Raw genomic sequence first — 71,566 nt, 5'->3', positions numbered from 1 at the left:
GGTCTCAGCGGGGACCAGCATTTGGACTCCGTCCTTTCTGGAACGACTGCTCCTTCCGTTGGACTTGGCGGTTGCGTATGGATGGGCCGTAGGTTCCCCATTGATCCGACCGCCCTCTTTGGGCGTCCGCAAGTGCCGGTGGAGTTGGGTCCAGGACACCCTCCTGCTGCTCAGCCCCAAGGAAGTTCTCCACGAGTCGGACCGCCAAAGCTAAGGTTTCAGCAGCGTGGCATTTTACCCACGAGCGTGCAGAAGGGGGTATTATTTGTAGAAATTGTTCCAAAACCACCAGCTCCAGAATTGCCTCCTTAGTGCACTCCTCGGGTTGTATCCAGCACGTACACAAGTCCAATAATCGCTGAGCGAGGACCCGGGGTCTCATCATAGCGATGTACTTCATATTCTGGAACTGCTGCCGGTAGGTCTCTGGGGTCAGACCTAAGCGATCCAGTATGGCGGCTTTTACTTGTCGGTAATCCATTGCCTGATCTGCTGGGAGACCCTGATATGAGGCCTGGGCTTCTCCTATGAGGAGCGGGGCCAAAGCAGTTGCCCAGCGATCTGTAGCCCAGCCCTGATCTTCGGTAGCTCTTTCAAATGTCAGTTAAAAAAGCCTCTGGATCCTCGTTCGGCGCCATTTTCCTCAGGAGTATCGGGGGTCTGTTTGCAAGTTCTACACTGGCAGACCCTTGGAAATGGGTCAGCAGCTTGGCAATCCGCTCATTTTGTGCTGCCTGTAGTCTTTCATCTCTCTCTGCTTGCAGCCGGGCCTGCTCCTGCATTAACTGTCCCTGCTGTCTGGTCTGCTCGCACAGAAACACTTTCAACATTTCTTCCATTCTTGTGTGTGTGTGGCCCTTTAACTGCAGGAGCCTTTTGAAAATCCCACTTCGTACACCATATGTTGCAGGGTACATGCAACTACACACGCGGGTTTCTTGACAAGGCTTATTTATTTAGCCTTAAAAGATGTACAGCACACAAAAACAAAAATAGCTTTTCATCAGCAAACAAACGAAAAAATGGCTTTTCATCAGCAAACAAAAGAAAATGGCTTTTTCTTCAGCAGACCAAACAAAACAGTTTCTCTTTAGCAGACAGTCTAGAACTAAGGCAGCTACCCATTTCTATGCAGGGGACAGACAGTTCATAATTCATCTACTTTGCTAACAGACCTTGTATCAGTAATATCTTCAGTAGCTTACTCCTCTCTCCTCAACAGCCAGCAGCATGTGTCTACAGCCTGGGGTTTTAACACACCTTGATTAGGCAGCTGGGATCCAACTAATTGTCCTGAGGTTCCCATCTGAAGTTAACCTAGTCATTGCTGCACTGCAGACTAGACATAGGTTTTCCAGGCATATAGCTGGTGGCTTTTATTTACCCTGTCACAGCCTCCTTGCAGTCCTCCTTCCATTTACGCACATCAGCTTTGAGAATGACAGTCTCCTGGCGTGAGACTTCCTTCTCTAGGTTGAGGGTCTGAAGCTCCTTCTGGGAGACTTGGAGATCTGTATTAAGATTGACAATCGTTTCTTTAGAAATGTCCAGCTCCTCAGTGAGACGGTGTAGTTCCTTTCTGGAAACTTCCAGGTCTGTGCGGCAGCTGTTGGTCTCATGATGTGAGGCATCCAGTGCTCTGTGGAGTGTCTGAACCTCTTTCTGAGATACGTCCACCTCTGTCTGGACACTGTTGACCTCCTGTTGTGAGGCATTCAGCTCTATGCGAAGAGTGTGAACCTCTTGCTGGAAGACTGTCATCTGCTTCAGTGCCTCCTCATACTTCCGCTTTAGCGTAGCCATCATTTTATCAGATTGGCTCTGGTTTTCATCCATGGCGGAAATAGTAGCATTTGCAGTATCTAGCTCAGTCTTGAGATCGTCCAATTCTGTCCTGGCTGCAGAGTACATTGCGAGCACCGTCTTCTGTAACTCAGCATTATCTTTCAGTTGCTCAGCGTAATCATCTTTCTTTTGTTTCAATTGTTCACGGAGTATATCACAGTCACGCCTGGCATTTTTCAGGGCATCCTCAGGGCTGGTCAAGGGATCGACACTCACTGGTTCCGGCTCCGCTTCCCTGGGATGGTTGGTTGAGGGTTCCTCACTGTTGGCACCGGACTGACACTTCTTTGGTGTACACGACTTCTGCCTTGGGCCCTCTGGATATTCGGTTATCCGCAGGATGAGTTCTCCATTTTCTCTAGGCTGCAGGGCATCTCGGTCCCCCTTTTTCTCCACAGGGTCTGCGGACGTGTCTGTTCCTTCCACGGTAAGTGAAGAACCGCTTTTCTTTTTCCGCCTTTTTGTTTTGGATGACTCCGTCCCATCAGGAATACTGGGGTCTCCTTCTTTATTTAATACTTCAACAGCTTCATTATAAACACCAGGCTTTTCTTGCAGTTGCTTTAGCTGACAGAAATATTGGGTGATCTGCTGCTCCCGCTCTCTCCCTTGTCGACCATATTCGTCATCATAGAGAGCGGTCTTTTCTGTTCGTGCCGAGTTCAGGCACCCCCATCATTTTTGGGGTGTTTTGTTGGTGTGACTTGACTCAGGTTCCCCGTAAGAGATGTCTTCCTCCTTATTGGACTGGAAGGGCCACTCTTCCGTGGGGTAGGGTTCATTACAGGAACTCTGCATCTTGTCCTCCATTTTGGGGCTCTCAGGTGTAGTTTTCTTCCTGACCTCAGGAGGCGCTATTGCAGCTGTTGCCACTGTATTTGCTAGAACCCCCAACTGTGGTAGTCCTACAGGTGGGCATATTTTGCTTGTAGAGGTCGTAGCTCTCACAGGCATCTCTGTAGACTTTTTCTTTCTTGGATAAGTTTTACAATATCAGCAGTTCTGTGCATGCATTTTCTCTCATCAGGTATACAGGATGTGCAGTTGCTAGGTAAAACGTCTATTTGCTTTACACCATTTACTTGCTAGGTCTAATCTTATTAGGTATGCTGGTTGTGTAGTTGCTAGGTAAAAACTTATGTTTGTTTACACCATTTACTTGCTAGGTGCAATCTCTCTGCTTCAGCCAAATAATGTGATTTTCTGCTTGAGTTCAGTCTCAACTTTGGGTATTATGACATTCACTCTTCACACTTTGGGATACCTTTTACACAGTTCAGCAATTCCTTTTTTTTCTAGTAGGCAATTTTACCCTCAGCACTTGTTTACTGAAAATTCCCCTGCTTCAACACAGTTTTGCATCAATTTTCACATTTTTCTGCATATACTCCATTCACAACAGGTAGTCCTATGCGGTGTGGCAGCCTTTACTTGCAGAATCAGTACCGTTCATGGGTCACCATCTGTATTCACTGCTTCAGATAAACATTTGAAAACAACAAACGCATATCCCTTTCAAGGGCTAACTCACTTCTTGAACCCTGACTTTGGCTGGAAGGCAAACCCCCTATTTCAATGACCATATTACACTTTATTATTGTGATAGGCAAATAAGGTTTACCTGCTTCAGCAGTCTCTCTCTCTCTCTCCTCTTGGGATTGGGGAAAAGAGTCCATCTGTGGTTTTGTAAGTTTCAGTGCAGTGTAAGTTTCCTGCATGGGTGTGTATCACTTTAACTCTGGTCTCTGCTGCATGAGATTTTTTTTTCCATTGCTCAGACTGTTTGTAGGCAAAAAGCATAAATAAAATTCACAGCCAAACTCCGGGTTCCTTAACTTCAAGAACCACCTCTCATCCCACTTCTGACACCATATGTAGGCGGACGCTCACAGAGGTATGCAAGGGAGTCTGGTTATAGTGATATTAAATAAGGCTTTTATTGCGCCTGTTTCCTTAACATCAGGAAACCATCCAAATAAGGGGTAATCAAAGTTTCTATTCACTTGGGAGTATTTCTAGTGAAATACTATGCAATCCACCACTCCCTTTAGATAAGCATGTCTCCCAGCCCCAAACATATAGCATGAAATGAACAGATATAAAAAAGTCTTATAAATGAAAGTCTAATCTGTTCCTTGTGGTTTGGAGGGAAAATCTTCTCTGTTCCTGGTTGCTACCTTTTCTTCAGGATTTGTCAGCATTCAGGTTTAGAAGTTTCCTCTGTGTCTTTCAAGCAGCCTCTTCTGGTACAGTAGACTCAAGACGTATGTCCCCATCTCACAAGTTGTGAGAGTAAGGGACAATCTCTGCTTTGTCTCCAAGTTCAGCTCAGGTGTGAGCTAACAGAAAAAGAGTGGATAGAGCGATGCTCATATACTGTGTGTGCACACAAATGTCTTCCAATATAAGCACATAAGTCCAGAAAAGGAACACTGTATAAATCCTTATGCTGATATAAATAGCTTCATCATAAACAGGGAGGCAAATATAAAGACCTAGCAGTCAGTCTGCATGACTACCGCATATATGGTCAGTATTGCACATCCCATAAAGACCCCATGGAAATAACAGGTAATAAAATAAGGGCTTTGATGCCCATTACCTGTCCTGGGAATCCAAGATGCCAAAGCCAAATGTAGGTTCCTCAGCGTGCACTCCTGGTGAGGTAGTACCATAGAGATGAAGGACAGCAAAGGATGCACTGCAAACTGGATCACTGCATGAAAAAATACGGGGCAAACTCCAGAGTAAAATAGAGGGTTATTTAATAATAAATTCACTCATGGGTGTATACAGCAGCCGCACCAACGCGTTTCGTCCAATACAGGACTTTATCAAGGTGTATGATGATAGAGGTAGCCACTCAAATATATAGCCCATAGATTCGCGCCAAAAAACGCACAGTGGCGCCGCGCGCATGCGTGCCGATGCCGCGTCACTGAGTCAGGACGTGATCATACGCCCCACCAGTCAGATCGGAGTGGGAGGTGATGTCAGAAGTGCGCGCACAAAACCACCCTGAAACGCATGTTACACATGCGCAACAGTGTCCCGGCGCATAGTCACAACAACACGACCCACCCAACGGCTGGCAAAAGGGCAGGGAACCACGGCAAAGCCAGGACCCGGAAGCATCTCTAGGCGCATGCCCGTGCCGTCAGTGCACGTCCATCAGCCGACATAGCTAAAATAGAAGAAAAAAAGAAAAAAAGATCTTCCCCTATACATTGATACCAACATGAATATCCAATCGGACATATTCCGTAAAACCAATTCCCGTAACACTTTTTTACGTGCGAACAGCTGTCATCCTCGTGCTCTTATTAAAGGAATACCCAAGGAACAATTGATTCGTCTCCGACGTAATTGTTCGGATGATAATGACTTTAATATTCAAGTCCAGGAGTTGTATCATACAGTAGGTTTGTACAAAGGGGGTATAATCCAATTGATCTGCACAAATCCATTCAGGAGGTCTCCACTATTGATAGAGCGGATTTATTTCAACGCTCAAAAAGGGACGTTATGATGAATAACTCACCTATATTTATAACATCTTTCAGTGCTCAGGCCGAACAGATAAAAAAGATTTTGACAAAACACTGGCCAATACTTTTTCTTGACCCCGTTTTGAAGCCATATATAGCCTCGGGCCCAAATGTGGTATATAAAAAAGCCAAGACTTTAGCTAGTTCTCTATCCCCCAGTTTGTTCTCTTCCAAGCCATCCAATGTCAGTACACTTCCTGATGGTTCCTTCCCATGTAATTTGTGCAAAGTTTGCACTAAAATGACGAAATCGAACAGTTTTCTCTCCAGTCAGACGGGGAGGACACATAAGATTAAATCATTTATTAATTGTAGATCCTCATATGTTGTCTACCTCATCACCTGTGGATGTGGTAGCCAATATGTGGGAAGAACCATCAGGAATTAAAAAATCCGCATTATGGAACATTTGCGACTTATTTCCAAGGGAGACCTTAACCATCCTGTTCCCAAACATTTTGCCCATTGTCCCCTAGGTGGCGTACATAACTTCAAATTTCAAGGTATAGAATTCATTAAACCTATGCTAAGAGGAGGCAATAGGGTCCAAAAATTGGACCAACGTGAGGCATTCTGGATCTTTACATTAAGGACCAGGATGCCTCATGGTTTAAACACTGAATGGGATCTTTCCCATTTTTTGTGAACATGCTAAATATGTTTATTTGCTCATCATCAATGACTAGCATCACTCTAGCTGTGATTTTTACATTTATTAGATTTAATTCTTCATAAAAATTATAAAATATAACTATATTTAAGTTTACATTATATTACAAGTCTGTTGCTATCCATTATACAATGTTGTGTCCATCCTAAGCATTTGAAACCTATACGAGGTTATTAATTATCATTACAATTCACCATTAGGAATTAGTGATGAAGTATCATCTTATTGTTTAAATTACATATGTTTATATACATAATACTACCTTGTATTTGATTTCTTTGATGATGAAACGTGCATGTTTGGCAGGCACAGCCATTTGATTTATATCAATATTCACATGATGTACACTGACTCATTAATTATCACCACTTTTGAGTAGTTTACAGATGTACATTCTATTGTGTTATGAATAACTTTGACTGTGCTTGTTAATATGTATGTCTTCTTTACTATATGTTGTTTATTTATCAAGAGACCAATATTTATTGTAGATTTGTTCTTTTTTAATGTTGTCCTTTGTCCCTTTGTCATTTTGCAGTATTTTGTTCATATTACAATTTTGTGTTTAAATAAAGTTTTTTCTTCTTCTATTTTAGCTATGTCGGCTAATGGACGTTCACTGACGGCACGGGCATGCGCCTAAAGATGCTTCCGGGTCCTGGCTTTGCCGTGGTTCCCTGCCCTTTTGCCAGCCGTTGGGTGGGTCGTGTTGTTGTGACTGTGCGCCGGGACACTGTTGCGCATGTGTAACATGCGTTTCAGGGTGGTTTTGGGCACGCACTTCTGACATCACCTCCCACTCCGATCTGACTGGTGGGGCGTGTGATCATGTCCTGACTCAGTGACACGGCATCAGCGCGCATGCGCGCAGCGCCACTGCGCGTTTTTTGGCGGGAATCTATGGGCTATATATTTGAGTGGCTACCTCTATCATCATACACCTTGATAAAGTCCTGTATTGGACGAAACAAGTTGGTGCGGCTGCTGTATACACCCATGAGTGAATTTATTATTAAATAACCCTCTATTTTACTCTGGAGTTTGCCCCGTATTTTTTCATGCAGTGATCCAGTTTGCAGTGCATCCTTTGCTCTCCTTCATCCCCAGGTGTGAGCTAAGGAGTCTCCCTTCCTGTCTCAAAAGACAGGCTTTTCTAAGCAATCTAATCAGGCACGTGGTGTTTGTTAATTGACTACCAGCAGTTAACCACCACACTGCTGGATTAGAGGCACATTACCTGAACAGGGATAACTCCCCTGTTACAGGTACCTTGAAGCAGATGCTTCGGACCTTTATAGAGGCGGAGGGGAAAGACTGGGAGATTCATTTACAGCACTTGCTGTTTGCCTACCGAGAGGTACCGCAGGAATCTGCAGGCTTTTCCCCCTTCGAGCTACTATATGGCCGCAGGGTACGTGGACCTCTGGACCTATTCCGTGAGGGATGGGAAGGGGAGGCTACTGCTACTGATGCTTCCGTGATCCAGTATGTAGTAGACCTCCGGGACAGGTTAGAGATGCTCATGGGAGTGGCCCAGGACCACCTCAGGGCCGCTCAGACCAAGCAGAAGCAATGGTATGACCGGAATGCCCGTAGCAGAGAGTTCATCCCAGGACAGCAGGTACTTGTTCTCAAACCCATTCGGGAGAACAAGTTGATGGCTGCCTGGTTGGGACCGTACCCGGTTATCCGAAAGGTGAATGAGTACAACTACGTTGTACAGGTAGAGCCAGAGAGGCATAAGACATATCACATTAATATGTTGAAGGAATACAGAGCACCGAGTATGGGAGCAGTGATGGCCATTTGTAGCCCACTGCTGGAGAATCCGGCGAGCAATGCTCTGCCTGATCTCCTAGGGGAGGCTAGGCAGGGAAACACTGTGGAGCAGGTAGAGATAGGGGCACAGTTAAGTTCTAAGCAGAAGGGAGAAGCCAGGGACATGCTAGCTAAGTTTAGCGCCACACATCTCACAAAACACCCAGTGCACACAGGGGACCTGCAACCTCTGCATAAGCATGCTTATAGTGTGTCAGCAGAGGTCAAGACCAGTATAGAAAGGGAGATAGAGGAGATGCTGACCCTAGGGGTAATTACTCCATCCCAGAGTCCTTGGGCAAGTCCGGTAGTCCTAGTCCCTAAGAAGGACAAGACCACCCGGTTTTGTGTGGACTACCGCTTGCTCAACGCTGGGACGGTGTCAGATGCCTATCCCATGCCCCGCATGGATGAGTTACTGGATGAACTCGCGGGGGCAAAGTATCTGACCACCATGGATTTGAGCAAAGGCTATTGGCAAATCCCACTGACCCTGGAGGCTAGGGAGAAGTCAGCATTCATCACTCCTAGTGGCCTCTATGAGTTTTTAGTGATGCCATTTGGGATGAAGAATGCCCCGGCTACCTTCCAACACCTGGTCAATAGGTTACTGGAAGGGATGCAGAGCTATGCCAGGGCTTACTTAGATGACATTGCTGTCTTTAGTAATTCCTGGGACTCCCACTTAGGACATGTAGCTGCGGTGCTGGATAGGATTAGGGAGGCTGGGCTGACCCTGAAACCCACAAAGTGTATGGTAGGGATGGCAGAGGTCCTGTACTTAGGGCACAGGGTGGGTGGGGGGCACCTCAAACCAGAGCCAGCCAAGGTAGAAGCCATAGTTCAGTGGCCTGTCCCTAAAACTAAGAAACAGGTCATAGCATTTTTGGGCACCGCAGGGTACTATAGGAAGTTTGTACAGCGCTGTGGCCAAACCCCTGACTGATCTGACCAGAAAGCAACTGCCTGTGCTTATTACCTGGACTTCTGCCTGTGAAACTTCTTTCCAGGCCCTGAAAACTGCGCTTGCTGGAGCCCCTATACTGGCTGCCCCAGACTATACCAAGCATTTTCTCATTCATGAGTTGTAAGGCTACTGACAGCTCAAAACAGAGAGCTCAAAAAAGTCAAATAGGAGTTAATAATATGTGGGGCTGCTGAGGTAAGCCGCGAGGGAAATCCACAGCGTGGGTGTGGAAAGGATGGAAACAGATGGGGGAGACATAGTAAGGCTGCGTGTGTAAGGGAGGAGTTCCAATGGAGAACGCTACCTGAGATCCTGGAAGTATAGAAGGCCTGGGTCAGCGCCTCTATGGATCCCTCGTGTAGCCCTCCTCCAACGCAGTCTTCTCCGCAGAGGGGACGGTGCCGTCCTAGGTGTCCTCTGTGCCGTCTCCCATCAATGGCGCCGAGTTCCCGAGTGCCGGAAGCAAGTGATGGTGCATCCGGTCCGTCCGGAAAACTCTTCCTCTCCCTGTAGACACGTGATTTCACGGGGGAGAGTTGAACAGCCGCCAGCACCCACGAATCCTCCGATCCTCAGCGCGTCACTCCAATCAAGCAGTAGCAGCAAACAAGATGAGGATTGGAACGTTGAATCGCTGAAGCCCCAAGAACAGCACCAACAGCTCACCAAGTGGAGGAATAAAAACTTTTAATAAAGACTATATAAAAAAGAAAAAAAGAACAAACAAAAAACTAATACATAAACACCCTACTCGTTTCAGGCACCTTGGTGCCCTTTCTCAAGGGGAATAGTGGGGACTGAATAAGTGTCAGGTATATATAGCCCCTCCTGTCTTATTAACACACAGCTGAACGAGGTTAGTAAATGGTTAATTGTTTAAGTTAATATGTCTGTGGATGCACCAAGGTGACTAATGAATATTCAGGGTAACATGTCAATAGTAAATGAATCAATATATATTCAATAGAGACAATATAGATAGATGGTCAAAGATGTAAATAATAACCAAAAGGTGCAATCCTATGACAAAATATTGAGATAAGGTATAATCTATTGGGACAAAAGGGAAGGAAGGGATTGGTGGAGGAAGAGGGAAAAGATGGTTGAGTGACAAGGAATGAATTTAAATGTCAGATAACAAGATTGATACATTGTGATCATGAAATGAGCAACTGTTTGTAAGACGGCTACAATTAACATCACAGGGGCTGAAACATTTTCTGTAATATGTCTATTATTTTAGACTAACTGTATCATGTTTATGCTTGTCCACATCCTTTCACCTGCATTACGTCTGTTTATTATATTCATATCCACCCCAGGGCACTTCTGCTGTTAGCCCCTGTGATGTTAATTGTAGCTGTCTTACAAACAGTTGCTCATTTCATGGAATTTTGGTTCTGCTCTGAAAATGCAGACCCCCATGCAGATAATTGTTCAGTGGCTGAGTCTTTGATCAGGGTCCTGCTTCCTAGACATTTGGTCGCTCTCCTGACCATTTGCATTCCTTAGTAGGCAGGAATCTTCACGGGCATTTGCCCCCGCTTTGAAATACACTAAGGTTCTGAATCCTAGAAATCCTAGGATTTCTCTGCTGCTTATACCCCACTGCGTTATGCACGCATACATAAGAAGTGGCTGTATGTGAGTATTAAAGGAGATAGAATAGTTGCGCCAAAAAAGTCCTACTGTACAATTCGTAACTTCAGTCCTTCACACAATACAGTTCCGCTGCCCAAGTCTCTCAGAGGTGATTCGCCAACCTCTGTATTGATGTGTAGAAGGGAAAGGGGGGGATCCTCAGGCGCGTTGTTCTGCTTGTGGCTCCAGGACATATATGAACGTAGGAAATAAAAGAGAGAGGGGGACCACAATGAGGAAAAATTCAATACACATAGATTCCTTGAATCTCCTTATGGGGGTAAATAATAAATAAGGGAGGAGACACACAGGTGTCTGATCTTGGTCAGATGACTAATCCTCTGGGGGGAGGGTGGGTTGGGGGAGAGGGGGAGCCCCCTGATGATTCCTCAGAAAATAGGGAAAAGAGGGGGGGGAAAAAAGTGTAATAACGTTTATTAACATAAAGGAAAATAGAGATTAAAAACTCACAAGAGGCCAAATATTATTGGCATAGGGAGGAGATATATCCAGATTCCACAGAGCGTCCCTCTCAAAGATGGGTTGTCTTGTGTAGCCTGGTTTCCAGCTGGTAGAGTCTTGGGATAGTGCGTGGAGTTCAGCAAGCGGCAAGGAAAGTCTCCATAAGCCCGTGCAGGAGCTGGGTCCTCCTCCGTCTGCTTTCCTCTTTGTACTCACCTTACACAGCCCTTGTTCCGTCGCGCATGCGCATGCGCTCCCGGCGAGATGCTGGCCAGAATTGGAAAACGCAACTTCCTCACTACGGTGGCCTGTGATGACCAAAAACCATCAGACGCGTTTCGCATTAGCTTTCTCAGTGACGTAGGCATATCCGGGGTAGCAGCCGTCCTTTATACCTTCAATGATTAGCGTTAACTCTGAGTTTGCTGGTTCTTAGCAAACAGCCTTATCTGCATCATTATACTATACAATCCTTTTCTTATCACAGCTGGGAAACATATAAACATCTTTGGCATAGTACACAATAGAGTTTACATAAACACTTCATATTTAGCACCTCAATGTCTTCCTTGTTGACAGATGCCAAACTAAAAAACTAAAAGACCTTCTATGAGGGGTTAATTGATCTTATTAGTGGAGGTAATTACTTTAATCTAATCTCGTATTTACAGAGACTAGTATAGGTTTGTAAGACTATCAATGGTTGGAATTTTTTTTTTTTTAAATCTCTATTTTCCTTTATGTTAATAAACGTTATTACACTATTATTTTTTTCCCCCTCTTTTCCCTATTTTCTGAGGAATCATCAGGGGGCTCCCCCTCTCCCCCAACCCACCCTCCCCCCAGAGGATTAGTCATCTGACCAAGATCAGACACCTAATGTGAGTGTGTCTCCTCCCTTATTTATTATTTACCCCCATAAAGAGATTCAAGGTATCTATGTGTATTGAATTTTTCCTCATTATGGTCCCCCTCTCTCTTTTATTTCCTACGTTCATATATGTCCTGGAGCCACAAGCAGAACAACGCGCCTGAGGATCCCCCCCCTTTCCCTTCTGTATGTGAGTATTGTTTCTCCCCCATTATACAGGGGGAGTTGCTGACCAGAAATGGTGCTACAGGTGAGACACTTTGTCTGGTGGAGTACTGCACGTCACTGCTTCATGCTTATGCAGGTATTTGTCTCCACCCTATGGACAATTATGCATCATTGAAGTCTCATTGTTTTATTGCACTGGGTCCAATATCTCTATCAGCATTATTTCGCTTTTTAACCACGTGACTTATACATTTATTGTTACTATATGCATCCTTCTTGCTGAGCACTGTCATTTGGACTTGCATCCTAAATACTTGTCTGCACTCAATAGAAAGAATAGGATTGCAAAAGTATATAACCTGTTGGCAATCCTACAGTCTGTCTTCTGATTACATCTTGATTGATACCTGATTGCTGGAGGATTGCTATCTGATACTCATTCATCCCAACCCCTAAGTAAGTGTTACCTTCTTGTCTGTTAATTGTACTATTTTGCTGTGTTCACCTATCTCAGGAATAAATATATTTTATTATATCTAAGCCTCGTTCAGTTCAACCCAGTTATTTGGTGTAAATTATATCTTGTCATAAATTACCGTGACAGTGTTACAGGAAGGTGTGTGTTGGAGAGTGTTACAGGAAGGTGTGTGTTGGAGTGTTACAGGAAGGTGTGTGTTGGAGAGAGTGTTACAGGACGGTATGTGTTGGAGAGAGTGTTACAGGAAGGTATGTGTTGGAGTGTTACAGGAAGGTGTGTGTTGGAGAGAGTGTTACAGGAAGGTGTGTGTTGGAGTGTTACAGGAAGGTGTGTGTTGGAGTGTTACAGGAAGGTGTGTGTTGGAGAGAGTGTTACAGGAAGGTGTGTGTTGGAGTGTTACAGGAAGATGTGTGTTGGAGGGAGTGTTACAGGAAGGTGTGTGGTGAAATTGAACTTGAGAATAGTGCCACCATCTTGCTCTGCGTGTTGATCCTGTGTACTGGGCTGTGGGGGAGTCCCAGTGACATGGGAAGGGTTATGGTGCGCAGAGGTGCGGTTGTGCTGTGCATGTAGGTGACGGAACTCATGGGGTGAGTGTTTGTTATTGCGGATGCGCTTTTTGTACTGGCAGCCTTTGCGCATGTGTTGGCTGATAAAATGTAATGGTTATGCCTGGTCTGCGCATGCGCGCCGAATATAACGTCCTGATGGGCGTTTGTGACGGGTTGGTTATCTGTTCAGCGCATGCGTATACTGGCTTTATGTGTTGCTTGTCCGGAGGCGGCGCATGCGCGCTGAATATTATGTCCTGATGATCGTATGTTCCCGCATTCGCGATCTGTTGTGCGCATGCGTGCATTGCCGTACTACTCGGGGTATGTACGGTCTGTTCTACGCATGCGTACACTGGCGTTCTTTTCAGGGCATGCGCGGCCATTAGAGCCGGTTTATGTAATTACTGAGAGGTTTGTAGGAGTCTGTTCGCAAGTGCAAGCAAAGCAGTGCTGGGGTCCTGTGCAGGCCCCTCTGGCAGGGAGATGGGGTGAGGGGCTGTCCTGTCCAGGCCCCTCTGGCAGGGAGATGGGGTGAGGGGCTGTCCTGTGCAGGCCCCTCTGGCAGGGAGATGGGGTGAGGGGCTGTCCTGTCCAGGCCCCTCTGGCAGGGAGATGGGGTGAGGGGCTGTCCTGTGCAGGCTCCTCTGGCAGGGAGATGGGGTTAGGGGCTGTCCTGTGCAGGCCCCTCTGGCAGGGAGATGGGGTGAGGGGCTGTCCTGTGCAGGCCCCTCTGGCAGAGAGATGGAGTGAGGGGCTGTCCTGAGCAGACCCCTCTGGCAGGGAGATGGGGTGAGGGGCTGTCCTGTGCAGGCCCCTCTGGCAGAGAGATGGAGTGAGGGGCTGTCCTGAGCAGACCCCTCTGGCAGGGAGATGGGGTGAGGGGCTGTCCTGTGTGTGACATCTCGCCTGTTCTTTTGCAGACACAGCAGCCATCCGGAAGAGGCTTGTGATTGTGGGAGATGGAGCGTGCGGAAAGACCTGCCTCCTAATTGTGTTCAGCAGGAACCAGTTCCCGGAATCTCACATCCCAACCGTATTTGAGTACTACGTAGAGGACATTAAAGTTGATGTCACACGGGTAGGAACCCGGGGACGGATACCAGGCGGCTGGGGACGTGGAGGTCCATCTGGAGGGTGCACTCTGTCAGAGCCTTGTGCATTATTAGGCTGTGGCCAGGGTGACGCTGAGGAAATGCCTGCGCATGCTCGGCGCTTAGCTGCTTGCCGAAGCAAGCAAAATTGAATTTGCCTCTCGCTGGCGCGTCACGTGAGGGAGAACCAAATCCGTGATGTCATGGCCGAGCCCCACACGCACCTAGCCGGCTACAAATCTCCCAGCCGAGCATGGAGCATGACGTCACCGCACATGAGCGCCAGCGCGCCCGCTCCCTGCCTGGCCGCAGCCTTATATATGGACGCTTCTGTTCCTTCCTCTGCCACTAGGTGGAGCTGGTCTTGTGGGACCCACCCGGGCAGGAAGATTACTACCGGCTGCGGACCCTATCCTATCCGGACACCAACGTTATATTAATGTGCTTTTCCATCGATAACCCGGACAGTTTAGGTAGGAAAGATCGATTGAATCGCTGACACATCACTGCACTTGAACGCTCTCCATCCGATCAGTACTTGGTTATGTTAATGTAGGCATTTAAAATACTAGGAATACAAAAAATCCGGCGCCTCCAATGAATAAATAAATAAATTAATCCAACCAATGGCGTAGTCCAATGTGGGTAGCAGGCAGTCCTGAGTAGAGTCTTCAAAAAAAGGCTCCCAGAAAGACACACAAACATATAGGACAAAAACAATAAAAGAGACAAAAGAAAAAAATCATAGTGTAACTCAAATAACAAAGCAGGAAAATCTAAAATATGAAAATAAAAATTAAAAAATCACTGTAAAGATGGGCAAAAAGATAAATTACAAATTTAATGCAATTAACTAAAATGTAACAATAAACAAATGTTCATTGGGCTAAAGACGCTAATGAAGCTGAATCATCCGGTAGGGGTAAAATTCAAAACCTACTTACAGCAAAGCTGATTTTAAAATGGCCTTTGGAACAACAGTCCGGGAAGTCAGACTGGAGCCTCTGCAGGAGATGGAACCGCACGAACTCAGAAGATCCACACTGCCAGGATGATCGCCACTGCCAACACACAGACCTTCAAGGTAGGTGATGGTTTCACAAGGAGGAACCAGAACTCCACGCCACTCGGGGAGACGCCAACACTGTACACACAGACCCTCAGGTCGCGTGATGTGCCGGTGACGTCACACGGTGGTGCGAGGGCAGGGGGAGCGCCTAGATAGGCAGCAGAGCTCGGGAAGCTAGAAGGCAGGTCTGACAAGAACAGCGTACAGCCAGGGGTGGATGATAAATGTCAATAGCCAAGGAGAGAACTACCCCATGGTTTGTCTCTTTTTTTGTTTTTGTCCTATATGTTTGTGTGTCTTTCAGTGAGCCTTTTTTTGAAGACTCTACTCAGGACTATAATAAACAAAATATATCGTGCGCAACTAATAAACCTCTAATATAATCAGTGATACAATGTATATTAACATATACCCTTCTAATTTTTACTCAACTGATAAAACCACAAAAAAACCAGTGTGAAAAAATATATTTATTTTTTTACATAACCGTGTAATGTGATGTAGAAAGCGTCTGCTGCTATTAAACGGGGTGGCTCGGCACCCCCCAAACACTGAAGATATGGAGACAAAAAAACAGCGCACAACGCAAATAGTGAAGTATGAAAGTAACAAGTGTATATTAAAATAGGGGATAAATATTCTGCGTACATCAAGGCATTAGGACATAAACATTGAGTGTGTTAAACACACAAGTTACCACTCGGCGGCCGCTCATACAGGAGTATGTTTCCCTTGGCAGGCGTCTGGGACAGCAGCTGCAATGCTTTTCCTTCCTAGAAACACCTCTGCATACGGTCACCGTCTCTGTGGGAAACTCCCCTCTGGTCAGCTGGGCTCCAGACGGATCGAGCAATCTGCAGCCTGCAGACGCACTGGGAGGGTCCCCGGATTGGTCAGTGAGGACCTGGGTGGTTCGCAGAGCTCTCCGTTTAGTGCAGCCACAAGCAGGGGTGAACTGGCTGCGAAGTGACGTCACAGTGGCGATTTCAAAAGTACACAGCAAAAGCGGAAAAAAGTCTCTAAAGTGCCCAAATTGCACACATAGGATAGAGTAGCAATAAAACACTTGGACCAATTACATCCTACATGTTTCGTAGTCACAACTACCTTCCCTGATGAAATAGTTGTGACTACGAAACATGTAGGATGTAACTGGTCCAAGTGTTTTATTGCTACTCTATCCTATGTGTGCAATTTGGGCACTTTAGAGACTTTTTTCCGCTTTTGCTGTGTACTTTTGAAATCGCCACTGTGACGTCACTTCGCAGCCAGTACACCCCTGCTTGTGGCTGCACTAAACGGAGAGCTCTGCGAACAACCCAGGTCCTCACTGACCAATCCGGGTACCCTCCCAGTGCGTCTGCAGGCTGCAGATTGCTCGATCCGTCTGGAGCCCAGCTGACCAGAGGGGAGTTTCCCACCGAGACGGTGACCGAATGCAGAGGTGTTTCTAGGAAGGAAAAGCATCGCAGCTGCTGTCCCAGACGCCTGCCAAGGGAAACATACTCCTGACTCCTGTATGAGCGGCCGCCGAGTGGTAACTTGTGTGTTTAACACACTCAATGTTTATGTCCTAATACCTTGATGTACGCAGAATATTTATCCCCTATTTTAATATACACTTGTTACTTTCATACTTCACTATTTGCGTTGTGCGCTGTTTTTTTGTCTCCATATCTACTCAGGACTGCCTGCTACCCACATTGGACTATGCCATTGGTTGGATTCATTCATTTATTCATTGGAGGCGCCGGATTTTTTGAATTCTTTGTCTAAATTGGTTTGTGTACACCACTATTTCCTTAGGCAGCCCCCACTTTAAGTTTAAAGTGTATTGTATTCACCTCTGTCACTTTTATTGTCACAGATATATATTTTAGCATTAGCGCTTATTCACTGCTCTTCCCCTTTATATAAAATACTAGAGTACAATCTCCTTCATTTGAAGAATAAACAGCGGGTCTCCAGAAGATACTTTTTGTGAGAGACCTCTGGAGAGCCGCTGTTTATTCTTCACCTGAAAGAGATTTTACCCTAATATTGATAGCGCCCTTACCGGTGATGGACGTGCACCCGAGGCATTTGTGCGGGAGTCCAGTGAGGGCACCTTTTCTCCAAGCTTGAATATGAAATACTTCAGCATGTGTTGCAGTGAAAGGGTTAACCTGTTCCCCTTGTCCCCGAGCACATTTCTCTCCTAGATTTGCCGTCTTTCCTTAAACAGTCGCTGTATCTGCATTTATTCTCCGACCCTGTGTTGTCGCTGACGTTACTGTGTGTGAGATCCCCTCTGTCTCACTATCGTGTGTTTGTGTGTGTGAGCGAGCAACGTCTCTCCTGTGCACAGACACTGATGTTAGTGTGTGAGATCTCCTCCGTCCCTCTCTCCTGTGCACAGACAATGAGGATTGATTTATTTTTGCAACAGTAAACATCACTGAGAAGTGGATCCCGGAGGTGAAACGTTTCTACCCCAATGTACCGATCATCCTGGTGGGGAACAAGAAAGACCTGCGTAACGATGAGCAGGTCTGTATCCCTCCTGCGTTTCTCTTCTCCCTGCTTCCCAGGGTACGTATTTCTAAAGGTGCTGCTGCCGCAATCTCAATCCCGCAAGGCATGACATCGCAGCTTCCTATTGGCCTGTGAGACCTTTAAACGGCCATATTTAGTGCCCAGCCAGAGCGGTTACCGGCAGTCACTTCAGAGGTAAGGATCTCAGGAGCAAGGGCTTGCAGAGCTGAAATGAACATCTTTCTGGAGACCACTAGCTTCTTAACTGGGACAACAGCAAAATCTACACAAACCTGACACTTTAAAGGGAGCCGATCCATGGCCTACCAGTTCTTAAGTGACTGGTGACACAAAATGGCCAAATTGTCGGAGTCTCTGACAGCCAATAGAAAGTTGCAATGTCATCGGGGGTTATGTTGCAGCCTTTTTATTTGTGACCCCGCAGACATGGCACAAAAATCTACATATCTCAGGACACAGGTTCCCCGGGGGGAATTTCTTTTTCGTGTGGGCTTTGAATTAATGGGGGCCACTGAAAACATGACGTTGTTACATTAAGATCCCCTCGTTAAGGTTGAGCCCGTTTGTAACCACAGAAGTTAGATTTAGAAGGGTTTGTCTTTAGTTTCTTTGGTTACATGTTTTCAGTGTGTTTATTACGTGTGGCTTCAGGTTTCTTTAGCCATTTGGCTGCCAGAGGGTCTGCAACGCATTGCTCTGCACAGTTACTGGCGCCTCTGTTAGGGAAGGGGACTGTTTTAGACCTGTAATGTGTTTCCTATGTAAGTGCTGGTAGTTGGGAAATAAAATTGGACATACAGCGCTGCCGGGATGACGTCCCCTGCACCCAAACTTCAGTTCCTGAGAAAAGAGGCTCATACTGGGATTCAAACTAACCTCACCTACTTCAAAGGCACTAACCCTTGCATTGCAATTCATTGTACTTGTCGGTCTGTGATGTATTGTCTCGTAATGTAGTATCACACCGTTCTCCGGAGAGCCGCTCGCCATGTTAATCGTTCTGCCCTTCTTTCCGTCCCACAGGAGCCGGTGAAGCCGGAAGAAGGCCGGGACATGGCCAACCGGATCGGAGCCTTCGGATACATGGAGTGCTCTGCGAAGATGAAGGACGGAGTGAGGGAAGTGTTTGAGATGGCCGCACGGGCAGCCCTGCAATGCAGGCCCTGAAGGAAGATATCCACGTGCCTTCTCATCTAACGGAAAAACACCACGTAACACGACAAAAACCCATCCCCACACTCCTGGGGGAGACTGGGGAGCCAGTCTATGAAGAGGGGAGCTCCAGGACATCTGATAGTCATGAAAAATCCTTGAAGTGATGGTTATTAATCTTTTGGGTTCTTACCGGCCTTTTATTTGTCTTTTTTTGGATTTCATTTATTCTGTAATGAGTTAAGAGAAAAAAGAAAAAAAAATCATCTTGCTACCAGTATTTAAATTCTAACGTTTTTCCTTTGTTATTGTGACTGTAGGGGGCAGCCAGCCTCACATAATGAAGGTGAAGCCCGGCTGGTTGTCCCTAAACCGTGTGTAAATGGCCACCTCTGTGAGGCTTATTCTGGCCTGAATGTTAAGTGTTTGGTGTAACCTCTTCCAGCAAAGAGCTTTATCACTGTGTGATAGCTGGAAGGGGGAAACTGTGTGTCTTGGGGACTGGGTTTGTAAAAGCACTTTATTACTTGTGTTCGTGTGTTCCCCGCACAGTTAGCAAGTCCGCAATGTACTTTGGTGTTTCTAGTATTTCTCTGTGTGTGGAGCCAGTAATTCACTTAGCTGGGCTACAGACAGAGAAATACTGGTTCGTGACAGAGCTTGGGAGCTGGTTAAATACCTGGACAGTGGTGAGTGGGGGAAGGGCTGTGATTCAGATCTGGGAACTGGTTCTCGGCAGTGCAGAGTCTTTGTTCTCCCTAGACACTGAGGCGCCTACCCCGCAGGGGGCATGGGCAGGGTTGCCACCTTCGACTGACGGTCAACCTGGAGATTTTTTTTTTTAATGACACTGTGTTGCCATGACAACGGGATGCTATGCAACGTCGCGCGGCGGCAAGTTGCCATGACAACGTGGCACCGCATGACGTCGTGACATCATGTGGCGTCTCATTGTCATGGCAACGAGCATCACGTGATGCTGTTACATCACGTGACGTTCCCGTTGGCATGGCAACTCAGCGCCATTTGACGCCGCGCAGCCATACTGACAGTAGTTACAGGGGGAGATGGCGGGAGACTGCTATTGATGCGTTAATGGTAAATGGAATTATACCTTACATCATTTCTATTATTTATAGCTAACACTGATGACAATTGTTGCAGACAGAGTCGTCGCTGATCAATATTAATTTATTACAATGGTTTATCTCAGTTTACTTTACTTGAGTTCATTTAACAAAGATAAGGTTACCTCATTGCTATCAAAAGGGAGGAACTGAAGCAGCTTTACTGTAAAGAGAGAGAGAGGGGGAGAAGAGAGGGGGGGGGAGGAGAGGGGGGGGAGAAGAGAGGGTGGGGAGAAGAGAGGGGGGGAGAAGAGAGGGGGGGAGGAGAGAGAGAGAGAGGGGGGGGGAGGAGAGAGAGAGAGGGGGGGGGAGGAGAGAGAGAGGGGGGGAGAAGAGAGAGAGACAGAGGGGGGGGGGAGAAGAGAGAGAGACAGAGGGGGGAGAAGAGAAAGAGGGGGGGAGAAGAGAGAGAGAGGGGGGGAGGAGAGAGAGAGGGGGGGAGGAGAGAGAGAGGGGGGGAGGAGAGAGAGAGGGGGGGAGAAGAGAGATAGGGGGGAGAAGAGAAAAAGAGAGACAGAGGGGGGGAGAAGAGAGAGAGACAGAGGGGGGGGAGAAGAGAAAGAGAGAGAGGGGGGGAGAAGAGAGATAGAGGGGGGGAAGAAGAGAGAGAGGGGGGGAGAAGAAGAGAGAGGGGGGAGAAGGGACAGGAGGTAAGATACATTGGGGTGGTGTCTGTTCTCTAGCAGGGTTTCTAGGACTGTTACTGTGTTGCGTATGTGTCAATCGATCTTGTCTAATATAAACTACAACTCCCATGATCCCCTACGTGTGAGCATGCGCAGTAGAGCATAGAGCTGTGACCCGGATGTAGTAGGCAGTGAAGGGAGGAAGTGAGTTCTGCACACAGATAGTCCTGTGAGAAATGCAGAGGCTATGTGAGTGATCTATGATGCAGCAATGAGAAGTCACTTACTGTGCTGCCCTGTCTGTAACACCCCGCCCACCCGGAGATTTCAGGGACAAACCCGGAGCAGGGGATGCCAAACCCGAAGTCTCCGGGTAAAACCCGGAGAGGTGGCATCCCAGGGCATGGGGCTGGAGGGCATGGGGCTGGACAGGGGAACCGTTGTTGAGTCTCAGCCCTGTAGACACTATTCCCATGGGCCAGCTCGAATTTCCCACTCGCCCGTAGTTCATGCCCGGTGGGCAGTCCAGAGTCCTTAGGCCGTCCTCCTTTTCTGATTGGTGCAGCCGGATGAGCCCTTGTCCTCTGGTGCATCATCACGATCCGTGCTCTGATTGGTCAGCAGCATCTGCTCCAGCAAAAGAGCGGCAACCGAGAGCTATGTAAGGGGAGCAGCCGATCAGAGTAGCAGGTGCGTTTTAGAGTTGGAACGGAGAATGTGAAGTTACGACTAGCGGGTGATTCGAAAGTGCCCATTGGTAGAATATCACTGAGAAGAGACGGAGGAGAAGCGTTCAGGGCAAGCCTACTGAAGCAGGCCCCTGCACCTAGTTGAGACTGGTTTCATCCCCCAGGCCCCAGTCGGTGGGTGTACACTGTTATTTGTATGTTTGCTGGCTTGCCAGAATAAACTTTCCTTTATTCAGCTATTGTGTCCTGTCTGATTATCGTGATCCTGGTGGTAAAGGTGTTAAAAGTTTTGGTCTCCCGTGATATATCTATTTCTCAAACCGTTGTATGTATGTCTGCCTGTCTGTACTGTGTCTCCCTGTGTCTAGGGGCAATCTCATTGGACCTTTGGCCCATCACTCTACCTCAGGCCACTGAGATGGCTCCCTTGGCCCGCCCGCCCCCGCACACCTCTCATCGGTCACACTCACAAGCCACTGACACCGCTATCCATGGGCCTCGCCGCACGCTCCTCGGGGGGGGGGGCGCTCCCGCCCTGCAGGAGGGACCCCACACATGCTCTCTGTGCCACTCACCCCCCCTCCACATGCCCCGTGCTGCTCACCCCCCCTTCACAGGCCCCGTGCTGCTCTCCGTGCAGCTTCCCCCCCTCCACATGCCCTCTGTCCGGCTCCCGGCCTGCAGGAGGGAGCTGCTGTATGCTGTAAGGTAAGCAGCTCCCCCCCTCCCCCCCCCCCCACACACACACATTCCTTCATCTCCGGCCTGATCCCAACAAACAAACACACACAAAAACACACACACACACAAAAACACACACATACACAAAAACATACACACACACAAAAACATACACACACACAAAAAAAACACACACAAAAACACACACAAAAACACACACACACACACACACACAAAAACACACACACACACACACACACACACAAAAACACACACACACACACACAAAAACACACACACACACACAAACACACACACACACACAAAAACACACACACACAAAAAAAACACACACACAAAAACACACACACAAAAAAACACACACACAAAAACACACACACAAAAACACACACACACAAAAACACACACTATATATATATATATATATATATATATATATATATATATATATATATATATATATATATAATCAAAAAATAAATAGATGATACCGTTCTGTGGCTAACGAAATGCTTTTATTTGTGCGAGCTTTCGAGATACACTGATCTCTTCTTCTGGCGATGTTACAATAAATGAAGCAAGCAAAAGGTATACTTAAAAACAGTGTCTCTTGGAATGTTATCTGTGCTTGTCCTTCCCCCGGTTGGATGTGTTTTATGGCTAGAGGTGTCAAAAGGTTCCTGAAAGCAAGTGATGTAAGAGTGTGTGTGTGAATATAAGTGAATGGAGAGCCCACAGTATATACAGTGCTTTACAAAAGGTGTGTGTGGAGTGGGAGTGGATATAAATGGTGTGGGCAGGTGTGGAAATATATATACACAGAGACACACACACACAGAGACACACAAACACATATATATATATATGTATATATATTAGAGAAAAAGAAAAAAAGAAGCGCCCGATCCTTGTGTAAAATCAGATGAACAAATTGAATACGTCGTGGACAAGACAATTGCACACTTACAATTTGTCCGATAAAATAAGGCATATTATGGGACCAGCCCATGCACCAACTGAAGACTTCACGGTAAACAGGTATCCACAATGGTTCCAGATCTTGTGTCTGCAAAAGCCGCTATCTCCAGGAGAAAAGTTCTTTATTGTAGGAGCGCTTGTTTGCAGCGTGCGGCCGCCATTCACCTCTCCTGTGGAACACTGTGACCCGGAAAGATCTCAGCACACGTCCTCACGTCCTCACGCTGGTGCCAGGAACTGCTCGACCACCGTAGTTTCAATGCCACGTAACCCTACGCGTTTCTTCCATCTCAGCGGATTTCATCAGGGGATGGATACCAACAGAACTGCCTGGAGTTAAATAGTCCCTTTGACCAATACAAACGGTTTTCCACAGCTGTGTTCAGTTCTATTGGTATCATTAAGTTAATAAATACCTGGTGCTACAAGAGTTTCATCTATTGCTGAATCAATTGAAAAGAAATATATTTAGAAGGGAACATGTGTATAATCATTAAGCTTAAACATAGATAAAAGACTGCACAATACATACAGATTTAATTATATAATTCTATAACAGCAAAGGCTAAGTGTAAATTCTAAAGAAAACATTGACATAATTAATAAATAATAAATAACATCATATATTTATCCTTTATATACATATATAGTAGGTAATCAACTTATTATTTTGTGTATATTAGAGACCCTTGCTTTAAACTTAAAAAATAAAAAACAATAACAAATAGATAAACAAATGTTGAAATGTAATTAGAGGACAACATTGTATGGATGATATAATAGTAAATGCTGACTAAAATTGTGCAGACTTATAAATTTAATACTTAGTGTCACATAATTGATATTGTTGATAAATGGTGTGTCCATTAATATTACAATTTGGACAAGCTTGTTTGGAGAGAAAGATAAAGATACTGCTCTCCATATAAATTTTAATGGAAGAGATGAAATAATGAACAATTATTACATTGAATATAGTGTTGAGATCTTATATCTGATACTAAATTGTATCTTTTTATAAGTAAAGTAAAACATTGAGAGAGTGATTAATATGATGTGTAAATGACAATTCATTTTTATGATACATCCAGACTTGAGAGGGTGACTCAGTCAAAAAGAACTACTGTGTTCTATGGCTCAGAGCGTGTATTAATACTATTCTCACTAGAAATCCCCAAGAATCTCCTAGATAATTAGATGGCAAATGTAATATGTGAAATAAAATCCAGTGATGAATTATATAATGATCCACAGAAATCGTAGATGATTAATTTCTGGAATTTGAGCACCTAATATAGCAATTAGAAAGAGTTAATAATAGGAATTTTAGAGCTAGGAGGCAGCAATCCAATAGATTGTGTATATACAAAGTGAAAATGGTGTATGTAATAATATAGTGTATAGGATATTCAGATAACAATTATATGTGTAGTTATGTGTGAGTGTCTTTAGTGTAAATATGTTTAAGTAGTTAGATATAGTTTTTAAATGAATGTGTTAATAATAATAATATATAATAAATACATTTAATACCTATTAAACAAGTTCAATTGACATTGAGAATAGTATCCCGATTGTGTTTTTATAACAGTGAAAAAATTGTGCAATATAAAAATAATAAATAATTGTAATAAGTTCCAACCAGGGGACCCCCATTGTATACACTGCCTGCGAGGAGTCAAAGGGAGCATGGTAAGACATGCTCAGACCTCTGAGACCCCGTCAATGAACAATGGAAATAGTTAGACGATAGTGCTTATATCGATGCAGTCATTGAGACCTACTGGACTCAATGTTTCCAACATATATATCCAGTAGGTCTCCCTTAAATTCAGTCTCTTGACTCTATCACCACTGAGTAATGTTAAAGGGATGTGTTCTAAGCACATGACTCTTAAGGAAGATGGATCCTTATTATGTTTATCCAAGAAGTGTCTAGACAGGTTATGAGTGGTAATACCATGTATAATGTTTCGTCTGTGTTCTAGAAATCTTGTGCTTAGAGTCCGTGTGGTTCTCCCCACATACTGATAACCACATAAACATGTGATGACATATATAACAAAGGTGGATAAACAATCCAAATGGCTTTTGATTGTATGTGTGGATTTATTGTGATAGGACACAATTTGGTCAGTTTTACACATGTGTTTACAGGTTAGACACCTATTTCTACCACAGGTAAAATTACCATTTGATATTGGTCTTATTATGGGAAGATCATTAATTTGTTTAAGGCGACTAGGAGCCAACATGGTTTTTAAATTCCTGGCTTTTTTATACACAATAGGAACATGTGTAGGTAACTTGTTCCCAATTATAGGGTCCCTTAGCAGTATGTTCCAATGTTTGTTAAGAATTGTTTTGATACCTCTCACTGAATTGTTATAGGTCGTGATAAATAGAGGTGATTTCAAGCTATCTTTAGAATTAACATCTGCCCGTACAGCCTTTTTAGATTTATTCATCATGGATTCACGGTCTAACAAACTGACTTGTCTAAATGTCTCCAATATGGTACATTTGTTGTACCCCTTGGCTAGAAACCTTTGTACCAATATATCCCCCTGGTCCAAAAAGTCAGAATATAAGGAACAATTTCTCCTAATTCTGAGAAATTGGCCCCTGGGGATATTGGCCAGCCATCTTTTGTAGTGGTTACTATTATTGTGTAAATAACTATTTGTTGCAACTGTTTTGAAATGGGTTTTGGTGATAATATCACCACTTGGACTAGCCTCCAGTTCTAGATCCAAAAACACTATACTGTTTTTGTTCACATTAAATGTGAATTTTAAATCCATGTCATTGGTGTTAAAAGCTTGTAATTTGTGTTCCAGATGTTCCAAACTACCATCCCATATTAGGATTATGTCATCTATGTAACGGCCATAGTACACAAGACTCGCCCCCAGATCCGCATCACCCCACACATGGAGTTCCTCCCACAAACCCATGTAGAGGTTAGCATAGCTGGGGGCAAATCTTGTGCCCATGGCCGTCCCACAGATCTGCAGAATATATGTGTTCTCAAATAAAAAATAATTGTGCTCTAATATACACGGACTCTAAGCACAAGATTTCTAGAACACAGACGAAACATTATACATGGTATTACCACTCATAACCTGTCTAGACACTTCTTGGATAAACATAATAAGGATCCATCTTCCTTAAGAGTCATGTGCTTAGAACACATCCCTTTAACATTACTCAGTGGTGATAGAGTCAAGAGACTGAATTTAAGGGAGACCTACTGGATATATATGTTGGAAACATTGAGTCCAGTAGGTCTCAATGACTGCATCGATATAAGCACTATCGTCTAACTATTTCCATTGTTCATTGACGGGGTCTCAGAGGTCTGAGCATGTCTTACCATGCTCCCTTTGACTCCTCGCAGGCAGTGTATACAATGGGGGTCCCCTGGTTGGAACTTATTACAATTATTTATTATTTTTATATTGCACAATTTTTTCACTGTTATAAAAACACAATCGGGATACTATTCTCAATGTCAATTGAACTTGTTTAATAGGTATTACATTTATTTATTATATATTATTATTAACACATTAATTTAAAAACTATATCTAACTACTTAAACATATTTACACTAAAGACACTCACACATAACTACACATATAATTGTTATCTGAATATCCTATACACTATATTATTACATACACCATTTTCACTTTGTATATACACAATCTATTGGATTGCTGCCTCCTAGCTCTAACATTCCTATTATTAACTCTTTCTAATTGCTATATTAGGTGCTCAAATTCCAGAAATTAATCATCTACGATTTCTGTGGATCATTATATAATTCATCACTGGATTTTATTTCACATATTACATTTGCCGTCTAATTATCTAGGAGATTCTTGGGGATTTCTAGTGAGAATAGTATTAATACAAGCTCTGAGCCATTGAACACAGTAGTTCTTTTTGACTGAGTCACCCTCTCAAGTCTGGTTGTATCATAAAAATGAATTGTCATTTACACATCATATTAATCACTCTCAATGTTTTACTTTACTTATAAAAAGATACAATTTAGTATCAGATATAAGATCTCAACACTATATTCAATGTAATAATTGTTCATTATTTCATCTCTTCCATTAAAATTTATATGGAGAGCAGTATCTTTATCTTTCTCTCCAAACAAGCTTGTCCAAATTGTAATATTAATTGACACACCATTTATCAACAATATCAATTATGTGACACTAAGTATTAAATTTATAAGTCTGCACAATTTTAGTCAGCATTTACTATTTATATCATCCATACAATGTTGTCCTCTAATTACATTTGAACATTTGTTTATCTATTTGTTATTGTTTTTTATTTTTTAAGTTTAAAGCAAGGGTCTCTAATATACACAAAATAATAAGTTGATTACCTACTATATATGTATATAAAGGATAAATATATGATGTTATTTATTATTTATTAATTATGTCAATATGTTTTATTTAGAATTTACACTTAGCCTTTGCTGTTATAGAATTATATAATTAAATCTGTATGTATTGTGCAGTCTTTTATCTATGTTTAAGCTTAATGATTATACACATGTTCCCTTCTAAATATATTTCTTTTCAATTGATTCAGCAATAGATGAAACTCTTGTAGCACCAGGTATTTATTAACTTAATGATACCAATAGAACTGAACACAGCTGTGGAAAACCGTTTGTATTGGTCAAAGGGACTATTTAACTCCAGGCAGTTCTGTTGGTATCCATCCCCTGATGAAATCCGCTGAGACGGAAGAAACGCGTAGGGTTACGTGGCATTGAAACTACGGTGGTCGAGCAGTTCCTGGCACCAGCGTGAGGACGTGAGGACGTGTGCTGAGATCTTTCCGGGTCACGGTGTTCCACAGGAGAGGTGAATGGCGGCCGCACGCTGCAAACAAGCGCTCCTACAATAAAGAACTTTTCTCCTGGAGATAGCGGCTTTTGCAGACACAAGATCTGGAACCATTGTGGATACCTGTTTACCGTGAAGTCTTCAGTTGGTGCATGGGCTGGTCCCATAATATGCCTTATTTTATCGGACAAATTGTAAGTGTGCAATTGTCTTGTCCATGACGTATTAAATTTGTTCATCTGATTTTACACAAGGATCGGGCGCTTCTTTTTTTCTTTTTCTCTAATAGGTACTGTGAAAGTTTTGTGAGCCCAAGAAGAAGCAGCCTGGACTTGTATAATATACCTGTCATGGACTTTATATGGACTTAAGTATAACTTTTATCTTTCACATTGGCTCATTTATCACATGGTTTTATGTGTTCACTATCTTGCTTCTAATGAGCCATTTTTTACGTGTAATTTTTTGGTTAGTTTAGTCCCATGACACAATTTTGTGTCATTTTTTGGTATTTGCATTGCAAATCAATTTGTATTTTTTCATTTTTATTTTTATGTCTATTTTTATTTTTTATTAATTTTTGATGATTTTTATGTATACTTCTTTGTTTTTTATTTTTACTGTTTAGGCAAGTGAATAATTGTTTCATGCCATACAATACAGATTAACTCAATCTACTTAGTTAAAATACCTGGTGCTAACACTTGCCACATTTAATTAGAGCTGCAGCAATTTGGGTGTGGTGGGTGAAGTGCGCTGTCTATATTACTGTTATATGTATATATATATATATATATATATATATATATATATATATATATATACATACATACATACATACATACATACATACATACATACATACATACATACATACACACACACACACACATATATATATATACACAACTGTATGCTCATCTGCATGTCTTAGGCAGGTCTGCAACCCCGGCTTTCCCCATTATCAACCAGCACACAGCACTTCCACTACAGCAGGGGATTCTGGGAAATGACATGCAAATGAGCAGACAGTGCCACTTTTTGCTTCAAAAACCATTTTTAACATGGTTCCCTATATATACAGACACACACACACAGACACATTTAGACAGACACACACACACACACGTAGACACACACACACAAATGTAGACACACACACACACATGTAGACACGTAGACAGACACACGTAGACACGCACACACACATCTACACACATGTTTTCACACACAAACACATGTTTACACACACCTATACACACACACACACACCCCTCTCTATACACACACACACAGACACACGTATACACACAGACACACACACACGTAGACACACACACACACACACGTAGACACACACACGTAGACACACACACACAACGTAGACACTCACACGAAGACACACACACGTAGACACACACGTAGACACACACACGTAGACACACACATTTTCTAGATTTGAACATCTATATTGAAAATGAATCAATAAAGACAAAGACATATTTCAAGGATATAGATAAAAACAACTTCATCAGAAGAGACAGTTGCCATTTACCAAGATGGATGGATAATGTACCATCAAGCCAGTTTACAAGAATAAGAAGGAATTGTACGGATAAAGAACAATTTAATACACAATCTGAAAAAAATCAAAGATAGATTTCTGGAAAAGAATTATAAAGGGAAGACAATTGAAGCAGTTAGGAGGAAGGCAGAGGGACTTCAGAGAGGTGATCTATTGGTACCCAAACAAAAGGACTCAAATAGAAACAACAAATTTGATTTTGCATTTCTGACGGGATACAGCAGAGATGCAGAGAAGATTAAAAGCATAATTTCAAAACATTGGGACATCCTTAAAAATGATCCAGTTCTCGGCCCCAACATTCCAGAAAGACCGAATGTGATTTTTAAAAAAGCCAGTAATCTCAAAAACAAACTAGCCCCTAGTGCGCTTAGGGAAAATAAATCCAAGGACAATGGATGGCTTAACAGGAAAGGTTTTTTTGGCTGCACAAATTGTAAGGCATGTCGGTTTAGGTCGTCAAATCAAACTAAATTCATCTCTAATGTCACAGGTGAGGTTTTTGATATTGAAACCTTTATGACTTGCAGGACAGACCATGTAGTTTATCTGCTGGAATGTTCCTGCAAGTTACAATACATAGTAAAAACAATCAGGCCAATAAGAACTAGAATCATTGAGCACCTTAGTGGCATTAAGAGGAAATTAACCAACCACAGCATACCAAACCATTTCACAGAATTCCATGGCGGAGAACCGACATGTCTGAATTTGAAAGCCATCGAACATGTGCTACCTCATTGGAGGGGAGGTGATAGGGGGTTAGAGCTACTAAAAAGGGAAACCTTTTGGATTCACCGCCTTAAGACACTAGCCCCAAGAGGTTTAAATGCTGAGATAGACCTTACACCATTTTTTAAATGAATCATATATATGTATTTGGCATTAATTGGATCTCTATTGTTCCTCTGTTCCCTTGTTCTTTCCCCTGCTTCTCTTTTCAGATCAACATCCATAAATGGCAACCCATTTCTTGTGTCTAAACACTGTAATATCTTTTGTCAATTATGTGAATTATTTGTCTATTTAATAACCAAAAATGTTCTCATTCATTGTAAATGAAATGTCATTATAGTGATTTATTATTTATAAAGTGTAGACTAGTATCACTTGTTCACAATATGTAAAACAAGGTAGTTCATCTATACTATCTCTATATGAACTAATATACTCGGACATCTGCCCCAAGTGAGTGTTCATATACCATTCGACATACATGAATCCCTTCCACACCCAACTTTTAAGGTGAGACACATTGAAAAGAATTTGTTTCGATTTAATTTAAGAAGTTCTCACTTAAGAATAGAAATCAGTGTCCACTGATACAATGAATATATTTATATATATGATAGACCTATTACTAGATTTTTATATGCCACATATAAACATATACAGTTCTTCATGTCTTCAAGCTTTTTAGATTAATCTTAAAAGCTTTTTTCCAAACAGTTTCCTCCATCCCACAATTGAAAGGCTTGAAAAGATATATTATTATTATTCCCTGTTATGTGTTGTGCAGGGTCATGTCCCCTACTAACAATGTTACACTAGCACAAATCTAAATTGTTTATTCACTAGATGATGATATCTCATATTTGCACCAACAATGACTAATGTCCCGTGACCAATTAGATCGGACAAATTTTTATCATATCCAGAATGTAATATACACATATCATGTGAGTTTCACATCATCAGCCTGTTTCCTATAATAAGCTCTTTTTATCTCTCAAACCTATTCCCTCCACATGTAATATACGAAGAGAATATCATTGAGATTTGATTCAAAGATGAATATTGGTGATTAAAAAAACAGACAAATATAATTGCTCAAAGATAATTGTTTAATGACATTTCATATTGCCCAAGACGGGTTGTTTTGTAATCCATTTTCATTGGGAACAATGAGTCTCCTATGAATTAATTAAATGTATTGTATGTTTGATATATGTCCCTTCATGTATTGCATATATTGATTATTGTAGTAATATATGACTAACATTTTAGAGTCATGATAGATGCACTATTTCTATATCCACTTCTATTCCCAGCATAATAAGAGCTGATTAGATTGTTTAATTGAAAGATCAGCTAATTTAGCATGGTCATTGGGTATATAAGAGCTACCTGTATACAATTACACATACTCCTGACGAAGCCGACAACAGTTCTTGCTAGCTGGGCGAAACGCGTTGAGTGGACCAATTTTGGACTTGGAGGCGACCCGTAGCAAACCAACCCTGCAGCCGTGACGTCACATATCCGGACGGGCGCAAAGAGGGGAGCTCCGATTCGGGACACAGAGCAGTGGAAGCCAGCCAAACACCCAAGGGAGGCGGTGAGCAGTTCGGGAAACCTCCAATTCACCTTTGTGTGATACACGCTTATTTTTAATTGGCACATTGTAAGTGCGCATTTTTAACCCCTTATTTTACATAAAGTTTATCAATTTGATCGCACTATGTAGCTTTCTCTCTCATTTTATATGTAATTACCGCTGACGGAGTATTCGAAGGGGGATCCTGATTACAGCAATCTGCATGGGTGGCAACCCTTATTTGCCAGCTGCCTTTTAAACTCCAACGTACTGAGAGTAGAGCAACTATATGAGCCAAGACACAGTCTATCAATCCATTTGATTTTAGAAACGTCTGCACTTATATTTGTGTATTTTGTTCTCTTTTCCCTACATGCTCCCCCTGGATGTTTGAGAAAAGACTTACTATAGCCAATTGATAGAAATCTGTTTTTAAGATCAGCAGATCTATCAATAAAGGCTTGTTCAGTTGAACAGACTCTGCGTAGACGTAGAAATTGTGCCTTAGGTATTCCCTTAATTAATGCAATTGGATGTGCACTACTGGCTACGTATTAAGGAGTAACAGCCTGGAGAATACACATCTTGGTTAGTCGTCCCATCCGCTGTTTCCTCGTTAGTTTGACGAATTAGGCTGTGGCCCCACTGGCGCTGACCGAGCTCATGCATGAGAGCGGTGACGTCACCAGCTCTCCAAGCATGAGCGCCGGGTGTCCTTGCCATTTTGCAAGCGCGCGCGGGTGGGCGTTGCGGGCAAATTGAGCGCGGTTGAAACGTATTTTTTTGTTTACTCAAGCGCCAAGCTTGAGTGTGCGTGCCCGTGCACGAGTGTGTGCGCACCGCGTGAGCGGGGACTTGCACAAAGATTTATGCGACTAAAAGCGGCAAACACTGCGCGCTCAGCGCGGGCAGCACCAGTAGGGCCACTGCCTTAGTTGTTTGCCTGTTGGAGCCATCACTCCTTGCTTTACCTTGTTAGGCCATCACACCGTGATACGCCGCTGGAAACACGTTTGCTTTCACTGTTCGAGACGAAGGGTGAGAGCCCAGATCCCACCTTGCGCTTTTGTTTTTGTATAATTCTGTATAATTTTGTATAATCCTGGGGAGCAGCAGCATGCTCCCAGCCTCCAGGATCTAAGAGAGAGACTAAAGCAGCCAAACTAACTGCACTATATTCCTCTTCCTCAATTAGGAGGGCAGGTGAGTGAAAACCAGAACCACTGTAACTCTGGCCTGGAGTTTCCATCCCACAGTCTCAGCAAATGTGAAACTGAGGAATGGATCATTTTTTCCCCTTTTTCCCCACTTTCTGTCTAATATTCTGGGACTATGTCACAATGCGCAGACGCGGCCGTTTCCCTGCACATTCGCATACGCGTCCGTTTCTCTGCACATGCACGGATTTTTCCCTGCACAAGGGCAAACGCTTTTGTTTCCCTTCACTTGCGCAGACGCGGCCGTTTCCCTTTACGTGCGCAGACGCGCCCGTTTCCCTGCACATGCGCAGACGCGCCCGTTTCCCTGCACATGCGCAGACGCGACCGTACACACACACACTAAATATAGAAGTACAAATAATAAAAACCATTACAAATCTACCATTTATAATAAACAAAACCCCCAGTGCAAAACATGCAAGGTACGTGCACACACACACTATAAATATAGAAGTACAACTAGCAAAACTATTTACAATTCACCCATTTCTAATAAAAGAAACCGATGCACTGGATGGGGGGGGGGGTGTTAGGGGAGGGTGAGGACAGGAGAGGGGGCGCTGGAACATTATCTGGGGGTGGGTGTGATGGCGGACATGTTACGCAGTGGCCATAGAGAAGCTTAGAGTGGGGGCTGCTCCGGCCCAGGAGAACTTAGACCCACCGTGTCCCCGCCGGGGGGGGCGGGGGAGAGAGCGGGGGTTGCTCTGGGCTGGGGGACTTAGACCCCCATGTGTCTCCGCTGGGAAAGGGGGGGAGAGTGAGAGCTGCACACACCGAGAGAGACACACACTGACTGACTGACAGACACACACAAGGAATTCACAGTTACTATAAATATAGAAGTGCAAATAGCGAAATCATTGCGTTTTGGCACTGAAATTGTGTTTTGATTTTTAATTAAAAGAAGCTTTACTTAAAGTATGCTGGCGCTTAGCGCGTTCATGCTTGGAGAGCGCTCCAAGCATGAGCGCCGGTGTCCTCCGATTTACGCAAGCGACGTGGGGTGGAAGGGGGGGGCGGCATTGCGGGCCAGCTGAGCGCGCGGGGAAGTATAGGTTTTTTTTTGGTGTGGGTCAGTGTGTGTGCCCGCGCACGAGCGCTCGCGGGAACTTATATATAAATATGTAAGTTAACGCGGCAAGCGCCGCCCGCTCAGCGCTGGCGTGGACACAGCCTAATACTCAGTCAGTCCCCAGTTCGGCTGTATATACTTCACACCGCTTCCACACGTGTAATCCGTGTTGTGCGTCTTCTGCATCACCCGCAGTAGTATCGGTGTACACCAAGCTCAGTCCCCCGGCTACGTTGTAACTGACCGCGTGTTTTTTTCAGATTCCTCTCTCTGATCCACGGTTAGTAAGCCGGGTTATCCTTTACTGAGCTTCACACGTCCCATGATGAAAAGCGCCGTTTTGCTGGGGATTTACGCGTTTCGTTGTATCCTAACAACTTCTTCAGAGGCTAAAAAGCTGACGGATCCACCATCCTCTTAAAGCACTGGGCTCCGCTGATAGTAATTGATTAATTAGAATTCTTAATCGTGCTCCCTCTGTGCTTGTCAAGAGTGTGGTGGTAACCATAGCACTGGTGAATGCACAGCCAGAATACATATATTAAGCAGTACACCACTGATATGAATCATATAATCATAGCATTGCTAGTTTATAAAATGCAATCTCAATCATCAACATACACATCATAAAAACCAACTAAAAAGAAAGATGTAAAAAGAAAAATTTGGCACTGGTAATTATAAGAGCAACTCTCTGGAGAAACTTAACCTCTGATAGAGATGAAATCCAAAAGGACAAAGGTGATGTGGTGATCTGTTCTAATATACTATATAAATGATTAAAAAAGCCTGACAGGAATACAATATGCATGAAAAGGGTCACACTAATGGTACAGCGCGTGCAAGTGAATTACAGGAAAACATGATGCATTGAACCCTGTCAAATTAACAGAGATATGCATAAAACAAGAAGAGAAAGTCAGCGGAGCAAAAACTACACAGCTACACTCCCTCAAAATGTAATTAATTAAATGACTATATACCAGTCATTCTGGTATCAGACCAAAATCGAGAGAAAAAACAAAAACCTGCTGACTACTTGAGAACGACCGAATGAGACTCCTAGACTGGACAGAGGGACCTGGGAAAGGACTGGATGATCGTACTTGCATCTATGCACTCATTGAACCCTTTTGGTGACAGGGTGCCCAGAGTATAGATCCAGAATGTTTCCTTGGCACACAGCTTCTTGAATCCTCCCTAAAATTGAGGGTGGGACAACTTCCAGACCCATAATGGACATCGTCTTTGGATCTTTTTGATGTTTTTCCAGAAAATGCCTGGACAGACTATGCATCTGGAAGCCCCTTATAACATTGCGACGGTGTTCAAGAAACCGTGTTGCCAATGTACGCATCGTCCTACCGATGTATTGTGGGCCACAACTATAAGAGATTGCATACACAACATATGTAGATAGACAGGTGATATGGCCTATTACTGGATGTTTTGAATGATTGCTGTGTGAAAAAATCTCCTGGGTTGGTTTGAGGTGCTCGCATGTAATCCAGCGACCTCTTCCACATTTATGGTTACCACTTGCAAATGACCTCTCCACTAGAGTAACAGATTTTACTGACTTGAATTGACTGGGCGCCAAGATGGTTTTAATGTTCCTAGCCTTCTTAAAGACCACTGGAATCCGCCCAGGCAACTTTGAACCAATATACGGGTCGCTCCTAAGGATTCCCCAATGTTTGTTCAGAGTTCTTCTGATCAAATAAGCACAGGGATTATACTTAGTAATGAACTTGGGAATCTCATACGTATGATATGTGTGTGTGTGTGTGTGTGTGTGTGTGTGTGTGTGTGTGTGTGTGTGTGTGTATGTATATATATATATATATATATACTGCTGCGGCCGAGTTTATTCGAGTATTTGCCCGTTCTCGGCCGCAGCAGTAACCTGGCGCGCGCCGGAGGGTGCCGGGCGCGCGCCGAAGCAGCGGAAGAGCGCCCTCCGATCGGGGCGCTCTCCCTCCCGCTGCCGGGTCCGCCGGGTCTCCCGGTACCCCCTGCCGCCGTCCCCCACATCGCGGGACACCAGGGCTCCCCGAGGGAGCCCTGGACGCGCGTGCAGGGGGCGCTGGCACCCGATGACGCGTGACCGCGCATCGGTGACGCGCGGCACGCCGAGGGAGTGGGGCTAGCAAGCCGGGGCATCCCCCGGCTTGCGGAACTAGCCCTGCTCGGATTAAGTGTGTCGGTAGTGTATATATATGACATCAAAAATGAATAGACGATACCGTTCTGTGGCTAACGAAATGCTTTTATTTGTGTGAGTATTCGAGATACACTGATCTCTTCTTCCGCCGATGTTACAATGAATGAAGCCAAAAAAGGGGTTATTACTTTACTTGTTGGAGAGAGTGTTACAGGAGTATATGTTGGAGAGAGAGTGTTACAGGACGGTGTATGTTGGAGAGAGTGTTACAGGAAGGAATGTGCTGGAGAGTGTTACAGGAAGGTATGTGTCGGAGAGAGTGTTACAGGACGGTATGTGTTGGAGAGTGTTACAGGAAGGTATGTGTTGGAGAGTGTTACAGGAAGGTGTGTGTTGTAGAGAGTGTTACAGGAAGGTATGTGTTGGAGAGTGTTACAGGACGGTGTTTTTTGGAGAGAGTGTTACAGGAAGGTATGTGTTGGAGAGAGTTACAGGACAGTATGTGTTGGAGAGTGTGTTACAGGACTGTATGTGTTGGAGAGTGTTACAGGAAGGTATGTGTTGGAGAGTGTTACAGGAAGGTATGTGTTGGAGAGAGTGTTACAGGACTGTATGTGTTGGAGAGTGTAACAGGACGGGATGTGTTGGAGAGAGTGTTACAGGACAGTATGTGTTGGAGAGAGTGTTACAGGACGGTATGTGTTGGAGAGAGTGTTACAGGGCGGTGTGTGTTGGAGAGTGTTACAGGACGGTATGTGTTGGAGAGAGTGTTACAGGAAGGTATGTGTTGGAGAGTGTTACAGGAAGGTATGTGTTGGAGAGAGTGTTACAGGACTGTATGTGTTGGAGAGTGTTACAGGACGGGATGTGTTGGAGAGAGTGTTACAGGACGGGATGTGTTGGAGAGAGTGTTACAGGACAGTGTGTGTTGGAGAGAGTGTTACAGGAAGGTATGTGTTGGAGAGTGTTACAGGAAGGTATGTGTTGGAGAGAGTGTTACAGGACTGTATGTGTTGGAGAGTGTAACAGGACGGGATGTGTTGGAGCGAGTGTTACGGGATGTGTTGGAGAGAGGACGGGATGTGTTGGAGAGAGTGTTACAGGACAGTATGTGTTGGAGAGAGTGTTACAGGACGGTATGTGTTGGAGAGTGTTACAGGGCGGTGTGTGTTGGAGAGTGTTACAGGACGGTATGTGTTGGAGAGAGTGTTACAGGACGGTATGTGTTGGAGAGAGTGTTACAGGAAGGTGTGTGTTGGAGAGAGTGTTACAGGAAGGTGTGTGTTGGAGCGAGTGTTACAGAATGGTATGTGTTGGAGAGAGTGTTACAGGAAGGTATGTGTTGTAGAGAGTGTTACAGGAGAATGTGCTGGAGAGTGTTACAGGACGGTGTTTGTTGGAGAGTGTTACAGGAAGGTATGTGTTGGAGAGAGTGTTACAGGACGGTATGTGTTGGAGAGTGTTACAGGAAGGTATGTGTTGGAGAGAGTGTTACAGGACAGTACGTTTTGGAGAGAGTGTTACAGGACGGTGTGTGTTGGAGAGTGTTACAGGAAGGTATGTGTTGGAGAGAGTGTTACAGGACGGTATGTGTTGGAGAGAGTGTTACAGGAAGGTATGTGTTGAAGAGAGTGTTACAGGACAGTATGTTTTGGAGAGAGTGTTACAGGAAGGTATGTGTTGGAGAGTGTTACAGGAAGATGTGTGTTGGAGATTGTGTTACAGGACAGTGTGTGTTGGAGAGAGTGTTACAGGAAGGTATGTGTTGGAGAGTGTTACAGGAAGGTATGTGTTGGAGAGTGTTACAGGAAGGTATGTGTTGGAGCGAGTGTTACAGGAAGGTGTGTTGGAGAGTGTTACAGGAAGGTGTGTGTTGGAGAGTGTTACAGGATGGTGTTTGTTGGAGAGAGTGTTACAGGACGGTATGTGTTGGAGAGAGTGTTACAGGACAGTATGTGTTGGAGAGTGTTACAGGAAGGTATGTGTTGGAGAGCGTTTTACAGGACTGTATGTGTTGGAGAGTGTTACAGGATGGGATGTTTTGGAGAGTGTTACAGGAAGGTATGTGTTGGAGAGTGTTACAGGAAGGTATGTGTTGGAGAGTGTTATAGGAGAAGGTGTTGGAGAGCGTGTTACAGGAAGGTGTGTGTTGGAGAGAGTGTTACAGGAAGGTGTGTTGGAGAGATTGTTACAGGAAGGTATGTGTTGGAGAGAGTGTTACATGACGGTATGCGTTGGAGAATGTTATAGGACGGTATGTGTTGGAGAGTGTTACAGGACGGTATGTGTTGGAGAGTGTTACAGGACGGTATGTGTTGGAGAGAGTGTTACAGGACGGTGTGTGTTTGAGAGAGTGTTACAGGACAGTATGTGTTGGAGAGTGTTACAGGACGGTATGTGTTGGAGAGTGTTACAGGACGGTGTGTGTTGGAGAGTGTTACAGGACGGTGTGTGTTGGAGAGTGTTACAGGAAGGTGTGTTGGAGAGTGTTACAGGACGGTGTGTGTTGGAGAGAGTGTTACACGACGGTGTGTGTTGGAGAGAGTGTTACAGGACGGTATGTGTTGGAGAGAGTGTTACAGGACAGTATGTGTTGGAGAGTGTTACAGGAAGGTATGTGTTGGAGAGTGTTACATGAAGGTATGTGTTGGAGAGTGTTACATAAAGGTGTGTGTTTGAGAGTGTTACAGGACGGTATGTGTTGGAGAGAGTGTTACAGTAAGGTGTGTGTTGGAGAGAGTGTTACAGGACTGTGTGTGTTGGAGAGTGTTACAGGAAGATGTGTGTTGGAGAGAGTGTTACAGGAAGGTGTGTGTTGGAGAGAGTATTACAGGAAGGTGTGTGTTGGAGAGAGTGTTACAGGAAGGTGTGTGTTGGAGAGTGTTACAGGAAGGTGTGTGTTGAAGAGTGTTACAGGAAGGTGTGTGTTGGAGAGAGTGTTACAGGAAGGTGTGTGTTGGAGAGAGTGTTACAGGAAGGTGTGTGTTGGAATTGAACTTGAGAATAGTGCCACCATCTTGCTCTGGGTGTTGAGCCTGTGTACTGGGCTGTGGGGGAGTCCCAGTGACATGGGAAGGGTTATGGTGCGCAGAGGTGCGGTTGTGCTGTGCATGTAGGTGACGGAACTCATGGGGTGAGTGTTTGTTATTGCGGATGCGCTTTTTGTACTGGCAGCCTTTGCGCATGCGTTGGCTGATAAAATGTAATCGTTGTGCCTGGTCTGCGCATGCGCGCCGAATATAACGTCCTGATGAGCGTTTGTGACGGGTTGGTGATCTGTTCAGCGCATGCGTATACTGGCTTTATGTGTTGCTTGTCCGGAGGCGGTGCATGCGCGCTGAATATTATGTCCTGATGGGCGTACGTTCCCGCATTCGCGATGTGTTGTGCGCATGCGTGCTTTGCCGTGCAACTCAGGGTACGTGCGGTCTGTTCTACGCATGCGTACACTGGCGTTCTTTTCAGGGCATGCGCGGCCACTAGAAGCGCAGTCTGCGCATGCGCTAATAGTAACTGCTACTATGTGACAGCGGCAACAAAGATTATAATTATGAGACTGGAGCTGGTTTATGTAATTACTGAGAGGTTTGTAGGAGTCTGTTCGCAAGTGCAAGCAAAGCAGTGCTGGGGTCCTGTGCAGGCCCCTCTGGCAGGGAGATGGGGTGAGGGGCTGTCCTGTGCAGGCCCCTCTGGCAGGGAGATGGGGTGAGGGGCTGTCCTGTCCAGGCCCCTCTGGCAGGGAGATGGGGTGAGGGGCTGTCCTGTGCAGGCGCCTCTGGCAGGGAGATGGGTGAGGGGCTGTCCTGTGCAGGCCCCTCTGGCAGGGAGATGGGTGAGGGGCTGTCCTGTGCAGGCCCCTCTGGCAGGGAGATGGGGTGAGGGGCTGTCCTGTGCAGGCCCCTCTGGCAGGGAGATGGGTGAGGGGCTGTCCTGTTCAAGTCCCTCTGGCAGGGAGATGGGTGAGGGGCTGTCCTGTGTGTGACATCTCGCCTGTTCTTTTGCAGGCATAACAGCCATCCGGAAGAGGCTTGTGGTTGTGGGAGATGGAGCGTGCGGAAAGACCTGCCTCCTAATTGTGTTCAGCAAGGACGAGTTCCCGGAATCTCACATCCCAACCGTATTTGAGAACTACGTAGCGGACATTGAAGTTGATGGCAAACGGGTAGGAACCCGGGAACGGATACCAGGCGGCTGGGGACGTGGAGGTCCATCTGGAGGTTCACTCTGTCAGAGCCTTGTGCATTATTAGGCTGTGGCCAGGGTGACGCTGAGCAAATTCCTGCGCATGCTCGGCGCTTAGCTGCTTGCAAAGTGTACACCCAATTGAATTTCCCTCTCGCTGGCGCGTCACGTGAGGGAAAACCAGATCCGTGATGTCATGGCCGAGCCTCACTCGCACCTAGCCGGCTACAAATCTCCCAGCCGAGCATGGAGCGTAACGTCACCGCACATGAGCGCCAGCGCGCCCGCTCCCTGCCTGGCCGCAGCCTTATATATGGACGCTTCTGTTCCTTCCTCTGCCACTAGGTGGAGCTGGCCTTGTGGGACACAGCCGGGCAGGAAGATTACAACCGGCTGCGGACCCTATCCTATCCGGACGCCAACGTTATATTAATGTGCTTTTCCATCGATACCCCGGACAGTTTAGGTAGGAAAGATCGATTGAATCGCTGACACATCACTGCACTTGAACGCTCTCCATCCGATCAGTACTTGGTTATGTTAATGTAGGCATATAAAATACTAGAGTACAATCTCCTTCAGTTGAAGAACAAACAGCGGGTCTCCAGAAGATACTTTTTGAGATAGACCTCTGGAGAGCCGCTGTTTATTCTTCAACTGAAGGAGATTTTACTCTAATATTGATAGCGCCCTTACCGGTGATGGACGTGCACCCGAGGCATTTGTGCGGGAGTCCAGTGAGGGCACCTTTTCTCCAAGCTTGAATATGAAATACTTCAGCATGAGTTGCAGTGAAAGGGTTAACCTGTTCCCCTTGTCCCCGAGCACATTTCTCTCCTAGATTTGCCGTCTTTCCTTAAACAGTCGCTGTATCTGCTTTTATTCTCCGACCCTGTGTTGTCGCTGACGTTACTGTGTGTGAGATCCCCTCTCTCACTATCGTGTGTGTGTGTGTGTGAGCGAGCAACATCTCTCCTGTGCACAGACACTGATGTTAGTGTGTGAGATCTCCTCCGTCCCTCTCTCCTGTGCACAGACACTGATGTTAGTGTGTGAGATCTCCTCCGTCCCTCTCTCCTGTGCACAGACACTGAGGATTGATTTATTTTTGTGATAGAAAACATCCCTGAGAAGTGGACCCCGGAGGTGAAACATTTCTACCCCAATGTACCGATCATCCTGGTGGGGAACAAGAAAGACCTGCGTAACGATGAGCAGGTCTGTACCCCTCCTGCGTTTCTCTTCTCCCTGCTTCCCAGGGTACATATTTCTAAAGGTGCTGCTGCCGCTAACTCAATCCCGCAGGGCATGACATCGCAGCTTCCTATTGGCCTGTGAGACCTTTAAACGGCCATATTTAGTGCCCAGCCAGAGCGGTTACCGGCTGTCCCTTCAGAGGTAAGGATCTCAGGAAGCTAAGGGTTTGCAGAGCTAAAATGAACGTCTTTCTGAAGACCACCAGCTTCTTAACTGGGACAACAGCAAAATCTACACAAACCTGACAATTTAAAGGGAGCCGATCCATGGCCTACCAGTTCTTAAGTGACTGGTGACACAAAATGGCCACAGTGTCGGAGTCTCTGGCAGCCAATAGAAAGTTGCAATGTCATCGAGGGTTATGTTGCAACCTTTTATTTGTGACCCCGCAGACATGGCACAAAAAGCTACATATCTCAGTACACAGGTTCCCCGGGGAGGATTTCTTTTTAGTGTGGGCTCTGAATTAATGGGGGGACCGCTTTTTATTAATGAGGTGCTTGCTACCTGTAACCTTGGCCCACCAGGCCCCTGTCAGAGTGGATATGGATATACGCTTCTCCTCTGCAGAGGCTGACATCACAAAAGTGACTGAACCTTTAAAGCGGAAATTTGCTGTGTCCCACGTAAATATAGATTCTCTCTCGCTATTCTCTGAGACTGGCAACATTCCCACTTCAGAGATACTAAGCCCTGAGCAGCAGGCCACCAGGAGCTGATTAAAATGGCTGCAAGAGATAAACTTCCAAACCACGGAACTGAAAACATGACGTTGTTACATTAAGATCCCCTCGTTAAGGCTGAGCCCGTATGTAACCACAGAAGTTAGATTTAGAAGGGTTTGTCTTTAGTTTCTTTGGTTACATGTTTTCAGCGTATTTATTATGTGTTACTTTACGTTTGTTTAACCATTTGGCTGCCAGAGGGTCTGCAACTGTGAAAGCGTAGAAATAAAATCAATGAGTCAAGGGTTCAAAGTAACAAGTGAGTTTATCAGTACCAAGGTACAATTGGGAGAAAAGAATTCAAAAAGAACTCAAGCCTCTGAAAACATATTGCTTGGTTTCACATTTTTATACATTTCAAAATGAGTAATACGCCCTTTAAGGGGGCTGGCTTAGAGATAAAAACTATATGATGACCTATACAAAAATACATATTGATATCTAAATATGCTGCATACGCTATATTCTTATCCTATAATTTACCATAATGTGGGCCTCTTGACCTTGGGACATAAAGGAGTTACTCTGTCCAGCCCTGTGTGTTACTGTACCTGTCAGATAACAGAACCTAAGGTCAGCAGAATTATCTAAGGCAGGAAAAACCTCTCTATGATTGCATTTTCAATTCTTGCATGCCTCGTAGGAATTACACAAGGGCTATAGTTACATACAGGAGCGATACTTTTCAGAATCAAACATTACAGTTCATATACAAATAAACGGATAAGCATTCATACAAGCAAACACCCAGAAAATGGCGGTTAGGCCAAAATGGAGGTGATGATAGCCACACACAATCTTCACAGTCCTCTCTTTTTATTCTTAAAACATGGTATTTTAAGGATAATTCAGATAAAACTCAGAAGCGTTGCACTGGCCTGGAGGGTCCAAATTTGCATGGCTTTGATAGTTCTGGCAACTCACAGAGCTGCTGGCTATCATATCAGCCAGGCTGGTCTTTCTGCCATCATCTTCATCTGTATTTCATTGAGGAGAACTGACTTTTCCTTCTGAGATTGCATCTTCCGTGGAGCCGTCTTTGATCAGTGGCATGGCCTGGGTAGAGGGTGTTACATAGCTTTGCAATATAGATGTACTGCACATGACACAGACATACAAAACAATCAGAACTGCAAACACACAGACAATTCCATTCATCAGTTTCACTCCTAGGAAACCAACCAACTTGGTAATTCCTAACGGATCCCATCCCTCATCTCCGCCTTTCCTTAACCTCTCCTGTATCTCTACGATCTTCTCTAGCTCATGCTCAATCTTACCACTTTGATCTCTAATAAAAACACAACATTGCTCTTTAACGAGGGCACATACGCCCCCCTTTGATGCTAAAATATAGTCTAGAGCCATTCTATTCTGTAGGGCCATTAATCTAATCTGTACCTGTTCCTGGTTGAGTAAATTAATGGATGTAGTTGTATGATTAAGGACATCATCCAGTATATCTGTAAGTACATTGAGCCTGTCATATAGCAACCCAACTCCTACATTAGGAAATAAGCTAGCCCAAAATTGTTCTTTCCATAGACTACTTTTCAACCCCTGTGCGTTGGAAGTGGCTCTGCTATTCCTGATCCTGCCAGTGGGTAATTCTTTAGTCATTGTAAAGGCAGATACAATTGTTCCTAGATAGCAGGACCCTGTCCAACCACATGGTAATACTCTGTAGGCCCATTTCCCACAAAGCCAATACACTCCCCTTGGTAAACTAGAATTTGTGAAGCACTTTTTACTATCTTAATTAAAACTGAAAAATTAAGGCCACATCCTCCCTGTAAATTTTTAGTTCCAGGCTGTAAATATATGTTTACACAAGTTTCATTAGTTGGTGGAGGCACCTGGCCCATAAATTGATTGTTGTTCCCAGTGTAATTTATGTAAAATCCACCTACAGGAACCTCATTTACCAGTGGAATTCGGTTTAAAAGTTTAGAAAAGTTCCCTGTAAACAAATTCAAATTGACATTTCCTTTTCTAAATTCGGCATTAGTATAAGGCAGCGTTTCCCAAATGGTGGGTCGCGACCCGGCACCGGGCCACAGAACCAAAATTGCCGGGTCGCAGTGAGGCTGGCCGCGCGGTGTCTCCCGTCCCCCCCTCCCCCCCGCTCAAGTTAAAAAAAAATGGTGGCGATTCCCCCCGCGGTCCCGCGCGCTGGCGCAGGGCAAGCAGAGCCCGCTCCCTTCCTCCCCCCCCCGCTCCCAACGTGGGACGGAGGAGGAAGTACCAGCTCCTCTGCGGCCCGCAAGTTACATGGGAGAGGGTGGAAGTACAAGCTCCTACTGCGCCCTGCTTCCCCCCGCGGCCAGCTTCCTGAGTTCACCTCCCGTGGCACCCCCTCCCGAGCCCACCTCCCGTGCCCCCAAGCCCACCTCCCGTCCCAGGCAGCAGGGGATATCGGGGGCAGCAGGGGAAAGCGTCCGGTGGCAAGGTAAGTCACCCCACCCAGTCAATGCCTCCCACCCATGTGTCCCTGGCCCCCTCCCACCCAAGTGTCCCTGGGCCCCTCCCACCCACCCAAGTGTCCCTGGACCCCTCCCAACCCAAGTGTCCCTGCCCCCCATACCCAAGTGTCCCTGGCCCCCAAACCCAAGTGTCCCTGGCCCCCTACCAATGTGTCCCTGGCCCCCAAACCCAAGTGTCCCTGGCCCCCTCCCAATGTGTCCCTGGCTCCCTAGACCCAAGTGTCCCTGGCCCCCTAACCCAAGTGTCCCTGTTCTCCTCCCACCCAAAAGTGTCCCTGGCCCCCACCCACCCACCCAAGTGTCCCTGGCCCCCTCCCACTCACCCACCCACCCAAGTGTCCCTGGCCCCCTAACCCAAGTGTCCCTGGCCCCCACCCACCCAAGTGTCCCTGGCCCTGGTTGTCTGCAAAATGATGTGACCATAAAACAATAAACATTACAAATGTTGCAAAACCGATCATCCCTAGTACTGCCTTATCATCATCTGGATGACGTAGGCTGATCTGGTTTAGCGGAGCATACATCTTAAAAACACACTCTAAAGCATAAAAAATAATATCAAGTCCTGAAAAAAAAAACAAATTGTTAGTTTAAGACCGGGCCTTGATAATATTTAGTCCAGAAAAAACAAATTGTTAGTTTAAGACCGGGCCTTGATAATATTTAGTCCAGAAAAAACAAATTGTTCGTTTAAGACCGGGCCTTGCCTGAAGTCTTAATTCCTCGGTGGTTAAATGTTCTAGGATTATTGTGCCTAGATACACTAACTGTTGGTCAGTGGTCAGGGAAAACCCCGTCAAAACACTGGATTGATGATTCTTTGTCTTTGTTAGCTGTTTACGGTGGTGCCGGCACTATTTTTACGTGAGTGATGTGTATCCACGAAGATAATTCAGCAACTTTTACTGCAGTATTGGTGGTGAGTAGTACCTGGAACGGTCCACGCCACCTGGGATGGAGAGCATTTTTGCGTCGGAAATGTTTGACCATCACCCAGTCTCCTTCTTTTAGATGATGCTGCTTTGTATTCTCCTTAGTAGACTGTGTGGCCTTCACCTGAGAATGGAGAGACTGAAGCAATTGCATTAATTTCACACAGTAAACGCTAATTAAATCATCAGTCATAGCATGATCATGCATCAATAACTGTAAACTCCCTGCAGTAATTATGGGTCTACCCATCAGGATCTCGTGAGGTGTTAATTTAGTTTTGCCTTGTGGAGCGCTCCTTATTGACATAAGCGCCAAGGGCAGCGCGTCTGACCAGTGTAATTTGGTTTCAGCACAAATTTTGCTGATCTTATTTTTGAGAACTCCATTGGTTCTCTCAACTTTCCCTGCACTCTGAGGATGATATGGGCAATGTAGATGGTAAATAATACCCAACACCTTAGCCAGCTCCTGGACTATAGCGGCAGTGAAATGTGTTCCTTGGTCTGAAAAAATGTGTTGTGGAATCCCATATCTAGGTATGAACTCCTGTAGCAGCTTCTTAGCCACTGAGCATGCATCCGCGTGCTGACAAGTGTATGCTTCAACCCAACCTGAAAACATGCAAACAACTACCAGTACATATTGGTAATGCAGCTGCGAGGCATTTCGATAAAATCGATTTGTAAATTGCGAAAAAGACCTTGGGGGCACAAGATTTTACCTGTACCGACTGGAGCATGTTTGCCAATATTGTGAAGCTGGCAAATATAACACGTGGAACAAAATTCCTCTACTTTAGGCCCAATATTAGGGGCAAACCAGTCATTCCTGTTGGATAACAGCATACTCCCCTTATGTGAATGGGCCAACCCATGGGCCATTCGCAAAATGTATGGTTCCAAAGAGGGGGGTAAAACTGGTTTGTTATTGGGGCCATACCAAAGATCTTCTCTACATTGATAACCCTTGGTTGTCCAGTCCTGAACAACCTCAGCAGTTAATTGTTTATAGAAAGACATAAGATCTAATGGTACTGTAACTGGTGTGTCAGTGGGTTGGGTAGTTATAGCATATGCCTGCACATATCGCCTTCTGGCCGCCTGCTTAGCCATGGAATCGGCAAAAGCATTGCCTTGTGAGAGTGGGTCAGTCGAGCTGGTGTGGGCTGCAACTTTAATTACAGCTAGTGAGTGAGGGAGGAGTAGGGCCTCCAATAATTTTTTTACCTGCTGAGCATTGTGTATTGGGGAACCTGCAGCTGTGATAAATCCCCGTAGACGCCAGAGGGCGCCAAAGTCATGTACAACTCCAAATGCATTTCGTGAATCTGTGTATATGTTTACCGTTTTACCCGTTGCTAGGAAACATGCACGGGTTAAAGCAACCAATTCTGCTATCTGAGCAGAATAGTGAGAAGGGAGAGAGTTGCATTCCAGCACTTCAGTGCTGCTTACCACAGAATATCCTGTACACCTTGTACCGGTTGTGTCAATAAAAGAGGACCCATCCACAAAGATCTCTAATTCAGCTCATGTGATAGGGACCTCAAACAGATTGTCCCTGACATGTGTCACTGTGTCTGTGTCAGTGATACTGTCATGTGGCAGACCTGCGTCAGGTGATGGTAACAGTGTTGCTGGATTGACTGTAGTGCATCGATGTACGGTTATATTTTCAGAGCCCTGTAATATAATCTCGTACTTAGTTAATCTACTGTTAGTGAGCTGTGTGGATCTTCGTAGAAGTAATGTGGATACTGCATGTGGTACATGTACCTGTAAGACATATGTCCATGTACAATAGCTTGAGCAGTATCAACAAGAATTGCGGCAGCCGCCACAGATCGGAGACACGGCGGGAACGCCTGTGCCACCGGGTCGAGCCTAGTACTGTAGTAAGCCACGGGACGCTGTCGGGTGCCATGGGTTTGATTAAAACTCCTGAGGCATGTCCCTTGTGCTCGTGGCAGTATAAGGTAAAAGGTAATGTACAATTGGGCAAGACCAATGAAGGAGCTGATGTTAAACTCTTTTTTAGCATGCAGAAAGCTTCTTCAGTCTCCTCAGTCCAAGGAACTGGTTCAGCTACACCTTTACGTGTTAGCTGCTGTAATGGGTCTGAAATAGCTGAAACATTGGATATCCATTGTCTGCAATATCCGGCCATTCCTAGGAAACCTCGGACTTCTTTCTGTGTCCGTGGCCTGGGCACACACTGGATAGGCGTGATTCTATCTGGGTTAATTGAGCGGTGACCTGGTGATAAAATTTGACCCAAATACAGTACTTTTGATTGACATAACTGTAATTTCTGCCTATTGACTTTGTGACCTTTTGTGGCTAGGGTATTTAATAATGCCACTGAGTCAGTTTTGCAGGCTTGCAAAGAGGGCGAGGCTAACAATAGGTCATCTACATATTGTATTAAAACTGACCCTTCTGGTAAATGTACATCCTGAAGGTCCCGCTGCAGGATTTGTGAAAATAAGGCAGGGCTTTCTGTGTACCCTTGTGGTATTCATGTCCAGGTGTATTGATGACCTTTATATGTGAATGCAAAAAGATTTTGACTGTCTTTGTGTAATGAAATGCTAAAAAATGCTGAAGACAAATCCGCTACTGTGAAATAGACAGCTGTTGGAGGAATGGATGACAAAATGGTGACTGGGTTAGGGACCACAGGGAAAATTGGTTTCACAATGCACAAACCTATACTTTGGTGGGTCGGAGTGGGGTTTTATAACTGGTAGAATTGGTGTGTTACAAACACTGCTTGTGGGGATTATAACCCCTTCTTGCAATAACTCCTCCATAATAGGGGCTATACCCTGTAAAGCATTTCTGCTGAGAGGGTATTGTCCAATTCTGGGGAGGACTGCATTGGGAAATAATTTAACCCGTACTGGTGCAGCAGACCAGACGTACCCAGTACTGTTGCCAGGAGACGCCCATAAATTATGAGGTAGTGGTTCTAAAATGGCGTCATAATTTTCTATGGTTAAATTATACAAACAGATATTATCTTGCTGGGGGCAGGTGAAAAGCATAATGGACTCTTCATGACCTGGTATTTGTAAATACACAGATCCGTCCAAACGGCAATCGATGGTACATTGTAACCTGCACAATAAATCTTTTGCCATCATTAAAAATTTGTGTTGTAAATCAATATCTCCGATTGTCAGTGCTAAGGGGATGGATAGTGGGTGCGGTATCAGTTTGTTACCTACTCCCCTGACCATTATGTGTGGTTTGTTACTGATTTTAAAACGAAGAGCAGTTTCCTTTGAAATAGTGGAACATGAGGCTCCTGTATCCAAAAGAAACTGTACTGGTTTACCATCCAAAAGGACGGTAATATTAGGGCCAGTACTGTCAACTGGAATAGAGGGGTAGTGTGTAATGTGCAGTCTGAAAGGTGAAAGAATTCTGTCCTGTTCTTCTGTCTCCTCACGTCATTCTTCATACCCTAAATTGTACATATTGTCAGATGGATTGTGTGGGGGTGGATTCTGAAATCCTTGTTGTCTGTTTTGATAATTGTCCCTATTATTGTATTGCTGATTGGAATTATTTCTTGGTGCTCTGCACCTCTTGACTGTGTGTCCCAGTTTACCACAATTGAAACACTGTACTTGGGACCAATCTTTTCTCCCGCCATTCCCTCCTTCATTGTAATCATTATAATTCCTATTACCCCTCTGCTGGTTATTTTCCCGCCTTTGCTCATTACCTCTATTGCCTTGAAAAAAAACAGTCTGGGCTTTCATTAATTCTTCTTGTTCCCTTTCTCGTGTTCCCTTTCTCCTCTCTTCCTTCTCTACTTTATTTCTCTCAAAATGTGCGGCGGCTGCAATAACTTCCACCATTGGTTTGTTTTCCCATCCTAGGAGTACTCTAGTTACACCCTTGGATATCTCAGGATCTAAACCCTTTATGTAAGCTGCCACAATAAGAGGACCTGCATTTGCTTCAGTGTCCCTTATTCCCCCATAAGCAGTAACAGCAGTAATAATTTTGTCTGCAAATTCTTTCACTGTTTCCCCCTTCTTTTGTTTCATAGAATTTATTTTTCCCCAATTAACCCGCGGTGCAAAGGCTGCTCTTAGTGCTGCCAGAACATCTGTCTGTAACCTGATTCTCTCATCTCGTAATCTATGTGTGTTTTCAACCTGTGCCCATGGTGCTCCCGCTGCTCCTTCATTGTCATCATATTGTTTTACAAATTTGCCTCGCTCTGTTTAATATCTTCCTCAGGTCTGGGAAACTGTGTTTTTAAAGCTAGTATTTCTCCTGGTGTCCAGGGGATGTATATCTGTGGCTGGCGACCTTCAACTAAGTTCCCTGTCACTTCCCTCATTGGCATAACATTAATGTTTTCTGGGGGAAGACTTACATTTTCAGGGGTCAAAACTGGGGGTTGTTGGCTTTGTGTACGGGATGCGACTGGGTCATCAAGAATTTGATTTCCAGGGCTAAGTCTGGGCATAATATTGCAAGCAAGATTGGTTAGTATATTGTTAAGGAGTCTCATGCTCCTTGGGGTAGGTGGAGGGCTTTCTGGGCTGTCAGATGAAGGTTTGGGAGTTTTATGTTTGGAAGATTGTGAGGGTCCTGAGTAGGCTGGGGGTGGTGTATCATCAAAATCAATCCGACGGACAACAAAAGGTGTGCCGGGAGGTGTTGGTGTAAGCTGTTTGGACACCTCAGACTGTTGAGGGGGTTGTGGTGGTGTTTGCACAGCGGTGGGTACAATAGAAGAAATAATAGGAGCCAGTACAGGGGCGGTAGGCATGATACTGGGAATACTGGGAGTAGGTGCAGGGGCAGGAGGCAACAGGGCAGGTGGTACTGTAGGGGTACACATGGCCGGGTCTAAAAGGAAATCTATCTCTTCTGTATGATACACTTCTTTGGGTTTCTGTATTGTTTCTTTTTTTTTTTTTTTCAACTTAAATTTTTTATTTTGTTCAGATAATAATATACATACAGTACAGTGAGTATGGTAACGGCAAAGTACAGGTTCGGCTTACTGTATGTGCTATTCCCGGTTGTGAACGATTAGACATCTACAGACAGACTGGGTAAACAGACAGACAGAGGGGCCTCATGCCAGGGGGTGGAAGGGGAAGACAATGGGGGGGATGGGGGTGCGGGGTAAGTTTCTCCTCATGTGGTTCCGCCTCTGCCTCACCTTCGCTGGTTCTCTGCGTCTGGGGAATCATTGCGTGCCCCGTAGGACAGCCGCATAACAGCTTCTATGCCCTATTCGCTCTCTTATAGGTCCTACCTGGGGGTCTCGGGGGGGGGCTATCTATGTGTGTCTTGGGTGCCGCCCTTGGGCGTTCCCTCATGAGAGAACGCATTTTCTCCTATTAAAGCCAAATTGTGGTCCGTTCCACTCCCAGGATGTCTGTTTGGGCTAACCACGGTAGCCAGACTTTTTGAAAATTTTCACCAGTTTCGTTGACCAAACTTGTCAAATTCTCCATCTGGCAAACTGACCAAATTCGATTTCTAATGTTTGTAATTGGAGGAATTGTATTTTGTTTCCATCGTGCTGCGATCTCCCCCCTAACCGCCATAGCAAAGTGAGCTATCAGTTTGTTTTCTCCTTTGGTGAACCCATCTGCTGGTCTGTTCAGGAGGAACAGCCATGGGTCTAATGGGACGGTGTTACGCCGATGCTCGCCACAAACCGGGACCGGACCGCGGGGCTGAGGTGGGGTTATATAATCACCGACCTGAGTCCACGCAGACTGATCCGGAGTGCGCAGTTCATAGTCGTACATCGCAGGGTCAGGATTGGAGAAGGCAGCATCGTCGTTAATGAAGCAGGAGTTCGGCAATAGGAAATCAGGAGTGCCCCGCTTCAGCTTAGGAGCGTGAGCGCGGGGGTGGCTTCTGCGCGAGGAGCGGCCTCGGCCCATGACGCCGATCTCAGCAGGAGGAGACAGCAGGCTGGCCGAAGTTCACCGCAGGGCAGCGTCGGGAAGAACCAACGCTTCAGCGCAGAAGTCCAAGGCAGGTCACTGCAAGAGGATCGCAGCAAGCCGCAGGAAAGGAAGGGTAGCCACTGCTAGGAGGGAATGCAGCAGGTACCGGTGCTGGCAACACGCTTCAGCACAGACGTCCCGGGTAGGCCACTGCAGGAGAATAGCAGCAGGCCAGTGCTGGCATCAACGCTTCAGCACAGACGTCCAGGGCAGGCCACTGCAAGGAGATAGCAGCAGGCCGCAGGAAAGGAAGGGTAGCCACTGCTAGTAGGGAATGCAGCAGTACCAGTGCTGGCATCAACGCTTCAGCACAGACGTCCAGGATAGGCCACTACAGGAGAATAGCGGCAGGCCACAGGACGGGAAGGGTAGCTACTGCTAGGAGGGAATGCAGCAGTTACCAGTGCTGGCATCAACGCTTCAGCACAGACGTCCAGGGTAGGCCACTGCAAGGAGATAGCAGCAGGCCAGTGCTGGCAACAACGCTTCAGCACAGACGTCCAGGACCAGGCCTCTGGATACTCAGGAACTTGGAAGGTAAGAACGCTAGGAGAGAGGCCTGGGGTGGTTTGTGGCAGAGACAGTAACATAGAGGTAGGAATAGTTATGCTCGGCGCTGGTTCAGAGCCAACGCCTAGAATATAAAGGGCGGAGATCCAATCACAGGAGGAGGGTGTGTGAGAATTCCTCCAATGAAAGAACACAGGGCAGAAGCTGCAATGAGAGGCAGCACCTGTGCCATAGATTGCCAGAGGAAGCTTGCAACTGCACAGGTCTGCACGGCAATAGTCAAAGCCAGTAGTGGATTCCTTACAGTACCCCCCCCTTCAGGTGAGACCTCCGGACGAACAAGATCCATCACAGATTTGGGGGACATGGAATTGTTCCTAAACCTCCTTAGGCGAGAGGTGGCGTTGAAAGCCCATAGTTTGTTGGGATTCCTTACAGTACCCCCACCACTGGGTGAGAAGCCTGGGTGAACAGGACCATTCATAGGTCTGGGAGACATTGAGTTGTTCCTGAAGTGTCTCCGGCGAGAATTAGGTCCACAATCCAGATGTACATTGGCGAGTGCCATGAAAGACAGCGGTGCTACTGCAGTTCTTGGTACATGGACAATGGGACCTGAGGGCTCCGGAATGGGAACATCGGAAGGACAGTAGCCAGGTGTCCGGTGCGTAGTAATAGTCCAAGAGTACGGGACACAGAACACAGATTGTCGGACAAAAATGGCAGAGGGACCTTCAGGGAAGGCAATGTCTTTGGTGAAATCAGCACGGAGGAAGTTGCGAGAGTCTTTAGCTTCCAAGGAATTCCGGGTGGTGGTTAGCAAGGGAATGGGGCGGGAGGGTTCACTACACACTATTGCAGCGGTACTTTTGATACCAAGCAGGGTTGCTATCCCAAGCAATTTGCGAGAGTCTGTAGCAGTGTGTATGCAACTCATGGTACTGGCAGTTGAAGAAGGATCCGCTTCCTTTGGTTTGTGATCTTTAGAGAGAATCAAATCCGAAATTGTGGCCTTGGCGAAGGACATAATAAGCATGTCTATACCCATAGTGGACCCATAGAGAACAGGAACGGACGCTTCAGGTAAAGCGACGAGGTCCAGTAAGGGTGTCTTCGTCTTAGGGAGAGGCCAATTGCCATACAGAACGGGCACTTTGGGCACCGCACAGAGACCTGCGAGTAAGGAGTCTGTTTGAAAGGTGAGAAAACAGATTTTATCCAAAAAACAAGGCAGGCGGTTACGCGGTGCATCAACCTTAGGGAAAAAAGTCTTGGGGTTAAAGCTGGGTGCCTCCAACACAGAGAAAGAAGACAGAGAACTAGAGCTTGGCTTCGGAGTGGAGGTCCCAGGTACCCAGGTTTCACATGATACTGTGGGAGAAGCAATGCAAATTGTTACTGTTTTAAACATAGGGTCTTTAACATCGGTAGCTCCAGGCACCTTTTTGAGAGGTAACCCTAGTTTTGGGACAGGACAGTCAATAGCAAGTACCCCAAGTATTGTGGAAGACACAGAGAAAAATAAGTCCATTTTAAAGACGGGATCTTCTGAAAAAAGGGAACGTTCCAAATGCGATACCCCTGAGTTCGTGGTAGTAGACATACAGTCAGTAGTGGATACCCCGAATACTGTGGGCGAATCAGCGTGAAACAGTATTATTACAGGAATGGGCATCCCAGACTTAAAGTCATTTTTAATCATCCCGGAGGCTGTGGCATGATCCGTGAGAGAAACTGGGGTAAACTCTCCAACAGACACAAGGGACATCTTGCTTGTTACAGAATTGGGTCCCTGAGAATCCCTAGTGAGGGCATCAGACTCCATGGGAGACTTAGTGACAGGGGTTTTGGAACTGATTAAAGGAATTGCAGGTATCACAGATTTAATAGGAGAAATACCTTGCAAAACAGAAATTTTAGTAAAGATGATAGGCATCACAGATAGGACAGACAGAAGTAAGCTAGGCAAGGTTGCTTCTATAACAGAAGATTTGACAGCGGCAAAGCTTAACTCAGCGGCTGCTGGAGAACTTTTAACTACAGTGAGAAGGGACTGCAGATTTACAAAGTCAGGGATAAAGGGAGTCTCAAACTTGAAAGCCTGATCCTTCAAAAAGAAGGGCCCTAACTTTAATGGTACTGAGAGAGCAACAGCAGATACGCTGATCTCAGTAGGGGTCACTTGGAAAGGAGCATAATATGTACTGTTTGCTTTAAACCCTAGGATTTGAGAAAAGGAGAACTCAGACAGTGCAAGTGGGGCAACCACGACTGTGCTGGCCTCTGAAGTGGGTATTTGGGAAAGAGTGTCTGGGACATCAGAAACGACAACAGATTCCACGAAAAGGGGTCTATGCTCAGAAGCAGGGGTCTCAGCTCTCTGAGTGGCAGACGGGGTGAGTGAAATACCTAGGAGTAGGGATTCTGCGAACAGGTTTAGAGAAACAAACGGCTCCAGAATACTTTTTACTGGAGCCAGTATATTTGCCGAGAGTTCAGGGGGCATAACCCCGAGAATTTTAGCCGAGTCAGAGGACAAAAGGGGTTGATCCTCTGAGGCTAAGGAGGTGTCCCTGACTGACGAACTAAAGGGATCTACCAAGGAAGGTTCACAGGGCTGACCTGCAGGGGTTAACATAGGAAAAACCCCAAGGGTTAAATTACTCTGTACCTGAGAATCAGAGAAATAGAAGCTAGTCTCCGAGAGTGGGGTCATAGGGGGTTCTGCCTCTTGCCCTAGGGACCTATCATTAGACTGCGGAATACTAGGGTTAGCAGTAGGAACCTCACAGAGCAGACTAGCAGGGGTTAATACAGAAAAAACCTCGGAAACAGAGCTTAGAATTTTTGGTTTAGGAAAAGAGGGCAAACAGGATTCATTCTCTGGTGCTAGGGAAGACACACTGACCTGGGTACTGCAGGGATTTACAGTAGGGAACGCATAAGCCTGACTAGCAGGGGTTAAGACCGAAATAACCTCAGGGACAGAACTTAGGGAGGTTAACTCAGGATTAGGGAGCGTGGCAGCTTCTTCCTTAGCGGGCAGCGACAGAGAAATGGTTTGACCATTCTTAGGAGAGAGAGGTAACCCCACAGGTTTAGTAACAGGACTGGCAGCACAGAGAATCTGCCAAGCAGCAGCATAGCTGGCAAGGAGGGGATCCTGTTCTATTATGTGAGTGTCTAGTGTTGAGGAAAGTACATGGAGTGTATCTTGAGACTGGGCCAACATGAGGAGGGCGCTCTGTTCTACTAGATGAATATCCAGTGATGAGGCCAGGGCATAGATTGCCTCTTGGGCGTCGGCCAGTTCCATAGGGTTCACATTATCCCAGGTTAAAGGGGAATCAGGGGAGCGAATACATTCGGCTAGAGACTGTTTTAAGTTCAGGATACAGTAAGCCTTAATAAAGAGATCACAACGGCATTGTCTTTGCAAAGGGGTTAAACCTTCATAGGTAAACATTTCATCCATCAGGGGTATTACTTCACACAAATACTGGCCTTCATAGTGGGACTGATACGCAGGCCGGGACATAACTTCAGTAGGTAAATTGCCATCCCCCGCCACGGCGCGGTCCGGTTTTAATGGGCCGAGCATACTGTTACGCCGATGCTCGCCACAAACCGGGACCGGACCGCGGGGCTGAGGTGGGGTTATATAATCACCGACCTGAGTCCACGCAGACTGATCCGGAGTGCGCAGTTCATAGTCGTACATCGCAGGGTCAGGATTGGAGAAGGCAGCATCGTCGTTAATGAAGCAGGAGTTCGGCAATAGGAAATCAGGAGTGCCCCGCTTCAGCTTAGGAGCGTGAGCGCGGGGGTGGCTTCTGCGCGAGGAGCGGCCTCGGCCCATGACGCCGATCTCAGCAGGAGGAGACAGCAGGCTGGCCGAAGTTCACCGCAGGGCAGCGTCGGGAAGAACCAACGCTTCAGCGCAGAAGTCCAAGGCAGGTCACTGCAAGAGGATCGCAGCAAGCCGCAGGAAAGGAAGGGTAGCCACTGCTAGGAGGGAATGCAGCAGGTACCGGTGCTGGCAACACGCTTCAGCACAGACGTCCCGGGTAGGCCACTGCAGGAGAATAGCAGCAGGCCAGTGCTGGCATCAACACTTCAGCACAGACGTCCAGGGCAGGCCACTGCAAGGAGATAGCAGCAGGCCGCAGGAAAGGAAGGGTAGCCACTGCTAGTAGGGAATACAGCAGTACCAGTGCTGGCATCAACGCTTCAGCACAGACGTCCAGGATAGGCCACTACAGGAGAATAGCGGCAGGCCACAGGACGGGAAGGGTAGCTACTGCTAGGAGGGAATGCAGCAGTTACCAGTGCTGGCATCAACGCTTCAGCACAGACGTCCAGGGTAGGCCACTGCAAGGAGATAGCAGCAGGCCAGTGCTGGCAACAACGCTTCAGCACAGACGTCCAGGACCAGGCCTCTGGATACTCAGGAACTTGGAAGGTAAGAACGCTAGGAGAGAGGCCTGGGGTGGTTTGTGGCAGAGACAGTAACATAGAGGTAGGAATAGTTATGCTCGGCGCTGGTTCAGAGCCAACGCCTAGAATATAAAGGGCGGAGATCCAATCACAGGAGGAGGGTGTGTGAGAATTCCTCCAATGAAAGAACACAGGGCAGAAGCTGCAATGAGAGGCAGCACCTGTGCCATAGATTGCCAGAGGAAGCTTGCAACTGCACAGGTCTGCACGGCAATAGTCAAAGCCAGTAGTGGATTCCTTACAGACGGGTTTACCTGTAATCTTATTCAACCAGTCTTTAATTGAGTCCCAGACTGGGACGATTTTGGGGCATGACCACAGCATGTGTAACAGATCTGCCTGCTGTCCACATTGTCTCGGACACAATGGGGAGTAACTGGGCAGGAATTTAGCTAGTTTTGTGGGAGTGTGGTACCATCTCATCATTACCTTATATGCGTTCTCCCTTAAGGTTGTGCATATAGAACTTTTGGAGGTCGCCGTCACTATTTTTGTCCATTCCTCAACCTCTAATTCCTCTTCTAGGTCTGTCTCCCAGTTAGTCATGTATCTTGTTTTGTCCGTCACTGTCGTATTAGACTCGGTTACCTCTTTGTACATCTGCGATGTGAGTCCCGCTGTGAGTCCCGCTGTGGATGTCCCTGATCGACAGAGCTTTTCGAAATTTGTCATGGGGGTCTGTGGCTGAACTTTTTGATAGAACGCCCTGATCTGGAGGTATCTAAAGATCTCGGCATTAGGGATGTTATGGTCAGATTTAACTATTTCGAATATTTTTATGCCTTGTCTCCCCTCCAGATCTACCAATCTCTTAATTTTTTTTAGTTTCCAGATAGTGAATTCCGTACTGGACTGGCCCGGAGCAAAGAGTGGGTTGTTCCATAGTGGCGTCATACCCGACGCCCTGCTAGTCAGTGCGCATTTGAGCCTAGTACCCTCCCATATCGAGAGCGAGTTGGTCATCGAGGATAGCGGCAGTTTGGTGCCTCTACGCACCTTTTTGGGGTACCAAATCAGATGCTCCAGGTCTAATGGGGAACATGCCTCTCGTTCTAACGCGACCCATCTTTTAGAGTCTGGGTTAGTGTGCCACTGCACAATTTGACATAATTGGGCCGCCTTGTAATAGGACAACAAACAAGGTACCGCTAGCCCTCCCGCCCCCGTATGTTTGCGCATTATTTGTTTGCTCACCCTCGCCTTCTTTCCTCCCCAGATAAATTTATCTATCTCGGTTTGGAGTGAGAGAGTGTCCTTCAAGCCTATTGGCACTGGTAGGGTTTGGAAAAGATACAGTAGGCGAGGGAGCAAATTCATTTTAACGCAGTGGATTTTGCCAATCCATGAGATTTTATGTTTAGCCCACCTTTTGATGTCCTCTCTCAGGGTCCGCATCAGTCGTGGATAGTTTGCCTGATAAATTGTGCTATATGTCTGGGTGATATTAACCCCTAGATATTTAATTTGTTGTTGTTGCCAGCGGAAGTTGAAGTTTATGGCAATTAGCTTTTCAACATGCTTGGGGAGATTTATGTTAATAGCCTCCGATTTGCTCTGATTTTGAACCCGGAGACCCTATTGAAACGCCCCAACAGATAGAACAGGTTTGGTAGAGAGGTAAGGGGCCTGGATATTGTCAGGAATACATCATCCGCATATAGTGCCACCTTATACGACTGGTTTCCGATGTCAATACCTGTGATGTCTTTGCTATCCCGTATCTGGGCCGCCAGCGGCTCCATACACAGTGCAAAGAGGAGGGGGGAGAGCGGGCATCCCTGTCTCATTCCGCTCTTAATTTGGAAGGGATCCGAAGCGAATCCCTGATGGGTAACCCTTGCCGACGGGGCTGAATAGAGAGCGAATATAGCTTTTATCAATTTGTCTCCCATGCCAAACGCCCCAAGCGTGGCTTCCAGATATGGCCAGTCTATCCTATCAAACGCTTTTTCCGCATCCAGACTAAGCGCCATAACTGGTATAGATTTGGAATTGGCTATCTCTATCAGATCAATGATTCGTCGGGTATTATCAGATGCTTGTCGACCCTGGATAAATCCGACTTGATCTGGGTGCACTAGTCTGGGTAGGATGAGACTCAATCTATTGGCCAATAATTTGGCGTAAATTTTGATGTCCGAATTAATCAGGGATATAGGTCTGTAACTTTTACAGTCCTGGGGGTCTTTCCCTGTCTTATGTATTACTGAAATGGACGCTTGGAGCATCTGGCTAGGGAATGGGGACCCGTTCAGCACTTGATTAAACATACGGAGGAGATATGGGGCCAATTGTGTCCTGAACTTTTTGTAATAAAGATTCGAGTATCCGTCGGGACCCGGGGCTTTAGAGGGTTTCAGGTTTTTAATAACCTCTGATAATTCCTCCATTGTAAAATCTCTACCTATCACCTCTCTATCTGACCTGCTCAAACCGGGTATGTTTGCATTTTTCAGGAAACTCCGTAGGGCCTCCGTTGTCCCAGTAGATCGGGCAACCTTTTCCTCATCGTATAATTTTGCGTAGAAGGCTTTAAATTCCCCTACTATATGCTTGTTATTGGCCGTGACCCTCCCCCCCCCCCCCCCCCGTTTCCCGCCACAAGGCTTGTATGTTATAATTATTTGTTTTGGAGTTAATCATGTTAGCCAGCAAGGTTTCTGGTTTGTTTGCTTTTTCAAAGAATCTTCTCTTTGACCAACTTAACAATTTCTCGGCCTGGGAGGTAAGGAGTAGGTTCAGTTTAATCTGAGTGTCTTTAATTTGCTGTAGAGTCGCCGCATTTGGTGTTCGTCTATGTTGTTCCCAAAGCTGCTTTAACTCTGCTTGTTCTTTAATAATTTTTGCGTTGCTTTCTTTTTTCTTTTGGGCTGCCATACTAATCAAAACCCCCCTCAGTGTTGCTTTATGTGCCTCCCAGAGGGTTATATGTGAGTCAACGCTACCTTTATTTTCTCTAAAGAAGTACTTGATCGCCTCTTTGATCTTTCCTTCCAAATCAGGGATCTTTAGAAGGGAATCATTTAATTTCCAATTTGCTCTTGGTCTTTCCAGTCCTATCTGAGTGCACCTTAGCTCGATCGGTGCGTGATCAGACCATGAAATATCATGGATCCCAGAATGAGTGATCGCGGGGACCAGTCTACTAGATACAAAGAAGTAATCGATTCTGCTAAATGAGTCGTGTGGATGTGAGTAGAAGGTGTATAACCTTTCTAGCGGGTGAGTCTCCCTCCAAGCATCTATTAGTTGTAGGTCTTTTAATCCTTGTTCTAGCGCTGAAGGTCGTGTTTTGGTTTTGTGACTATGGGGACCTGACCTGTCCAGGGCTGCATTCATAGCCGTATTGAAATCTCCTCCCAGGATTATAGCCCCTTTGCTAAATTTTTTAAAAACGTCGAACGTCCTCGTGAAGAAGTCTGACTCATGGGCACTTGGGGCGTATATCGTTGCTACTGTTATTGGTTGTGCATTTATGGATCCTATGAGCAGCAAGAATCTGCCGTCCTGATCTTTTTTCACTTTATCCACCACTAATCCTACCCTATTATGGATCAAGATTGCTACACCTCGCTTTTTTTCTGTAGCAGAGGATAGAAAGACCTGTTTGTACTGCTTGTCAAAGTATTTGGGAGAACTAGTGGTGCTGAAGTGTGTTTCCTGGAGTAGTATAAAGTCTGCCCCCTTTTTTTTGTAGTCTGTGAGTGCTATCTTACGTTTACATAGGGAGTTTAGACCCTTAGTGTTGTGTGATATAAAAGTTAAAGGCATGATGGTGCTGGGTACTGACCTTGTGCTCCGAATGCTACCTTCTGATATGTCGGACCTCTACGGAGCCGTTTCTGTTCCTCTGCAGTTCTCAGCTCTTTGCGGGGCGTCAGCAGAGGACCACTTGTATAGGAGACAGTATGGGGTCGGGTAGACACTTCGGGTACATGGGACACAGAAGGAAAAAAGAACACATAAAACAAAAACATCAGTGTGGGAGAGTAGTCGGTGGCATGGGACCACTTTCTCTCCCTTGCCTGTGGGTTGGTGGATCTCTGGATCTCGCCCTCTGTCTTCTGCCTCCTCCGCAGGGCCGTATTGATCCACCTCTTCCCCAGGACTTCCTCAGGATCTAGGGCAACTGCCCCAGCCCAAGAGTAGACGTGCACGGCGACTTTGGGACCGCCGTCCCAGCCGACAAACCAATATCTTTATTAGTCCAAACTGTATTGGTAAATATTTTCAGGTATCAACAAGTCAATGAAAAACCTCAAATGCACAAACCTAACCTATTAACTTTAAATACATCAACGAGACCCTGCCTCCCCTTCAACTCCAAACTATCGTGCCACTTGGAACAGCTGATCCTATTCTTGCCCTATGTTATGCCCTTGATCCCCCTCATGTCTTTATGGTATGTCCCTGTCCCATCTGAGCTTTGCCACCAGTGCTGCCCACCACCTTGCTATGTCTATGCATCCCCCTCTTTCTCTGGGTCCTTCTACCCTCACTTCCCTTTACTCCTCTACTTTCTGCCCTTAAACCCCTTCCTCATCTTCCCCCTCCCTCCCTGTTGCCAGCTCCCCTATTCCACTGCCCCCCCTTCCTGATCTTACATCCCACTCCTCTGCTAGCTCCTTAACATCTTCCCCCCCCCCCCTAATCCTTCCGACCCCTACTCCTCACCTTCCGTGTTGGTGTTGCCCCTCTCTCCTGTAGCCTGACCTACTCCTCTCCTGGCGCTACCCTTTGGGCTCTCCTACACTAGGGCCGGTTCCTGTGCCGCTTCTCCCAGCCTATCTTAAGCCCTCCTCCCTCTCCTGCTGCTGCTCGTTGCGTCTAGGGTGCTTTGCTGCCGCACTTCCGCCTCCATCCTCTAGCTCCCACCCCTTCCGGTTCATCCGCGGTGGTCGCCATCTTGGATGTGGCTCTGCTCCGGACTCCTGTCTCTCTCGCGAGATGTGGTGCCTCCTCCCCTCCGACGTCATCCGTCTCCGCCTCTTTCGCAGTTGGACTCCGGAGCTGCTCCAAGATGGCCGCTAGTCTCTGGATGCTGCCGTCGGGCTTCAAGGTAAGTGTGGCAGGATTTGATTCGGGCCTAGGCGCTTCGGGACATTGTTAGGGATGTAGCTGATGTAGCTGATGGGAAAATCGTAGGGGTGACCACAACGGGTGGCCTGTTCGAGTGGGGAGGGGGGTCAACTGTAACTGCTAGTGAGCAGAGTGTCTCAGACAGTCAATTTAACGGGGGCTGCGGGTTTGCCTGTTTTTGTCAGATCTACCTGCCTCACGCCATGATGGGTCTGGTGCTGATCTGCCTCCCGCCATTTCTTCTGTAATCTTGTCCTGTAGGCCCAGCTTAGTAAGGAAGTCCCCTCCATCTTCCGCCCTCCGTATCGTCGTAGATGCCCCGTTCCTGGAGACTAGGAGGCCAAACGGGTAAATCCACCGGTATTTAACCCCTTCATCCCTGAGGATTTTAGTGATTGGGGTAAGTTGCTTCCTTTTCAGCAGGGTGGTGGGGGAGATATCCTGAAATACCTGGATTTTGTGTGATTCGAATGTGGGGTTGTTACGAGTCATTTGACAAAAGGATTCCTTTATTTTGAAATAATGGAAGCGAGCAATAATGTCTCTCGGGGGGTCTCCCTGCTGTGGCCTGGATCTTAGGGCTCTGTGGCAGCGGTCTAGTTGAAGCTCCTGTGTCGACTTGTCAGGTATAAGCTGGGTCAGCCACCGACCCACGAAGTCTTCCGGATCGGGCTCTTCCTCTGAGACCCCCCGTATCCTTACATTGTTGCGTCGCTCCCGGTTCTCTGAGTCCTCCTGTTTGTCTAGGAGGTCGCGGATGGTGTCTTTGACTTGAGACAGTTGCCTGTCCGTTTTATGGAGGGACTTGATGGTTGAGTCGAGCTTCCTTTCAAGGGAGTCCGTGCGGGCTCCAATGCTGCCAATGTCTGCTCGCAAGGCTGCCACCTCCGATTGTAGGCATTTTTTGATGTCAGCACAGAACTCTTGCATGTCCCGTCTCCGCATAATCTGGTTCCCGCGATCATTGTCCCCTTCTTCCTCCGAGTCTGATCCGCTTGGCGGGGGGCCCTCATGACTTTTGGCGCGCGCCTGTTCTCCCTTTCCAAAGTAATCAGTCAGCACCGTGGAGGGGCGCTTTGAGCGTGTCCCCTTCGACATCCTGAGGGTATCCGGGGGTTATGTGTGCGATTTTGGTGAAAATCGGGTAGGTTTTAGTGCATTTATTATTTATTTCTTGTCGGCTGAGAACGGAGCTATGAACTTAAGCGTCCATTCAGTCCGTTGTCGCGCATGCGCATCTGTATTGTTTCTTTTACCCTCACAGGGTATAAAGATGTTGTGACTAATTGTGATGCGTGTTTTTCCCATTGTACAAATGTACCCCATTCATCTTTGCTGACTGCACTAGCATGCAATGGCGGTCCCGGCTGCGGCACAGATTGGTCCCGACTTGGGAGTGAGACGGCTTTCATTGGTAGGTAGTGTTACCAATGAGAGCTGCATCACTCCCGAGTGCTAACAATGACAGTGCGCTGCGCTTCCTCCTGCGTAGCAGCATAGGCTAGCCTACCACTAGCTGCCTGCTGTGGCGCCAGGCGCACCCACCCACCTCCGTCCCGGTCCATCCACCTCCGTCCCGGTCCACCCAGAGTCTATTTTTGGCGTTTATAGCGCCGTAAACGTACTTTACGGCGTCATAAATGCCAAAAACAGCCCAGGACTGCGAGTGATCCAGGCAGAGCCGCCAACAGAAATCATGGGGCCCAGGACAAATGAAAGGAGCAGGCCCCCCCCCCCCCGAACCCATAGCGCCCCCCCCCGAACCCATAGCGCACCTACCACGAAAAAATATCTTTTAGAGCGCAACTTTTACTTAACTGTTTTCTTATTGTACTACAGAATAAAACATTACAATGCAAGCTGTTTATTTTTATATTTTCAACAAAAGACATGTGTCTGCCTGCCTGGGTGGGTGAGTGGGTGAATGACAGTAGAATGACAGTGGGTGGGTGAATGACAGTGGGTGGGTGAATGACAGTGGGTGGGTGAATGACAGTGGGTTAGACAGTGACTGGGTGGGTGGGTGGGAGACAGTGGGTGGGAGGGTGGCAGTGACTGGGTGGGTGGGAGACAGTGACTGGGTGGGAGACAGTGACTGGGTGGGTGGGAGACAGTGGGTGGGTGGGAGACAGTGACTGGGTGGCAGTGACTGGGTGGGTGGGAGACAGTGACTGGGTGGGTGGGAGACAGTGACTGGGTGGGTGGGAGACAGTGACTGGGTGGGTGGGAGACAGTGACTGGGTGGGTGGGAGACAGTGACTGGGTGGGTGACAGTGACTTGACAGTGACTGGGTGGGTGACAGTGACTTTGTGAGTGACAGTCAGTGAGTGGGTGGGTGACAGTGACAGTGGTTGACGTTGACAGTGGGTAATGGTGACAGTGGGTAACGGTGACAGTGGGTAATGGTGACAGTGGGTTATGGTGACAGTGGGTGACAGTGACAGTGGGTGACAGTGACTGGGTGGGGTGACTTACCTTGACCGGGTGGGTGCAGCTTGTCGCCGGACGCTTCCGCCGGGAATCGGCGCCATTTTTTTAAACTTTTTTTTTTAAATTTATTTAATTAACTGTTGCTTGGCCGTGCAGGGGGCCCGGCCTGACCCACGGGGCCTGGGAAGCAGTACCCTTTGTGCCCCCTGTGCCCCCCCTGTTTGCGGCCCTGGATCCAGGGGGGGGGCAAGCGCCCTCCCCTTGCCCCCCCCTGCGGACGCCCATGTGCACTAGGGTCCTTCAATAAAGTTTTTCTTAATGAATATAGAATATTTAAACTAAAAGTGCCATCTTGTGGCCAGCAGTAGCAATTGTCAATATCTCTAACTGCATGTTCCATCCATAGCTTATTATACTTTCGAAAATTATTTTTGCCATAAAGTCTACACATATTTTCAAGGGGCGTACCCTTCGCCGGCGACTGAGAATGTAGGTTCCCCATAATTCTCCTGTATTACACCGATCAACGCCAGTCGATCGTGTACCAATAAGGTGCCCACTACTTGGTAGAATAAAGAGCTAAGGAGCAGTGGTATTAAAAAAATAAAATAGTCACCTGTTGTTCTTTAACAAAATCTTCTCTTCCAAGTTTTTTGAGACTTATCACCTTATTAACTATTATACCTTCTGAGCCCTGAATTGGCCTGCCATTTAGCATAAGGTATAATCTGACCTATCCCCGATCAACGCCAGTCGATCGGGTACCAATAAGGTGCCCCACCACTTGGTATAATATAAGTAGAATATAGAGTTATGGACCAGTGGCACAAAAAAAAAAAAATAGTCACCTGCTGTTCCTTAACAATTATTCTCTCAACAAGTATAGGGGACTTTCCACCTTATTAACTGTTACACCTTCTGAGCCCTGAATTGGCCTGCCATTTAGCATAAGGTGTAACCTGAGTTTATGGCAATAATATAAAACAACAACAACAATACCTGATCAGTATATTATTGATAAACTCACGTGAAACAGGGTGTCCCGTCACTCAGGTAGGTTGCCCATAAAGAACAAACTGTCTACAGATTACTCAAACATTTAATCTACTGGCTTTTTTTGTTAAAAAGGATAAAGCCTTACCTTACTCCAGGTGCGCACGTTTGAGTAATGTAGCAGTTGCTCCGTCTGGGGTCTCCTGGTCCCGAGGTGTTGGGTCCCTATTCAAGGCGCCATCTGTGAAAGCGTAGAAATAAAATCAATGAGTCAAGGGTTCAAAGTAACAAGTGAGTTTATCAGTACCAAGGTACAATTGGGAGAAAAGAATTCAAAAAGAACTCAAGCCTCTGAAAACATATTGCTTGGTATCACATTTTTATACATTTCAAAATGAGTAATACGCCCTTTAAGGGGGCTGGGTAAGAGATAAAAACTATATGATGACCTGTACAAAAATACATATTGATATCTAAATATGCTGCATACGCTATATTCTTATCCTATAATTTACCATAATGTGGGCCTCTTGACCTTGTGACATAAAGGAGTTACTCTGTCCAGCCCTGTGTGTTACTGTATCTGTCAGATAACAGAACCTAAGGTCAGCAGAATTATCTAAGGCAGGAAAAACATCTTACGATTGCATTTTCAATTCTTGCATGCCTCGTAGGAATTACACAAGGGCTATAGTTACATCCAGGAGCGATACTTTACAGAATCAAACATTACAGTTCATACACAAATAAACGGATAAGCATTCATACAAGCAAACACTCAGAAAATGGCGGTTAGGCCAAAATGGAGGTGATGATAGCCACACACATTATCTCTATCTTCACACAACGCATTGCTCTGCACAGTTACTGGCGCCTCTGTTGGGGAAGGAGACTGTTTTAGACCTGTAATGTGTTTCCTATGTAAGTGCTGGTAGTTGGGAAATAAAATTGGACATACAGCGCTGCCGGGTACCCCTGCACCCAAACTATATAGGATGAGAAAAGAGGCTCATACTGGGATTCAAACTGATAACACCTACTTCAAAGGCACTAACCCCTGCATTGCAATTCATTGTATCTGTCGGTCTGTGATGTATTGGCTCGTAATGTAGTATCACACCGTTCTCCGGAGAGCCGCTCGCCATGTTAATCGTTCTGCCGTTCTTTCCGTCCCGCAGGAGCCGGTGAAGCCGGAAGAAGGCCGGGACATGGCCAACCGGATCGGAGCCTTCGGATACATGGAGTGCTCTGCGAAGATGAAGGACGGAGTGAGGGAAGTGTTCGAGATGGCCGCACGGGCAGCCCTGCAATGCAGGCCCTGAAGGAAGAAATCCACGGGCTGTTTTATCTAACGGAAAAACACCACGTAACACGACAAAAACCCATCCTCACACTCCTCGGAGAGACTGGGGAGCCAGTCTATGAAGAGGGGAGCTCCAGGCCATCTGATAGTCACGAAAAATCCTTGAAGTGATGGTTATTAATCTTTTGGGTTCTTACCGGCCTTTTTTTTGTCTTTTTTTGTATTTCATTTATTCTGTAATGAGTTAAGAGACAAAATTAAAAAAAAATCATCTTGCTACCAGTATTTAAATTCTAACGTTTTCCCTTTGATATTGTGACGGTAGGGGACAGCCAGCCTCACATAATAAAGATGAAGTCCGGCTGGTTGTCCCTAAACCGTGTGTAAATGGCCACCTCTGTGAGGCTCATTCTGGCCTGAATGTTAAGTGTTTGGTGTAACCTCTTCCAGCAAAGAGCTTTATCACTGTGTGATAGCTGGAAGGGGGAAACTGTGTGTCTTGGGGACTGGGTTTGTAAAAGCACTTTATTACTTGTGTTAGTGTGTTCCCCGCACAGTTAGCAAGTCAGCACTGTATTTTGTGTTTTAGTATTTCTCGGTGTGTGGAGCCAATAATTCACTTAGCTGGGCTACAGCCAGAGAAATACCGGCTCGGGACAGAGCTTGGGAGCGGGTTAAATACCTGGACAATGGTGAGTAGGGGAAGGGCTGTGACTCAGATCTGGGAACTGGTTCTCGGCCGTGCCGAGTCTTTGTTCTGCCTAGACACTGAGGCGCCTACCCCGCAGGGGGTATGGGGCTGGACAGGGGAACCGTTGCTGGGTCTCAGCCCTGTAGACACTATTCCCATGGGCCAGATTGAATTTCCCACTCGCCCATAGTTCATGCCCGGTGGGCTGTCCAGAGTCCTTAGGCCGTCCTCCTTTTCTGATTGGTGCAGCCGGATGAGCCCTTGTCCTCTGGGGCATCATCACGATCCGTGCAACCGAGAGCTATGTAAGGGGAGCAGCCGATCAGAGTAGCAGGTGCGTTTTAGAGTTGGAACGGAGAGTGTGACGTTACGACTGGCGGGTGATTCGAAAGTGCTATTGGTAGAATAGCACTGAGAAGAGACGGAGAAGAAGCGTTCAGGGCAAGCCTACTGAAGCAGGCCCCTGCACCTAGTTGAGGCTGGTTTCTTCCCCCAGGCCCCAGTCGGTGGGCGTACACTGTGGTTTGTATGTTTGCTGGCTTGCCAGAATAAACTTTACTTTATTCAGCTATTGTGTCCTGTCTGATGATCGTGATCCTGGTGGTAAAGGTGTTAAAAGTTCTGGTCCCCCGTGATACTGCACCGACACACTTTATTCGAGCAAATACCCACTATGTACCTGGCAGATACCTGGAATGCGCCGCTCCTCACCTCTGACATGCCCCGTTGTGTTTGCCTTCCCAGCCTGGGTTCATGCCTGGCTGACGGGCGGCTGATCTGTTAAATGATAATGATTAGGATTTAATAGGCTGCAATGCTTCGCGTGTCTACCAGATGGCATAAATTCATGAATTGTAATGCAGTATATATATATATACTGTGCAGTATTGCAGCCAGCGAGAATAAAATGCTTCAATCCCTGCCTGGAAAATACCTCAATGCACTCGGGCAGAAAACAGTCACAAACCTCAATACACCCGGGTATACCCGAATTCGTGGGACTAGCCGAGCTCGAATAAAGTGTGTCGCCAGTGTATATATTATATATATCTTCTTTGTGTTAGCAGCACCAGACTAACTGACATTCCACTCTAACTCCAGCCCTGAAACTAATTGGTGTCGCAATGTTCCCCAGCCATAATTAACAAAGGGCAGAGGGATTTATAATAATTCCAGCCTTTCAGGGATTTTGTAGCGTAAAGGCGAATTTAATCCTCCATCTTGCCTGCGCATCGGTCTCTACTTTCAATAACGTAGCTACTGGTGATCAGTTGAACGGGAGAATTTAAGATGGCAGGATTGGCGCTTAAAACTTTTCTAAGCTGTTAACTAGTGTCCTGGGTATAATAGCAAAGGTGCGCTTCAGGAGTTGGGTTGCAGTATGGCAAGATGTCACCGAAGCTGAGGCTACGTATTAGGCTGGGGCCATAGAGGGGGGGGGAGCCGTGCTGGACCGCGCTGATGCTGAGGCTCGCCTGCTGAAGCTGTGCGATTCCATGCACATGCAGGCGAGCCAGCGGGTGCGATCGGGATGCGGGGGGAGGTAGTGGGAGTCGGGGCAGTGACGTCGCTGGGCCAATCGCCCGCGACACACTGACGTCAACGTCACGGCGCCGTGACGTTGACGCAGCTTCGCGCTGATTGGATGTTTTCAGCCGACAGCGCGCTGAAAAACAGCTTGTCTGTCGGCTGAAAAATCCAACTCGTCAGCACGCCTGCGGACGCTCGCGTGAGCCCACTCTCAAGGCATCCTCATTGAGGATGCAGGGGCTCAGCGCAGAGCGTCTGCACGGCTCAGCGCGGCCTGTCCTTCTATGGACTCGGCCTTAAGGAGTAACAGCCTGGAGAATACACATCTGGGTCAGTCGTCCCATCAGCTGTTTCCTCGTTAGTTTGACGAATTAGGCTGTGGCCCCGCTGGCGCTGACCGAGCTCATGCTTGAGAGCGGTGACGGTGGAAACACCTTTGCTTTCACTGTTCGAGGCGAAGGGTGAGAACCCAGATCCCTCCCTGCGCTTTTGTTTTTGTATAATTCGAATACCTAACTGTTACTTCTAATCTCTGGTTAAGGACGTTCCCTGCACATGCGCAGACGCGGCCGTTCTGCTGCACATGCGCAGACGCGGCCTTTCTGCTGCACATGCGCAGACGCGGCCGTTTTGCTGCACATGCGCAGACGCGGCCGTTCTGCTGCACATGCTCAGACGCGGCCGTCCTGCTGCACATGCGCATACATGGCCGTTTACCTGCACATGTGCAGTCGCTTCCCTGTAAGTGCGCAGATGCGGCCGTTACCCTGCACATGCGCAGACGCTTTCCTGCAAATGCGCAGACGCGACTTCCCCTGCACATGCGCAGATGCGCCGTTTCGCTGCAAATTCACATCAGTTTCTCTGCGCATACGCAGCCGTTTCCCTGCACATACGCAAATGCGGCCGTTTACATGCGCAGATGTGGCCGTTTACCTGCACATGCGCAGACATGACTGTTTAACTGCACATGCCTTGGCAAATGGCTCCCTTTGTGTAGCGCTGCCGCTTGCCCAGGCTCTTCGCGACACAGTCGTATAGGGTTTAATTTGTAGAAAAGGGGAACAAACACGTGTAAACACACATAAGGGGCACTCAGCCCACAACCTTCAGTGGTTTATTTTTTCATTAGTGACACTAAACATTTTAAACACCGTCACTTTAAGAAACAGAAGAAATCATAAAAACAAACATCTACTCCTGTCAGGAGTCTAACTCACAGCATATCCCTATCTGCAATGTTGGCTGGCTAAGCCAGTTACCAACTTTAAATAACACACGGATAGGACATTGAATCCTTTACTGTCAGATGGGGACAGCATCCAAATAGATTCTCAGATGCTGCAACACGTCGGGGGCCGCCTGACCCAAACTGGATCCTGGGGAGCAGCAGCATCCTTCCAGGCTCTAAGAGAGAGACTAAAGCAGCCAAACTAACTGGTGAAAACCAGAACCACTGTAACTCTGGCCTGGAGTTTCCATCCCACAGTCTCAGCAAATGTGAAACTGAGGAATGGAACATTTTTTCCCTTTTTCCCCACTTTCTGTCTAATATTCTGGGACTATGTCACAATGCGCAGACGCGGCCGTTTCCCTGCACATTCGCATACGCGTCCGTTTCTCTGCACATGCACGGATTTTTCCCTGCACAAGGGCAAACGCTTTAGTTTCCCTTCACTTGCGCAGACGCGGCCATTTCCCTTCACGAGCGCAGACGCAGCCATTTCCCTTTACGTGCGCAGACGCGACCGTACACACACACACACACACACACACTAAATATAGAAGTACAAATAATAAAAACCATTACAAATCTACCATTTATAATAAACAAAACCCCCAGTGCAAAACATACAAGGTACGTGCACACACACTATAAATATAGAAGTACAACTAGCAAAACTATTTACAATTCACCCATTTCTAATAAAAGAAACCGACGCACTGGAAGGGGGGGGTGTTAGGGGAGGGGGCGCAGGAACATTATCTGGGGGTGGGTGTGATGGCGGACATGTTACGCAGTGGCCATAGAGAAGCTTAGAGTGGGGGCTGCTCCGGCCCAGTAGAACTTAGACCCACTGTGTCTCCGCCGGGGTGGCGAGGAGAGAGCGGGGGTTGCTCCGGGCTGGGGACTTAGACCCCCATGTGTCTCCGCTGGGAAAGGGGGGGAGAGTGAGGGCTGCACACACAGAGAGAATCACACACTGACTGACTGACAGACACACACAAGGAATTCACATTTACTATAAATATAGAAGTGCAAATAGTGAAATCATTGCGTTTTGGCACTGAAAGTGTATTTTGATTTTTAATTAAAAACATCATTACAAATACCATTTCTGTGACAAAAGACAAAGAAGCTTTACTTAAAATACGCTGGCGCTTAGCGCGCTCATGCTTGGAGAGCGCTCCAAGCATGAGCGCCGGTGTCCTCCGATTTACGCAAGCGCGCGTGGGGAGGAAGGGGGGGGCGGCATTGCGGGCCAGCTGAGCGCGCGGGGAAGTATAGGTTTTTTTTTGGTGCGGGTCAGTGTGTGTGCCCGCGCACGAGCGCTCGCGGGAACTTATATATAAATATGTAAGTTAACGCGGCAAGCGCCGCCCGCTCAGCGCTGGCTGGGACACAGCCTAATACTCAGTCAGTCCCCAGTTCGGCTGTATATACTTCACACCGCTTCCACACGTGCAATCCGTGTTGTGGGTCTTCCTCATCACCCGC

At 46.3% G+C, this 71,566-nt stretch overlaps 2 protein-coding genes across 7 annotated transcripts; both read left to right on the top strand.

Moving 5' to 3' along the window:
• The first annotated feature begins 13,226 nt into the window (after window positions 1-13,226).
• Window positions 13,227-19,161, top strand: LOC142468028 (transforming protein RhoA-like). Of its 3 annotated transcripts, none has more exons than XM_075574093.1 (5): window positions 13,227-13,343; window positions 13,943-14,100; window positions 14,466-14,586; window positions 17,611-17,753; window positions 18,741-19,161. In XM_075574093.1, the coding sequence occupies exons 1-5, from the start codon at window positions 13,256-13,258 to the stop codon at window positions 18,882-18,884; spliced, it is 654 nt and encodes a 217-aa protein (XP_075430208.1). In that variant the 5' UTR covers window positions 13,227-13,255; the 3' UTR covers window positions 18,885-19,161. The 3 variants fall into 3 exon arrangements, with proteins under 3 accessions (XP_075430208.1, XP_075430207.1, XP_075430206.1); XM_075574092.1 differs by lacking the exon at window positions 13,227-13,343 and adding an exon at window positions 13,358-13,510 and having other exon boundaries at window positions 17,611-17,711; XM_075574091.1 differs by lacking the exon at window positions 13,227-13,343 and adding an exon at window positions 13,358-13,510.
• Window positions 19,162-39,699: 20,538 nt separating this feature from the next.
• LOC142468024 (transforming protein RhoA-like) lies at window positions 39,700-66,775 on the top strand. Of its 4 annotated transcripts, XM_075574082.1 has the most exons (7): window positions 39,700-39,900; window positions 40,243-40,400; window positions 40,766-40,886; window positions 41,538-41,638; window positions 61,818-61,879; window positions 62,161-62,299; window positions 66,502-66,641. In XM_075574082.1, the coding sequence occupies exons 1-6, from the start codon at window positions 39,789-39,791 to the stop codon at window positions 62,249-62,251; spliced, it is 645 nt and encodes a 214-aa protein (XP_075430197.1). In that variant the 5' UTR covers window positions 39,700-39,788; the 3' UTR covers window positions 62,252-62,299; window positions 66,502-66,641. The 4 variants fall into 4 exon arrangements, 3 of the variants coding, with proteins under 3 accessions (XP_075430197.1, XP_075430199.1, XP_075430198.1); XR_012788570.1 differs by lacking the exon at window positions 61,818-61,879 and having other exon boundaries at window positions 39,702-39,900; XM_075574084.1 differs by lacking the exons at window positions 61,818-61,879; window positions 62,161-62,299; window positions 66,502-66,641 and adding an exon at window positions 60,900-61,803 and having other exon boundaries at window positions 39,702-39,900.
• The last annotated feature ends 4,791 nt before the right edge of the window (window positions 66,776-71,566 follow it).

Source organism: Ascaphus truei, chromosome 17, assembly GCF_040206685.1.
Source record: "Ascaphus truei isolate aAscTru1 chromosome 17, aAscTru1.hap1, whole genome shotgun sequence".
Taxonomy (NCBI): Eukaryota; Metazoa; Chordata; class Amphibia; order Anura; family Ascaphidae; genus Ascaphus; species Ascaphus truei.
Note: the sequence above shows the minus strand (reverse complement) of the source record. Positions and strands in the feature narration are given on the sequence as shown.

What these genes read in the sequence shown, in the direction of transcription:
- LOC142468028 (XM_075574091.1), top strand. Translation starts at nt 13,366, where the DNA reads ATGCGTACACTGGCGTTCTTTTCAGGGCATGCGCGGCCATTAGAGCCG. An exon ending in TTAAAGTTGATGTCACACGG is followed by an intron (nt 14,101 to 14,465) that starts GTAGGAACCCGG and finishes CTCTGCCACTAG; the next exon opens with GTGGAGCTGGTCTTGTGGGA. An exon ending in TCTTCTCCCTGCTTCCCAGG is followed by an intron (nt 17,754 to 18,740) that starts GTACGTATTTCT and finishes TCCGTCCCACAG; the next exon opens with GAGCCGGTGAAGCCGGAAGA.
- LOC142468024 (XM_075574082.1), top strand. Translation starts at nt 39,789, where the DNA reads ATGAGACTGGAGCTGGTTTATGTAATTACTGAGAGGTTTGTAGGAGTC. An exon ending in CCCTCTGGCAGGGAGATGGG is followed by an intron (nt 39,901 to 40,242) that starts GTGAGGGGCTGT and finishes GTTCTTTTGCAG; the next exon opens with GCATAACAGCCATCCGGAAG. An exon ending in ACCTGCGTAACGATGAGCAG is followed by an intron (nt 41,639 to 61,817) that starts GTCTGTACCCCT and finishes CCTCTTTCGCAG; the next exon opens with TTGGACTCCGGAGCTGCTCC.